The following is a 72089-nucleotide window of genomic DNA, read 5'->3' as shown; positions in this document are numbered from 1 at the left end:
AAAAATAAATTATAAATGAAAAAATTTATTGAAGGAAATATGGGCAGTCCACAATTTTACAACAAAAGGTAGCTGCAAACTTATTTCGTTGCTCCAATAATTTATAACAAGAAATATAATTTCTATTAATAAGTCTTCAGATATAGGTCTTCTCAATAGAAAATGAGCTCAGAGGAACCATTCATTTCTCCAAATAATTCTGCCAGGGTTTCAAATAAATTACCAAGATCCTCCTCTGGGACATATGCAAGGGCTACTAACACCTGTTATGTAATCAGGAGTCATCATTAGACGCGGGCTTCTTTTAATCCTAAATCATTTATTTTTCTATTCACGCACCACTTTTAGATTGAAATAGCATTCATCGCAGCCTGTTCAAAATTTACCAATATCTTCGTCGGAAGTTGCGGCAGGTGATAATTGTTTTAGCTCCTAAGATTTGAATTACATCTATTAGAATATATATGTTTACATTTATCATCCTTCCATATGACTCATTCTCTAATTAAATCAACACATCCTATCAAACACGGCTATTGAAACTTGGAATTTTATCTTTCGTCACTCACACTCTAGGTAACCTTAATATTAAAGCATCACTTTTCTAACAACTTTAGGAGAAAAAAAAATTCTCTTATATCTTCGGGGAGAAAATTTTTATATCAGGTAGAGAACATCTCTTGATATATTATGTGGATTCCAATTGCATATCCATTCAGGAGTCTACGCCTAGATTAAATATATTATATTTTTTTACATTTTATAGATTTTTAATCATAATAATTTTCCTTTATTTTCTTAATTTTTGTAATATAATTTTTTATATATTGCTGATCAACTAGAAATTTTTAAACTTAATTATACTTGTTTTTTTAGGAAGCTATTGATTATTTAATTAAGCTCTTTTTAGAGCCTTCGATACTTATATCTATATATATTTAATTTTATTTAGTAATCTTATATATTTTTTATAAATAGTTAGTTAAATTTTAACCCCTTTTAATTAATTAAACTTTATATATATATATATATATATATTTTTTAAATAAAGGATAAATAAATGAATTCGATGTTAAAAATAAAGGGCCGGGTGAAATATCGTGTGTTAGTGTCGTGTGATAGAGGTTAACTAGGCCAATATTTTTTAATTGGGTAAGATAAAGATTCTCAAAAAATTTTTATTTAATAAATCTTATTTTTAAATAAGGTTAATTTATTAATAAATATCAAAGCCTAATATAGAGATCTGAGTTGGTTATAACTGTTTGTAAAAAGAGGCGGACTTAGCCCCACTCAAACTTTAACGTTCTTTTTAATTTTATCATGACTAATTAATAAAATATTAGTGGCTTTTAAACAATAAAAAAAATATAATCAAAATATACGATATAACCAAAATGGACACAACATACACTTTTGTATTACCTGATTAGTATTTCTGATAATTCGTGTAATTTTATTTTAGTATATAAATTAAAAATAACTCAAAAGGTTTATTGCACAATTTTTTTTTTTTTTCCTTTTTAAATAAATTTTATTTCATAAATATTACACTAATTAATAGATATTTAACTTTCATATAATGTATCTGAAATTTATGGAATAGGTAATATTTTACACATAATGGAAGTTTACATTATCAGTTTCATGTCAACTAATTATTATTGCTATTTTTGCAACTTTGAATAAATCTGATTTTGCAGAAATATATTTCGGAATGTATTCTAAAATGGTGTAAATTTCACAATTTTCTAAGATGTACACATATTGGCCTGTAGCATATTCTATCGCGGATAAATGTCGGCTACTTCTCAATCTACAGATGCCAGAGAAAATTTTTTAACATTAAGAAGTTTTAGTTTATATTAGTTTTTCTTTCAAATTTGAGCCGCTATACTTTGAAGAAAAACCCCGAGGCATGATAGTTTTAGCTAAAAACTCGGTTCAGTCGATTTTTTGCCGGTTAAAAATTGGCGTAAAAGGCTAAAAATATAGTAATTACTTAGTAATAAATTAAATTATATATTTTTGTATGATACAACTTATATTATGTTTATAAAGTGGTGTTTTCAATTACATTTACGTTTAATATTACTTTTTGACAAATGTTTCACTTAAGGCGAAAAGAAGATATATTTAGATTATAATAATATATTAAAGGTTGTTAATTGTATAACGTGATTGGAAACAATTGATTTACTAGATATATAAAGAATGATTATTTTTGATATATACACAGATAAAAAAAACCATTCATTTTATTTTCATTCTTGATAAATACGTCAAATAAAGATAAATTACTACTAATTCCAATCAATCTCTGACTTAACAGGCGAATTGAACTTTTCCCCTTGTTCAATATATATAATTTGTAATGTTGCATTTTCTGTCATAATATAATTATTAATATAAAATTTTTTTAAAAAAAACGAGGTATTCCAATATCAACATAAATTTATTAATATAATATACTTTCAATTTTAGCTCTTTACAATATACATGCATTAAATATATGTGTTAAAACTAATAAATATTTATTTTTCTTTAAAAAAAAAGATTAATAAAAATTTATATTATAGACGATGGATAATTATGCTACATCTACATGGAACCGCGAATTGATAAGAAATTAGAAAGGCAAATTTCTAAGCCAATATTTTGGCGAATACAGAAATTTTCTTTAGGATCGCATGTGAGATGCTTAATTTTTCTTTCCATCCTTCAAGAAGGAAAGTGTTTTGTGGCCGAGGTTTCTGAGGGTTGAATGACAACAGAACGAGTTTAATATTGCTTAGCTCTGAATATCTGTTTTATTTATTTTTATTATTTCCGCCACTGAAAGAGAATTTTCATGTTAGATTTATTCAAATTATTAGATTATGAATACCAATAATGAATTTATAATATTCTTGCATTTCGCATGAATATTCATAATCCTGACTATCTCTCTCCCATAAACCGTAGAAAATTAATTATTATAAACTAAATAACAGCAAATTGGCATTCCTTTGAAAGAACATACTACAAGCGAGCCGACTAATAATGGATATTTATAATTTTAGAATTGTACATAAAAAAAAAGTTATTGGCCCTTATCGGTAACCATTAACAATTAAACTTTTAAATATATCATAAACATATTCGGCATATTTTTTTTAAATGGAAACCTACGATTTCTCATTAATTATTAATTACCATTATGAATAATATATTATGTTATTTTTTTTAAAAAAAATTAATATTTGGGATACGATATAAAGTAAATTGGATAGAAATGAGTATAAAAGAATTTATAATATTGGGGACGGTAATATGTGAATCCTTTATTTTGTTTAGGTTATATCAAAATCAAAATTTCTCTCCCAATTTATTTAGATTGCCGCAATTATTTTTGGAGGTGTTTGAGAAGGGGTGTATTGTGTTATGTAAGGTGATTATTTAATATTTATTGTTTTCGCAATTTAATTTTAAGATATATATTAAGGTTTTAATTTTTTAAATTAAATATAGAGAGTTGGAAGGTAGAATAAAGAGACTAATTTGTTGAAATACCCTAAAACAATGATTGGCGAATCGACTTATCTCAAGCTTTTGGTATAATAAAAAATTGCAAATTGTATAAGAAGATCTTTTAAAAGTTTGCGGATAGCGGAATTAGACCAATCTTTATCGGGGCTATTTTTTCCCGAAAAATAAAATCTAAAATCTTTATGCCCCAGAATAAACGAATATCATCTTGGTGCTTCAAAATCTTAGGCCTACACCGCCTCATTGTCTATTGAGTGCCAATTTCAAATTTACTCAATTACAGGAAATTAACCTATGAAGTAAATGGAATTATATTCTATAATCTAAATTTCAATGCATTGAGCATGTATATCTTAGTTTAGATCTGCAATTTTTAATTTTCGAAATCTCGGGCCTAGAAGAGAAGCCAACATTTAAAATGATTTTCTGAACTTTCAGATCGCAAACAGATTGTAACGAAACTTTTATAAACATATTTTCCTTAAGTCAAATAACTTATGAGATAATCATTATCATTTAATGCGAAGTTTTTGTGTAAGCTCAAGATAGAAATTCAACTGTTTCTTTAAATTTTGAAAAAATAAAATTAATAGTTTTTCTACTAAATTCTGAATGATAATTTAAGGATCAATTATTTTCAAAACATTATTAATTCCATTTTTATTAACAGCAGATATTCTTTAGACCATAATTAATAAACTAAGCCATCGGATTCGTTTCATGATTTGGCCGCAAGAAGTCTGCCTTCGCGGGGGATTCTTATGGTATCTGGTTTAGATAAATTAGTAAATTCATTGGAGATGAAAGATGGTGGAGTAATGGTAGAAATGCAGGGTGGCGCCTATTTAGGAAATAGGTTAGTGATTGTAGCCAAAGCTGGGATAGGAGAGAAAAGGTGTATAAGATATTATTTATGGGATAAAGAGCACCATATACCATTACTGTAGACTGCAGCGCAAAAATGTGCCTTTATTCCTAATGATAGAGAATGGTTGTTTGAAATATGTACGGTTTAGAGGAGGTTAGGAAGGATTTGGTAAGTAAATATATATGGAATTAAATTTATTATTAAGAAGTATTAGGGCAATTGCGTTGGGAGAAGAGTCTGGTTTGGAATGTAACATGTTCTGTGGGCTAAGAAAATACAAACCAGCGCACAAATTATAATAATTATTTTTGATTTTTAATGTATTAATAATACTATGTAATATTTAATATGTTATTTTGTTAAAACGATATTTAGGCTTATTTTTTTTGCTTTATTTTTTTAGCTGTTTTTCCCTTCTTTCTATTTATGGAAAAATTGAAGAAGAAAAAAACATTTTTTGTTTTCTTAAAATATTTTTACATTTTTTACATTTCTACTTTTAAATAATCTCTTAGTCCTTTATATAATTTTTATTAAGTAATTATGGTAATTTAGGTTCTTAATTCAGAGACCTTCATGGGCCGGGCCAGTCCGCAGACCTATATCCGGCCAGTGGGTCGGGTATGGGTCTAATATTATATTTTCTAGCGGGTCTGGGCCGGGCTTGGGTTTTAAATTTTTTTAACGGGCTAGGGTTGGGCTTGGGTTTAAAATTATTAAATTTAAATTTAGATTATTTAAAACAATTTAATTAAATATTGCCTTTTTTTCTTTTAATAATAATCATTTTCAGTATTGTAAACAAAATGATTATTTAGATATATTTAAATATTGTTTATTTTCATTAAATAAAAAAAAAATTAATTTTTGTATATGGGCGTGGGCCGGGCTTGGGAAATCTTTGTGAAACTTATTATAGGCTTGGGCCTAGTTTGGAAATTTATTTTAAATGGCCGGGCCGGGCTTGGGCCAAAATAAATTTTTTAATGCTAGCCTGGGCCGAGCTTGGTCAAAAAATTAAGGGCCCATGAAGGTCTCTGTCTTAATTACAGTAATTTATTATGCTTGTAATTATAGTAATTTATTTAATTCTTCTATGATTTTATCATATTTTGAAACTTCTTATTCTAGCATTCATATATACATCTTTCAAAAATCATTCTTCAAATTTTTAAATATATTATTATCCTACGATGTTGCATTAAAACAAAATAAGGTTAATTTATATATATATTCATTAAAAAAAATAGTATAAATAAAGTTATTATAAAATATATTTCGATGTTGCTAAAAAAAAGTATTGTAAATATCACTTAGGTCTTCATAAAAAACTATTAAGCATATTTATAGTTTTAATTTATAAATAAAAACTTAGAATTAGAAGTGATAAATTTTAGCTCAATACATTTTTTTTTCGTAAAAAAATATATATATAGACATATCTTTATTTTAACATATAAGAATAAATTACTTGTTTTAAGCAAAATATTAATTTTTTTTTAAAAAAAATATTTTTTCATTTTAAATACAAATATTAAAAAAAAAAAGAAAGAAAATTACTTTTATATTTAAATTAAAAAAAAAAATCTAAATGTAAAAAATTCGGATCAAAAAATTGTTAATAATATAAATATAAAATATTATAAAGTAACAAGAAAATTTGTTTGAAAAAAACTAACTTTACTTTTTGTTAATATTAAATAAATTTATTCCAAATTTTTTTTTTATTATTATACATTTATATTATTAATTTTTTTTATATCAAAATATATATTAAGTATTATAAATAATAAATATTTCATATATTAAAAATATATTTTCTTATTAAAAAAAACATGAATCTTTTTTAAAATATTTATATATATATATATGCAAATATATGTAAAATATAAATATGATAAAAAATGAAATAACCATGGTTTTGTGACTTGTCCATTTTATATATATTATATTTTTTTTGAAAATTAAAATAAAAAAAAATCTGGGGACGAATGAAAGAAAATTATGAATTAATAAAATATACAAAAAAATGAAAAGTGACATTTAAAAAAAAAAAAATAGCTATCTTGGTCTTAAGATAATGTGTAAAAAAAACCAATAAAGCATTTAATAGAAAAAAATACATTTAAAATGTTAAAAGGTTTCTTGGAAAATTAAATCATTTCTTAGGAGTAGTGTTGTTAAACGGTTCAAAGTGACGCCATTTTTAAAAACGGCTAACTCAATATTATATCCATGAAAATTATTATGTAAGCCTAAAAAAATTTTCTCGTAGATGGCACATAGGATTGAACATCTATCGGCGAAATCTCCAAGCTTAGGCAATATTTTCCTGACTAATACTGAGTTAGCCGTTTTTAAAAATAGGCTCAAATCGAGCCGTTTAACAACAATACTTCCGAGGAACAGACTTTTGAATGCGAATATTTTTTAGAATATTTAAAGAAAATTGTCCCCCACCGAAAGCAAATTCTTGGCAACGAGGATAATTACGGTTATTATTATGATTCACTAATTAAATGTTCTTAATAATTTTTTTCTATAATAATTGACGGTGTTGTTAAACGGCTCGATTTGAGCCGATAAAAACGGCTAACTCAATATTTTATTCAGAATAATATTACTCAAGCCTAATTTTTCTCATATGTGGCACAAAGATCTAGACATTAATTATCGGAATCTCGAGGATTAGTGGCAATATTTTTCTGGCTAAAATATTAAGTTAGCCATTTTTAAAAATCGGGTGGAAACGAGCCGTTGAACAACACAACTACTAATTGAAATACGATGAATATATTATTTTATACATAGTTTTCTTGATTGTGTTAATTTAAATAGGAGGATATTAGGTTATACGTAATGAGAAAAATGTGAATAAAAGTATAAAATGACAATCAATTTATTATTTAACTTAACTTTCTCATGTATTAATTAATATTATACACGATAATATTCTATAAGGGATAATTAATTTCAAATTTGTCGCCTCCAATTTCAGCCGAAGAGGGTTGTGAGCCCATCCCACCCCAGAGTCTATTTTTAATCATATAAAAGAAAAAGGCATATCTTAAAAAAAAACACCCAACTCAAGAGGTATAACTAATATTTTGTGAAAATTACTGGTTTTTTTTTAATTAACGTCGAAATACTAATAAAGAGTTATTGAGTTATATTTATATGAAAGTTTTATATTTTTTTGTTAAAAAACCAATTTTTTGATATGCACTTTGGTAGCAATTAAAATGTATGTTACACTATTTAAAATTGTGTGCAGGATAAAGGGGGGGGGGGGGGGTTCCTGAATACTTGAGATGGTTTAGAGGACTCAAGGGTGTTACCATCTTTATCAAGAAGCGTTTTTTCTTCTTTCTTTCCTTCCTTTAAATCACTCAATTGAAATTAGATATATATCTTATTATATTTATGTTTATTTTTAAACAAAATAAAATTAATTTCTGTATAAAATTCTTTAAAATAAAAAACATTCATTTTTTGGTTTGACCACTTATCGATACACAAGGAAAATTAATAAAATGGAAAATAAACAATTTATTCAAAATTATGCAAATTAACACATTATTATCGTCATTATTGTTATTCAAACATAATATGCAAATTATCTGATAAGATAATGTTAAATTATATTAATTTTATTTTTCTTTCTCTACTTTTCTTTCTTTCTTTTTTTTGGCATTTTTCCATTTTATTTTATTTTTTACTTTTGTATTTTTATTTCATTCCTCGAAAAAAAAAGAAGAAATTTATTAAAAAAATATATAAAATAAAAGTTTTTTTATATATATATATTTTTAAAAAAAATATGTAATTTATCTGAAAAATATTATTATCTGTAAATTTGATCTTTGCTTATATATTATGTAAACTAAATTGTTATGAATATTGACTATGTATAATGGTTTATAATAATAAAAATATTGTAAAATGTAATATTATCAATTATTTTAGAAAACAATTTTTTTTTTTAAATTTTTTAATATATTTTTACTTAATAATATATATAATCGAGTGTAGAAATAAATAAATATTTAAAAAAAAAACTTAATTAAGCATAAAGATCATTCAATTTATTAATGAAACAAATTATGATTAAGTTGAGTTGTGGCCTTTGGGACAAATAATTTTAAATTTTATAATTCATATCAAGACAACCTCAAATTTATTATTTACAATTATTTAGCCGGAGTTAATCTGAAAAACATGATTGTAAATAATTTCTGAGTTGTGAAAAATAAATTGAATTTTAATATACATCTTGTTGTTAGATAAATAAAAATATAATAATTTAAAAAAAACACAGAATTTTAACGTTAAAGTAGCTATTACATTCGATCTATAAGATAACAACTATATAGCAAAAAATAGTATCAATATAATTAATTAAATGGTAAATATCGTAACTTAAAAATATTTCGTATTTTGAATGACCATCTGTGTTTAAATGCAAAAATATGGATCAAAATAAATAAAGAATGAAAAAGGGTCAAGATATTATAAATTTGTTTTATGCAGCCCAGCTTGATCAGATTCAGTTAAGGTCAGAGTTTTCTGCATTGTTATTTTGAAATTTTAAATTAACAAAGTAAAAATTATTTTAAAAATGTAAAATGTGATTATTGTAGAAAAAAACATTTTATTGATATTTATGAATTTTAACTTTGATTTTAAACGAAAAAATTTTTTCTTATAGAAAATTTAAATTAACAAAATAAACTACATTCTAATTTATATCCTATTTTTTTAATAAGGAAAACTTTAAGAAACTTCCAACTCTACTAATATTTTTTTTTAAAAAAAGATTCTAAGATTTCACATGTCGACCAATTATAATTTTTGGAGTAACAAATATTCTTTAGAAAATAGTATCTGTATTGATATAATAACAATTTATATTTATAAGTGTTGTTAAACGGCACTTTTTTGAGCCGATTTTTAAAAACGGCTAACTCGATACTTCGATAAATATTAGGCAAGCCTAAAGATTTTGCTCATAGAAGGAACAAAAGTCTATACATATATTATCGAAATCTCGAGGCCTAGACAATATTTTTCTGGCCAAAATATTGAGTTAGCCGTTTTTTTAAAATAGGCTCAAAACGAGCCGTTCACTACTTAGTTAAGGTAAATTTTATTTTTTTTTGTTTTTTATTATTTTGAAGCTTATTTAATCGTTATTTTTTTTCATTTATGTTGATTCGTACAACGCTTATTACATACAAAATTTTTATTAATATCTCTATTTATCACGTTTTGCCATTTGATTTTTGACCTTCCTTTTTAGCTAATTATATGACCTTCTCATTCAAATATTCATACACTCTGAGTGTGTTCATCAACATCCTTGTCATTATCGGGACTACCTTTAATCCGTTCTAGTTTTTACGAGTAGGATCCTTGCAACTCATAACCCGCTATCATGGTTTAACATTCTCATTTCTATTGTAGCCAAACTTCGTATGTCTTTTTCAAAGTCTGGGTCTCTGATTCATATAGTACAGTAGGTTGTTTCACCCCTAATTTATGTTATATAATATGCTTCTTGTAAGAAGACTTTTCTCTCTCATCCAACCCTCATTAATAATTGATTCAATTTTGCTTTCTATGCATCCATCTAGTTATATTGTGAAATCCGAAATATTAATAAACAATCTATTTATTTTAGCGTTCAGTCTCCTATGTATCTCTTTTTCATTCTTTACTCTTCTCATATTCCGTTTTATCCAGATTTACTCTCAAGTACCTATCTTTCTAGAGTTTTAATAACCTTACTTCACGAACATAGCACAATATCATTTGCAATAATATTTCCCATGGTATTTACACCTTCAAACTCTTTACCAATGCAGTAATACTTTACATTTTAATTGTCTTTTATATAATTTTATATTATCTGTTTTTATATTATTTTTATATTGTATTTTATGGCTGTAAATAAAAAAAATTTAAATTATCTTAAAATGTAAAAGTTAATTTTTATATAAACTTTCTTCTTGTTAAGTAATTAAACATATTATATAAGTGATACTATAAATAAAATATTTAAATTATCGTTTAATGAAAAATATAAGTGATACTATAAATAAAATATTTAAATTATCGTTTAATGAAAAATTTATATATTAAATTTCTACTTGTTAAATAATTAAAAATATACTTATATAAATGATATTATTTTACACTTATGATATAATTTTTACTTTCAAAATTATGATATTTAATTTTATCGTTGTTTGATTTAATAAAGATACTTCTAATATTCCTAATTCTGAGCTAATTCCTACTAACTAATATTGTACATGTGCATTATCATAATAAACAGAAACAGGCTTAAAGACAATCTTTGATGAATCATCTATAGATTTGTTATTCCACACTCCGTTTGTATATACATTGGGTATATCCAAGATATGTATATCTTGAATTAGATTTTTATATGTTTCAGGAACTTTATTAATCCTTAAACTCCACCATATCTATTTTCTAGGAAGGAGGTAATTTTTAACATCAACGAAACCCATTTTCTGTTACCCATTTATATTTTACGAGTAATAGTCTCGTCGCAAATCATGTCTTTATCCTTAATGTTGTAGTAAAGTGGTAAACATCTTTAGAAGGCTAATTGATGATTTTAAAACTTCTGTTTTCCCAACCATGTAGGTAATGTTAGGTCCAGTGAATTTAGTCATAAAATAGTACAAAATATTTCAAAAAAAACAGCTTAAAAAACTTTAAACTAGGAAATATCTGAATTATATATTTTTATTAATTCAATAACTAATCCTAGTTTTTGTATTCAAGACATGGACTTTAAATATATAGGCCGCGTCCTAGGTCATACTAAGAAGTAATTAAGTATCTAAATTAACTGACCTACACAGTCATATGGTTTTGTAAATACAAGGGATGAATCAATGTTTAGATATGAAATATAATTAAATTTCCACAAAAAATATTCTTTAATTTCTTAAAAGTATCAGTACACAGCTATGGTTAATAAGTTCATTTTATTTAATTAAATTTATATATTTTCGTTTTTTTTATATTTAAAGTATTTATTTTTCTATTAATAATTGTATTTATTTTGTATAAAACTAAAATAAATAAATATATATATATAATTAAAGATTAAAGAATAAAAAATAAAATAAGAAAATCAATGATTGTGTTCCCAAAAAGGAACAAAATTTATATTTTTAAAATTATTAATTGTATGTTCCGTCTAATTATGGAATAGGAATTCCTTAGGGTCAAGCATCTGTATTCTTATTTAGAGGCTAAAAAAAATTTCAATCGAACTTGCTAGGTGCGAAAGGACCTTTAGTTTGATTGTTGCATTTGGAGAGGAAATAAAGTTGCCCAAGTTTTTGTATTTATTTATTTATTTGTACTCTGATAAAGTAAGCAGATTGCTCTTGTTATTGGTTGGGAAGGATGAGATCACATGTATTCCCCAAATTAAAGATTTTACTCGTGGGTACAAAAAATAGTTTTTAGACTTGTCAGGTCTGAAAATTATAGCGTCGTTGATAGATTTCAAGGGTTATAAAATGCTAAGGAATACAAGCTTCTTTTTTAAAAATAGAAGGCTTAGTATTTTGTTAATCGAAAAATGAGGTTGCTGACCACCTTGGTTCATAATCCAATTTAGTCCATGTCTTCCTTGCGTTTATAAATTTTCAGGATCGAGATCGCAGTCTAGTTCCATAACCTAGGGCCACTTTTAGGTTATTCATTAGTATGAGATTCATCAAATTTTCTCTTGGCACGACTTCCCAACCTTTCCCGGGCACCGATCTCATCTTCGCTTTGAAATAGTTTAATGTCCTCAAAAATAAAAAGGAATAAGATAAATTGTAGAAAAAATATTTTTAATTGTCATAATCATAGGAAAAACGTTTCGGGAGAAATGTTATAATACCACAGTGATAGGGCAAACTGCAATATTTATTTGGAAAGATCTAGAAAGTAGGAAAAGAGGAAAGGGGCAAGGTACAAAGCAGTGCTGCTAAAGTAGCTATTAAAAGTAGTAGCCGCTACTTGTAGAGCTCTATATTTTTTTTAGCGATAGGTAGCTATGCTAGTTTTATATATAAGTACCTAATAATAGAGTTTGGGAATGCATCTGTGGCTTAATAGATAAGAAAACATATCTAGGAATTTAATCAAGAAAAATTTGTAATAAAAAAAATTTAGGGAAATGTTCATGAAATATGTCATTGAAGACCTTTTTAAAGTTTAACTTGATTATAGCCATATTACAGGAAGGTGTTAGGTATAATTAAGAATGGCATGGGAGATTATTTCACATCCCACTTAACTTCGAATCCTAACAAATATGTACTTAGAAAATTAAACGCTTTTGTTTAGATCCGAGTCATTCTTGAATATAAAACTTAGTATGATTGGCCGAATATCTTCACTGGGATCTTGTAGAACAATATGGTTGGCGTCATAAAAAATTTGGCGAATAGATGAGGGTGGTCTTTGTTTAAAAATTATTTCGAGAAGGTTTTAGGAACAGTTCAGAAAATAATTCTTTGGGGTCAATGTTAAATTTTACAAGAAATGGTAAATGAGAAAAATGAAATCGTGTAAGTCCAGCAGCGGAAAATTTGTTAAAAGAAGTGATAGCCTGAATAATTTTATAATCATTGGAAATCATAATTGTGTGAGCCGGGTGTAAGGAAGGTAAGGATGTATACTAGGTAGGAGAGTGAAGGTTACGAAGAAGCAACAGTAGCTGAATTTTTCAATAGATACTAATTTAATGGCATTTAAAATTCTTTTGATATTTTTGGGGCAACGCAGGGTAAATTGTTATAATCATAATTATCATTGTGGTTCTTATAATAATCAGTCATGGGGCAGGATTTAAAATTTCCCATGAGTTTAATGTGATTTTTTATATATTTTCAATATGGTGGTATGACCTAATATTAGCTATAATTTAACTTATTTTATAAAATATAATGAATTTTTTTTTAAATGTAAATAGAATAGCAGCGGAAAATTTGTTAAAAGAAGTGATAGCCTGAATAATTTTATAATCATTGGAAATCATAAATGTGTGAGCCGGGTGTAAAGAAAGTAAGGATGTATACGAGGTAGGAGAGTGAAGGTTACGAAGAAGCAACAGTAGCTGAATTTTTCAATAGATACTAATTTAATGGCATTTAAAATTCTTTTGATATTTTTGGGGCAACGCAGGGTAAATTGTTATAATCATAATTATCATTGTGGTTCTTATAATAATCAGTCATGGGGCAGGATTTAAAATTTCCCATGAGTTTAATGTGTTTTTTTATATATTTTCAATATGGTGGTATGACCTAATATTAGGTATAATTTAACTTATTTTATAAAATATAATGAATTTTTTTTAAATGTAAATAGAATATGATTTATGTTAAAAAAAATGAATTGTGTCAAAAAATGGATATGAAATCACCTAATTCTCGGGCGACGATATTCATATTTGCACACCTTACCACATATAATAAAATAACATTAACTGGATACGAATGACCCGACCCCATTTACGATGATATCGCGGATGCAAATCTGTAAAATATTTTGGTTTTATGAAAATAATTTTTTGTTTTTAAAAAATTGGTTATCGCAAAATAATTAAATAAATAATATTTTCATTTTTGTAAATTTATTTATTAGGGCAGCCCGATACAAATTTATTCAATGTCTGTATTCCGTTACTTTTTTAAATAGGCGGAAATAGTTATGCTAATTACTCTGAAAAAAAAAATATTTAGAGGAGTAGAATCGCATTTTAAAATAGACCAAAAGTCGGGGCAAAAAAAATGACCAAATTATTTCTGAAAAAAATGTCAGTAACATTATTTAAGTTACTTTTAAGCGCGAATTGAAGGCACGAATTTAAACGACGCAAAGGAAGGATAGTGGGGATAGTTCATAATGTCGGATTTATTAACAGTACCGTCGTTGAGGGAAGAAAAATAAATTCACGTTTTTTAAAATATCATGAAAAAAAAAGTGAAAATCTTAAGAAGATCAAATAATGCCACAATAATTTCTCCTCGGCATCTTTAGATTCCAATTTAGTTTGTGTTTAAGAAAATATGAATAATGGTGCCTAGTTAACCTAACTAAGCCCTTAAAATTAAATAAATTGATCCCTCAGGGAAGGTATGCAGTACCAGTTGCAAAAACTAAATTTATCTATCATTTGCCGCATTAGTAGGTATAAAAATCATTTATCGACTCTTTAAAACGATTAAATGGATCGACTTCAATTTGTATATTATATTTAAAGGTTCCCTAATATACTCAATTATGTGAATTTAAACGGGGATAATATTCTTAATAAGTTTCACAACATCCATACTAATCAGTTAGATATTAAACAAGTAAACATAGGAAATGATACGGAGGTATTATGAAAAAGTTGGATTTAACTTTTTTTACCAACGTTATTACCCTGCATTCTCACAGTTAGCGTAGCGTGAATTTGCGGCGAAGTATATAGCGTATTTTGTATACTTGGTCACAAATTCGTGCTAAATTATGAAATGCGGAGTAACCCCTCGAGGCAAATTCTCAGCCGGGAATACAATAATACAGCTTATTTTTTTTTATATTTGGCCTCGAATTTCGCACTAACTACGATTGAGCCGTTAATAAGGCTTCATTTAATCACTTCAGAGTTAAGACTGAAATGCCCAAAATGAAAAAATCTTTAGACGATCAATAAAATACTTAGTCTATATTTAATTCACTATGTTACCCTCTGACCCTACCGGGTTGACGATCAAACCCTGGCTGACTCTCTTTTGAATTTTGGCAGGGTTACATTTTTTTAATTCTAAACATTCTGCTTAAATATTAGAATAACTATATATATATATATATATATATATACTGATATATTGCATAAAGTTATTCATCTAGAATCAAGATTTAAATCAAATAATTATCACCTAAACCTCGAGACTTTGCCAAAAGAGGGAACCTTATTTGTTTGGCTAATTAGATTCATTTGTTATTTTATAAAAATAGGCGATATCTAGGTTATTTAACAACATTACGAATAAAGAGTTACTACTTATTATCTTTTAAATTCAATTCATATATTATATTTATTTATAGGGCTAAATAAAACAATTTTAGTATCTTGCCAAAGTTTAACGTTATAATATACATTCCAAACTTGCACTGCATTTGTGCCTTCATATTTTTCGAATATGGCTTCTAAGGAACTAGATTTCGTGATATCCAGTTTGAAGTTCAAATTATGCACAAAAATTACTATAATGTTTCAAATACTGGCTGATGTCATCTTCAATATTTTTATTTAGCTTATAACCTGGGTTATGATTCATTTCTCTGGGTGCCTGATTAGAAGATTATCAATTAATATATGGTTTTTGTTGTATGTGAACACACACTAAAATAATTTTGCTATTTAAAAAATTGTTCAAATATGAAATAAACCAAATTTGGATAAGGTGGAAGGGGGTAAATTAGACTTACCTAAAAAAATATATATTCAATCAATTTATGGAAACAATTTAATATTAACCAGATAGAAAAGTTCCATGTTTATTCATTTAAATTATTTCAAAAAAAAATTTTTTTTTTTTTATTTTACTCGGAGAGTTCAATATACCCTTATTGTAAAATTATTAAACAAAAAAAATGATAGTATTTAGAAGTGACTTCCCTAACCTGCATAGGAAAAGGAGACACAAATCGCTCATATCAAAAAAATAGAATTTATATATTATTCTTTATCAATACTGTATTTAGTATATTTTTTACTAATAATATTATTTTTTCAAAATAAAATTAATAAATAAATAATTAATTCATTTTTTATTTTTTTTTGGCTAAAATTATTATTATGGGGTTTTTAAATTCTGATAATAAGTTTATAAAAAAATCTCATCATATCATAAATGGGTACTGTAAAAAATGTGGGTGAATATTTATTTTTATTTTTTTTTTGAAATAAACCACCTTTCCAAACAAATAAAAAAAATTATGTTTTTATTATATAATTTGAAATTTAAATTATTGAAAAAATTATTATGGGACATAATCTAGGAAAATGATTAATAGAAATTTGCTAAAACTATATTTTAAAAAAAAAGAAGGAAGAAATAACGCATTAGCTAAATATCCTCTAATTCGGCTAAATTTTCAAGCGCTTGTCGGAGAAAATCCGTTAACATTAAGGTGTTTTAATTTGTATATTAGTTTATTCCAAGCATGAGCTGATATCTTTTTAAGAAAACCCCTATAACCAAAGTGATAGTTTTCGGGTAAAAACTTGGTCTAGAAGATTTTTAGCCGGTTAAAAATGGCTTAAAAGGCTTAAAAAATATAGAAATTACCCAAACTATCGCAGAGAGTCATATATACTTGTTGTATATGATATAATCTTAGAAAGTTGTCAAATTTCTCCAAAAAACAGAATTTTTTGAATCATAACAATTAATACCTTTTTTTTAAAAAAAAATAAATAAATAACATATTTGAATTAGGCAAGTTTCGACATAATTTCGAAAACAATTTCTCAGAATTCGTGTTTAAAAAATTTTTATTTCGAATGCGATACCTAAATAAAAAATATGGCAAAATTAATTATAGTATTAATTTTAAATCTATCAAAAAATAAAAATTTGAGTTTTCGAAACATGTAAATTCCCCCCCCCCCTTCCCAACAAAAAAAAATTACAAAATTTACAAAATTAAATATTAATATAAATCCATAATATTTAAAGTAGGGTTGAGATGAGATAACCAGTTAAGCCATACCATTTATTCTTCTCTAATTTTATTTAATTTGCATAAATTTAAATATTTAAAAAAAATATATATATTATGTATAAAAAAATGCTTTTTTACAAAAAAAAATCGCATTTATAAGTATAAATGTGATATAAATTAAATGAATGGTAAATGTAAAATATATTAAATATTATTATAATATTATATATTTTTTTTTAATTTCATTTTATAATTTTTTTTATTAAAAAAAAATTAATATTTAATATTATTATTTGAAATTAAAAATAATAAGAAATAACATTTTTTTAAAAAAAATGATATTAGAAGGCTTTAATTTTAATGAGATAAGGAGAAATGGTAATGGGTTGACAATGATAGGAAAGAAAATATTGTAATATACTAAAATGATATTTTGAGGAATAAAAATATATATATTATATTTTTTAAAAATATGGCACATCTACACCGGAAGCAATGAGGATTTCGATATCATTCTTTGCGCAATCTTCGTTTGTTTTAACCGATTTCCTCATTTTATGCTCACAGAGTTAAAGGAGGGCTAACCCATTAGGTGTTCGGGTACACCCAATAAATTTTAGCTTGAAAAGACATATTTAATAATTTACTTTATAAAATTATAAATATTAAAGATTTCTTACTTCATTTGAATTTTAATAAATTCGAAATATAAAGTAAGGGGAGAGAGGGGACGCGTTGTTAAAGCGCGAATAACTCTTTAACTCTCGCTTGAGTAAAAATATAATAAATAATTTTTCCCCTAACTTATTATTTTCAAATGTTAATTGCTGTGCTATTTTATTTTTTTTACTAAAATCCCCTTTTATTTAAATTATTAATTAAATCAGCTTAGAGTATTTATTTTTTTTCTTCTTTTTGCCAAAAAAATATGTTTATCCTTTAATAATTAAAATTTTGGATTCATATTCTTTAAAAGGCTTAAGTTATAAAAATAAGAGTTATTGAACGATTACAGCTTAATTAAAAATCTAGTAATTTGTAATACTAAATATTATCTTAGAGTAAAGCGGCTATGGAGGGTAAAACGGTTAAAATATTTCATTTGACAAAAGCTGTATGAAAAAATCAATTTTGAGATATTTAAAACGTCTACTACATATAAATAAAATTATTGAACGATTATAGCTTAATTAGAAAATCTAGTAATCTGTATTATATTATCTTAGACTAAAGCGACTATTGGAATAAAATGGTTAAAATATTTCATTTGATAGAAGCTGTAAGAAAAATCAATTTTGAGATATTTAAAACGTCTATAAATAAAAGTTATTGAAAAATTATAGCTTAATTAGAAAATCTAGTAATTTGTATTTTATCTTAGAGTAAAGCGACTATGGGGGTAAAACTTTTAAAATATTTTATTTGATAAAAGCTATACGAAAAATCAATTTTGAGATATTTAAAACGTCTACTACACATAAAAATAAATTCTTGAGCAAGGGTCCTTTCATAAAAGCGTTGTTCATTATGCGCTATAAAATTTTTTATAGATAGTCGAAATAATGAAGAATTAAAATATACACAATGTTCCCAAATGGTAACGTTTTAGATGTAACTTCCTTACGTTCCTTTATTGTAATATCATTTTAATGTAATTATTTGGCTTGTACTTATTTAGAAGCGACTATTCTTAACTAAATAAAATTCTATTATTCTATTTAACCGTGCGTGATTGGTGGTTTACTTCATTCTGAGCGACCCGTGTCTGGACTTGGGTACGATCACAAAAATGTCCGCCGACAATCCCGGACCATCGAACTCCGCCGATTCCTCCCCGAACTCGACTGTCCATAATAAATAAATGACAAGATCGCCTCCCTCAAATAAAACGGGGAAAAATTTTTTTTAACCATTTTACCCCATTAGCCGGCTAAAATGTCTCATTTCGCATAATAAATCATAAAGCTTCCTAAAATTATGTTTGTAGAGAGCTGCATTTTTTAAAAAAAATATATTTTGCACGTAAGAGCTCCATTTTATAACTTGTTCTGTTTTGCTTTAGTTTTAAAATAATTGTGGTGGTTAAAATGACATATATTATGTGGATTGATTGTTTTTTCAAGAATCTGAAAGATAAATTCCCCCTCCCCCAAAGAGCATCTAATTTTTTTATGATTTAAACCTCAGAACCAGAATTTTTATTTAAGTTACCTAAAACTAAAACGAATACTTTATGGACTGGCCCAAAATATTACCTTCATTTAAAATGACCTTGTACAAAAGATATGTTTTAATTTAATTTTATATTATAGAATAGTGCTTGGGCTACATTCATATTAAATTTATTTGATAAAAAAAACAATCTTTAAATCTTTTACCTTACGAGCAAAAAAGATGGCCACTTATCCCTGGTTCCCGCTGCCTGGATTAGGGATTTCTTTTTAAAAAATGATTGGCGTATATATGTCACCTAAAATAATTTTTGAGTATAAGGCTATTTACCGACCCGTGTACAATCATTATCATGAGTCGAAATAAATTATTAAAATTTAAATGAAAATCTTTATTTTAATAGGAAATTCATTAAATATTATAATATGGACAAAATTCTTTAAATACCTTCAAAAATATAAACTAAAAACTAAATGTACCATGCTAATATCCTTATGTAAATATATTTTTAAAAAAAATACAAAATTTTGTCAAAAAATGTTGAGAAAATTTTTTTTTAACGACTAATTCCATTTTCTAGTTAATAAATTTCCTTTAAATTTTGATTTTAATTTTCTTAGTGGAGTATTGACCGGTTATTGGTTAATTAAAATAAATACGTTCGAAAGCCGATTAATGCTGTCGATTTATCGAGAAACAGAGTCATATGTCTTGATGAATGTGTATGTATACAATGGGCAAACATTATTTATTTATTTATATATTATGTATAAAGAATCTTAGAAAGAAAAATATTTGTTTTTTGACATCTTATTCATCTTAGTATTTTATATTTTATACAAATCTAAAAACCCTTATTAACAAACATCCTTATTAGAGAAACTTCCATGTTTCATATAACAATTCCAAGAACCTTTGCACTTTTAAATAATTATGAAACATTAAAGTCAATCATCGATGTTTTGTATTCAGAGAGAGGGGAAATAGAGATATATGAATTTTTTTTCAATAAATCACTAATCAAGAATCTTATTTATATTTGAAATAATTTTCCTTGTTTTAATCTCGTATGAAAAATCGAAGGATAATATACAAATTAAATATTTAACGCGTTTTATTATAATCCTGAGATATACATGGTTTACATATTCTCGACTCTTATTGATTTTAAAAAAAATGCAAAATTAACTACAAAATTATTAATAATTATTCTTTTATATTATATAAATGATTTTAAGAGGGGTGATGTAATATACACTTCAAATTATGCGAGGAGTGATACACCCCCATTCCTATATCATTTTGATGCACCTTCCTCCTTGTTTACCTTGGTTTTTTGGATTGGAGACAAAACGCATGAATACAAAAATAAAATTAGTATACCACCTGAGTAAGTTATTACAATAACCAAGGTAAACAAGGAGGAAGGTGCATCAAAATTTACTAAAACAGCTGTCTCTACTCTTAGAAAAACTAAGAGTACCCTTAACCCTAAAGGGTGGGAAATATATTCTAATATTAGGGTTTATACACACATGATATCAATTTTTTTTAACTATAAGACATGATTTATCTTGTAAGGTTTCATTTCATCAGTATATAATATAACTATCGTCTATTAATTTTAAATAAATTCAAAATTAACTACAAGAAAATTATTAATAATTATTCTTTCATATTATACAAATGATTTTGAGGTATTAATTATACAAACATGATAATAATTTTTTTTAACTATAAGACATTATTTATCTTGTAAGGTTTCATTTCATCAGTATATAATATAACTATCGTCTATTAATTTTAAATAAAAATTAACTACAAGAAAATTATTAATAATCATTCCTTCACATTATAAAAGATTTGGGGTTATTAATTATACAAACATGATATCAATTTTTTTCCACCTATAAGACATGATTTATCTTGTAAGTTTTCATTTCATCAGTATATAATATAGCGGTCTGCAAAGCCCGTCCAAGACCGGGTAAGGTCCGTAAATTTTAATTGAATTGGATTATCGATGAATTTTGATATTTGATAGAAGTGATTAATCCATTAACTGATGTGTTTTTGATTTAATCACTCCCCAATATTTATAAATAGTTGCTTATTTTTGGTGTTCTCAACCACACATATTTCGGGTCAGGACTTGTACAAAACCGAACCGGGTCTACAATCTTAGTAAAAAAAAATTGGCGAACCAGGCTAAGCCAGGATAAATATAAATTCCAGGCGAGCCTGATTTTACCATAAATACTCTTGATGAATTGTATGCAGGGTAGTCTGGGGCATTCTTGCAAGTATTTTGATCCATGGCGTTAAAATCATAATTATGACAAACATTGAGATTTCCGATAATGACATTATTTTTACAATTCTTACTCATTCCAATAGCCCTGGGTAAGGAAATAGTGCAATTTTGCAATTATATGCTTAACATTATAAAACGTAAAAAGCTTGCAATTTATATTTAACATTTATTAATATGCAAAAAATATATATAGTATATCAAAAAATTAATAATTTGACTCCTTTAGTCAAATGTAAAATATAATTGTCGGGCACATTTTGAGTGCGCCGACTCCGGACACTTATGCACATTTGACCAATATCCACCATTTTGCTTCCTTTTAAAATGTTTAGATTTGTAAAATTTGACGCCGAATTACCTTATAACAAACTGACCCCTTTAAATTTTACTCCCCAACGGAATCACGACTGAGGATGCAGCTCCATGAATGGGAGTCTCTACTTTTCTATTTAAGCATAATGGTGCTTCCTACAATATTTATAATCTAGAGAATTATTAATATAGTTTTAACTGAAAATGTTGATTGAGAAACATTTTTTTTTAAATCGTCTAGACTTCCATACCATTTTATATCTTGGGGAAAGTCATATACCTAGGATAATGGACTTCGATAATTTTTTTTAAAAAAAACATACCCAATTCCAAATTTTAAGAAATTTCTGATTTCCTATTATCTTCCTTTCACTTTTTTTATATTTTATTACTTTTTATTTCATTTCTTTCGATACTGATTCTTTTTTATTTTATTTTATTTCTTTTTTATTTCTTTTTTATTTCATTTTATTTATATCATTCTATTTAAACTGATTTTTTTTAAAAAAAATTTCTTTGACCGATAATGAAATAAATTTATAAAATTTAAATTATCAAAATATTTTTTTTGAGGATGATTGGCTCCTCATTATTTTAAATTTAAAAATTGGACACATAATGATCCAGAATATCGCAATGGATAATGAAATATTTGATTAATCAAATATGAAATAATCCTAAAAAAAATAATAAAAAGAAGATTTTAATTTCTTTATCAATTAAAATAAATCTTCGTTTTCACATAAAAAGCTTAATTGAAAAATATGTTTATTTTTTGTTTGGTTTGATTTGATTTTATGAGGATCAAAGTTTTATAAGTTTCATCCTTTATAAATCAAGTATCAATTAGCAAAAGAAAAATAAAAATAAAAAAGGAAGAAATAAAATAAAGATAATAATCAAATTTTATATCCAAAAAAGGATTGAAAAAGGCGAAAAACAAGGGGGATAGGGTTATTTTTAAGCTATATTTTTTAGAGTTTACAAATTTGTGCTGTGCGTTAAGTGGTAATTATCCGCTAATAATAATGTATCCTATCTCTATTTTTGATAAAATTGAATTTATATTACATTTAGCCGGATATTTTTTTTTATGATTTAACAGAAGGAGTTTGTTTTAGAAAAGTTTTGGCACAAATTCTCTGGTAGCTCAAATCAAATAGAAGTTTCTATCTGAGTAGAATTGATCAATGGTTCTTGACCAAATTATATGAAATTTATATGATAGGGCATTTATCATATTTGTTTTTAAAAAAAAGGGGCTCAATGAATGATTTGACTATTTTCAAAGATTAATTTATTTAAGTTGTTTAATGAATTTGGAATATGGGAATTTGATGAAAACGTATTGCGTTAGTGTTGTTAAACAGCTCGTTTTGATACGATTTTTAAAAACGGCTAACTCAATATTTTATCCAGAAAATTATTGCCTAAGCCTCAAGATTTTGATAATATATGTCTAGACCATTGTTCCTTCTATGGCAAAATCTATTGAGTTAGCCATTGGTAAAAAAAACGGGTCATTTAACAAATGGCGTAGAATAAGTATATTTGTAAGGTATTAGTAATTACACAAATTGACTAGCATAAATACGTAAACCAATTCTATGATTGTGTTGTCGTTAGCATATACAATTGTTTAAAAAAAAAAACTTAAAACCAAGAAATGTTAATTTAATCCAGATTAACCGATATAACATGAATTGTAAGACAATTCACTAGTAGGTAATTTCACTTTTTTAAACTGCTATAAAAAAAAATTTATATTATATATATTTGCTTCTATTAATTTTTACATTCTAATTTATAGGTTTCGCGCTTAGAGCAAAACGCGTAAATAGGCGCGATATTCGCGTTAGTATCTTTTATCTTTATAATCTAGCCTCAAGCCTTGATATATTTTAAGATTTTGTGTAATTAGACAAGTGGGTATAACTTATTTTTGATTGAAAAATGGAGGTGTGCTTATGGCCAGATTCGAAAATCTTTTATTAAAGCTTAAATTATTAATTAAACCAATAATTTTAAAAACTTTTTTGATGCTTGGTTGATCATCATAAAAATAATTATAAAAATTATCATCAACACCAATTAACCATATTTTTCATGTCCATTGTGTAAAATATAACTTGTCTTGAATTAGAAATAAATAAATTTAGATAGCCATATATGTATATTTAATAATAATACAAAGATTAAATTTTAAAAAATTTATTTGATAAAAATAAACGTTTTACTCATATACTTTAATAAAAATATACCTAAATAAAATACAGATACCACCGATTCAGCATTCTTTTATCTAGATACATGCATCTAAAGGTACTTTTATAAGAATCACACCATGATGTATTGATAACAATTGATTAAATTTAAAATTGGAAAAATATATTTCCAGACCCGACCCCTACCCGAAAAAAATATTTTCATACATCACCGAAAGCAAAAAATAATCAATTCCCTTACTCAATTCCCGGGATGAGGTGGTGGTTTGAGTGCGGCAAATCTTTGATAAAACAGATTCTCGTCCCTAATTTTTTGAAAGAGGTTTAATTTTTCTATCGAAATAGATTTGAGTAGAGAAGAGTGATGGGCATAAATGAAAGACTAAGAAGGATCTATGCATTTGTTATTTAGTTTATTTTTCGAGATTCGGCGACTGCCAAATACCCAAAATTTATTCGTTTTAATTAATAAAATATCGTTCAATGAAAAATGTAATTTTGAGAAGAAAAAAAATTTGCAGTTTTCATATAGTTATATAAGAAGAAATAAATTAAAAGGGTTTATATATTTTAGCATTATCTGTTTGGACGGATTGAATAATGGCTAAAATTTAAAGTGTATAAGTTAAAAATGATATTTAAAAGTAATTCAACATAAATTTAAGCAGCTGTACTACTTTCTTAAATGGAAGGAGGTGGAAAATAACAGTAGGGGACTTTATCATCCTTCTGGTATCTATGTGACATTGAAATAATATTGAGGAATAATGTCTGATTTTCCAGATTATGACAATTTTTTTGCCCTTATATTTTAGATTTGAATATCAACTTATTCATAATGTAGATGAACTAGAGTTAGTTTATTTAAAACTTAATTTTTGCAGCAAAAACGTTTTAATTATAAATTAATTTTTTTTTACAAATGATAAGAGTTATAGATATATTTTCAGAAAGTAAATGATTTTTTTTTAGCAACAATATAAAATGAATTAATTTTCTTCAAAAAATATGTAAATATAAATATGTTTCCCAGATTTTCATTTTTCAAAATAGATATTTAAAAATAACATTTTATTTGACCACAAAAAAAATAAAAATAAAAGATTATAAAAAAACATTATTATTATCACATAATAATATGAATATATATTTTTTTTTAAATATTTTATTTTATATTATAATATTTATTTTGTGTGACAAAATGTATATTTTATATTATTTTATATATATTACATAATATATATTAAAAAAATATATATTCATTTTATGGAAATTGTGGAAAGAATTTGCATTAATTTGCATATATGAATAAATAAATAATATAATATAAAAAAGAATAATGATTTGTTTAAATAATTGAATAAATGAAACCAAAAATATAATGATAAAAATATCTAAAATAAAATAAAATTTGAGATTGTTTGGAATGAGTATACATGAAATATATCTGTATATATATTTTTTTCCCCATTTTTTGAGATAAAAAATCAAATTAATTTTTTATATTTTTAAAATTAAAACATGATTTGTTTTAAAAAATTTATAATTGTTTTATAATTAAAATACTAAATGTTAATAACTTATGTTTAAAAAAATAAAATATATCAAATGAGATATTTATATAAATATATTTTTTTGGAACAAATTTAAACACATAGTTTCAACCAATATAGTATTATTATATTTCTTACATAATAATAAAAAAATATCAAGGTAATAATTTTATAATTTATTTGTTACTTACTTAATTAGTTAATACATATATTAGTCTTCTGAATGACAAGCATTTCAAGAAGATATACATATATATCAGTTATTATTTTTTAATATTTTGATTTACTAATAGGGCCCTTTACAGGACCGTTTCATTAAAAAAACACAGATTAAAGCAGTAGAAGTAGGGGAGTTAAAAAAAATAACTTTATCTTCTAACAGAAAATATTTTCGGGCTCTAAATGTTTTTACTTCCCCTTGGCCTTAACACATTAATTCGATTTAAATTCATACGTCGCGGTTTACTTTAAACTGATCCAAAAATAATAATAGAAATCAACTCTAGCCTAGATCTGGCATTATAAGGAACCCAAGGGGATCCAATAGAAATGGTAAACTTTTTGATCAGTTTTTAAATTCTCACATTATTATCTAAAGTTAATCACTATGAATATTTTATTATATTTAAATATACTCATATATTGTGAAAAGTTCTGTATACAAGATTCTAGGAATAATGTGTCTAACTTTATTTCTAAAATTATTCCTTTTAAATATTAAGGTTTTAAATGATTAAATCTAAAAACAATTAATTCATTGTTTTTTTTTAACTTAAGTATCAGTTCTTATTTCTTGCATAAGTTAATTTTCTTTTAATGATCGTTTGACATTTTTAAAATTATTTTAATATAAATTTAATTAATATTTTATACGGACATTTTAATTTAAAAATAATCTTTTAAAAAAATAAAAATTTTTAAAGTTAATTTTTTGACAAATTAATTTTATTATAATTTAAATTTAAATTAATTAATCCCTTTTTTAAATAAATTATATTTGCATATTTAATAATTTTTTAATTCGATTTAATTATTTTTATATAAAAAATTCAAAACTTTCACAAGTTTTAAATAAATTAATTTTTGAAAATTTATAAAATTTTCTTAGAAATATGTTTTGGACATGTTTTTATTTTTGTATTTAAAATAACTTATTTATTTCATTTTTATAAGGTTCGAAAGTTTGTGAATTTGAATTTTTTGATATTTTGGACACACAGCCTAAAATATATAATATTACGTAAATTTGATAAAAAAAAAAGAAGAAAAGACTTGTGTTTAGTGTTGTTATAAAAAGATTAAGATTATAACCAAAATAACTTTATGTAATCCTAAAGATTTTGCACATAGCTAGCAGAAATGCTTGGACATCTATTTGCAAGATCTCACTGCTTACATAACATTTATTTTAGCTGAAATTTTAATCGGGCCATTTTGAAAAATCTAATTTTAACAACACTACTTGCGTTAAATGTCTCAATTCGATGGAGTTTATTATGAAAAATGAAATTTAGTCCCCCCACCCCCAAAAAAAAATTACCTTTAAAATAAGCCGGGTTAATTAAATTTTTTCTAAATTAAAATCATATAATCATATTTTTATAAATTTTCACAATCTATGATACCTTTAATTAGTATACAATATTAAAGGGGGAAAAAAATGAGTATAAAGTACTCATGAAATATCTAAATAAAAAATTGGTACAAACGCACTTCCCCCACCCTTTCTACACTCATTATTATATTAAATATTTTTGTGGACACTTTTGCCCCCAAAAATGAGGAAACAAAAATTACTGCAGGTCTTAGGGTTGAATCTTAAATATAGATATTCGTAAAACACTTTACAGGATTTTAGATGCGGCATAATATGTGATATATAAAATAATATAGCCGGTTGAGTGTTATCTATACTCCCTAAAATTACACTAGAGGCCGGGATGGTATACCTCATGTTTCTATCCGACCTTTATGTTTGTTGTATTTGTAAAGGCTTGCACTATTGATGGAACCTTGATTTAATCCTTTATTGTTAAAGGGTGTACATCAGTTTTATTAGATCCTCACCACATATGAAGGAAATTTTGCTAACGATTAACTTGTTAACCCTTCTTAACTCTTAAGGCTTTTTAAAAACGCTATAAAATTGCCTTAAATATCTTTTATATTCGAATACAATTAAGAGTTTGGTCATCGGTTGTGGGAAATTGGTTAGGTTGGGTTGGTTGATATATTAGGATGCCTTTGAAATTATATATTCAATTAACTCGATAAAGATAAAATTTGTTTCAAAACAAAAAATAAATTAATTTATAAAATTATTTTTAAATACATTTTTTTTAAAAGATTGTTTTAAGTAATAATAATTTCATAATTTTATTCTATCTATTGATTTAATCTAATTTTTTTATTTTTCAAAAAATAAAATATAGTAATATTTTTTAATCAATCTATTTCCAAACTAGCTTACTTAATAAAAAAAAATCATGTAAAAAATGACATAATTTGAATATTTTTAACGATATTTAAAATTTAATAAATCATAATCCTATTTTTAAATTCAATATCAAAAAAAATAAGCCAATTTTTAAAAAATTTGACACTCAAATTTCATTAAAATTTTAAAACTTATGAAAGTTTATAAAGATTTAGGATTTATATTTAAAAGAAATAGTTTTAAATTATGAATAAAATATTAAATATTATATAATATTTGCTAGTTATTATTACTTTAACAATTCATCTGCGAAACTGAGTCACCACTCATTCATAGTTAGCGTGAATTCGCGGCGAATTTTACAAAAAATAGGCTCTATTTTTTGTGCATTTTTATATACTTCTTTACGAATTCTCGCTAACTGAGAATGCACCCCGCATTTCATCTTACATTATTATAAACTTTACATGTTTGAATGTTGAAACCAGAACCAATTTTTGGAACGCTCGGAATAGAGACTAATTTAGGGAATCGAAAATAAGAACTGCTCCTTTAAAATTTATAATAATTAGAAACCAGAAGTAAAACCTCCTTTTAAACATTTCCGTAACCGTCGGAAACCGGTTTTAAAAAATGTGAAAGTAGGTAATTTATACATATTAATTTAAAATCTTGCCTTGATTTCATTTTAAAGTGTTTACTTATTGTTTAAACACATTTCTGTGATTAATTCAACAGTGATTAAAATTGTAAACAGAAACCCTCAGAATTTCTCCAAAATTTTAAGCACTAAAATTGCAGCATGATCCCCCCCCCCTTTTTTTTAGTAGTATTCTGAAAATGAATCAGAGCTCTTTTTAATTTCCAGGTCTCTGATTACAATTAATTTGTTTCATATATCAAGAATTTCTATTTTTTTCCAAATTTATATTTCCATAAAGAACACTTCCGGTTGGCAAAAAAAAGTAACGATGACCAAAATTAAGGCCAAAAATTATAAATGTTTTTATTGTGACAAAGGATTTTATCATTACTGGCAGTTAAGAGATCACAATCTTATCAAACCTTGTGGGCCTTATACATGTCATTATTGTCGAAAAAATTTCTTGAGTTGCCATTCCCTGCAATCCCATCTCCTGTCATTCCATCTGTGCTTGTTTAGTGATGCGCAGGTGCCAATTAAAAGAGAAACAATGGGTTTTGATAAGATGCTAGACCCTGAAAAAAATCATTCAGATTATTCGACCGAATTAGATACTGGGAAAGATATCGCTTCAAATAATATGCTTATAACAGATAGGTTCAATGATAATTTGTCAGAAAACAGCCTTGAATTAATGACAAAAAGCCCGAAAAATTTACCCGATATTTCTACGATGGATCAAAAAAATTTTACTTACAGATGCAAAGTTTGTGCGGATAAGTTTCAAGATGAGGTGTCCTTAGATGTTCACACGAAATCCCACCCGCTAAAATTATACGCTTGCAATATATGCCTTAAAAACTTTTCCTCTATTTGGCAACTGAAGTAAAAAAAAAATAAAACATATTAAATTTGACCTTTTTCATATTTGTTTTTATAACAAAAAAAATTAGATCGCATAACAACGATGCCCATGTTTTCAGGACGGCCTATACGTGTGCATTATGTGGATGCAAATATAAAACATCTCTTTTCTTAAAACAACACATAAAATCGGATCATCCTAGGTATCGTTCATTAATCACAGTGAGATCTTCCAATATACATCCCACTATTGCTTCCCCAAGTATAAGAGAAAAAGAATCTAAGGACAATTTATCAGAGTCTAGCAACCTTGAACATCATTTTTACGGTTCTCCAAAATCAGTAGCAAGCATTTCCTTTGAACTGTTAAAAGGAGCGCGCGTAGTAAAACAATGCGTCACTTCATCGAATCTTCAATCAGAGCCTTGCTTGTCTAACTCCTCAATATATCCTTCGTTTCGTTCAAGATTAAATCTAGCACCTTCAAGACTATCTTTGCATAAATGTAAAAGCATCTTTAAGAATTCCGACAGGAGGACCATAGACTTTTTGAATCACATTCCACAAGTCAATAATTATTTTCCGTCATTTGAAGATAGCCATCTTGTCAAGAAAAAATGGTCGTCACCGCAAGATTTATATGGTTGTAACAATTTTATGATGAATATAGCTCGCAGGAGTAATGGGTATATTAATGGATGTCTCCACGGAGATGAATTACATTGCGATTCCGAAATTATTAGTGATGACCAGGGAGGCGCAACCGACGTTTTAAACAACTTGTTTATGAATAATTACTATATAGATTTTTTGCCAGAAGCTTCCCTATTAAAACATAATATTATGGCTCGTCATGAGAGGATCAGAATGACCAATGAACCATGTCATGGTAGGTCATTTAAACTTAGCAAAGATGCCGCATTGAGAAACAAGAGTAACTTGAAATCTCTGACTTCTGACGATTACACTAATAGCGAAATAATTTCAAGAGCCTGGGCCAGAGTTAAAAATGAAATATCTACCGAGTCTTTGTGTTACGGTATAAGTTTTGGAAATAATCACCAAAGACTGGGTCTAAATAGTCAAAAGGATGCTAAACTTATGGCTGGTCATATTCCTTTTACAAGTGAGAGTCTAATGGAAATTAAATGGGCACATCCAACTTCTATATGTAATTCAGCGGTATTTAACATAAACGGCGTTCAGGACGTGATTGATGCTAACATTGTTAACCGATCCAAAAACATTTTTGAACCACTTAGCCCGAAGAATTATGATGACAGCGCCATAAAGGTAAACTTAATGAATGAGGACAGGTTTTTTAAAAATCAGATCCATTATCAGAATGAAATCTTAAAAAATATATCCACTCCAATCAGCGTTAGAGGCACACTCAATAATCGCGCAAATGGGAAAAGTAAAATTTTTGAATGTTTTTACCTATTATTTTTAGTTTTAAGACCTTTTAAAAAGGGTTTCAATTAATTTACATATGTCATTTTATTATTTATTTAAAATGTTGCATCGAATTGATATTTGATTGAATCAGGTCGGCTTACATAAAATGGGTTAAAAATAAACAATTCAATTTTAGCTAGAGGTTTGGTGTCATCAAAAAAAAAAGAATGAGTAAGGAGGGGGGGGGGGGGGGGTAAGGGAGTGGTAGGAGCTACTTGCTTCCATATATTTTTTTACAGGATTGGTAAGCCACGAAAATGTTTGTGAGAGTGAGGGGAAGGGGTAATCTGCGAGTTATTTTAGGCAAAATTAGTGTTGTTTAAATGATTAGATTCCATTTTAAAAGATTTTAGATAAAATTATATGACTCAAACCTCGAGATTTTACTTAATAGATGTCCAAATCTTTATGATATCCATGAGCCAAATCTCCAGGCTTGTGTAATCATTTTATTTGAAAATTTTGGGTCAGCCATTTTTAAAAATCGAACCGTTTAAATAGCTCTAGATAAAATCTAGAATATATAATCTATATTTTTTTTATTTCGCAGACACGTGATATTTTTTTTTCTACAATCGTAATGGCCGGTGTCCTATTATTTTTTTTAAAAAATATTGGGCCAGCCATTTTTAAAAATCGAACAAGCTCTAGACATCTAGAATATATAATCCATATTTTTTCTTTTTCGCAGACACGTGATATATTTTTTCCACAATCGTAATGGTTGGTGTCCTCGAAATTAAAAATAAATAAATAATAATAATAGGAATTATACCAATTCCTAATTCGTTCACATTCGCATTTTTATGTGATTTCTAATTTGTAAACTCAAATTTTTGTTAGTCATCTCAAAGCCAAAAGCTACCTTCCTCAATTCAGATACCAAATATAATACCTCTTTCCCGCCCAGTATATGCCCGGAATGCGGAGCTAAGCTGAAGAACAAATCTAGTCTCAAATTCCATTTGCAAAGGCAGCATCCAAAAGGAGAGCTTTTCAACTGCCCCATGTGCCCTAAATCATTTGGCAAACAATGGATGCTGAGGAATCACCTGATGACGCATAAGGATAAATATCCGTGTTCCTATTGCGGTTAGACATTTTAATTTATTTCATAACCTAAACTTTTAATGAGTTTGATATCTTTGATAATGCAAGCTAGTGGTGATATAAAAGTCGGCGTATAATTTAAGTGCTCTACGTTTTTTCATTTTTAAGTTAATAAAAATTAACCAGGCACAACATTGCTATAGTTAGAATTTTTCTAGGAGGGGGGAGGGGGTGGGTGCCTTTTCTCCATAAATTTTATTGGGCGGCTTAGGTCACCAGCTTTTTGAAAGCCCTCGGTCGAATAACATTTTTTAAAAAATATTAAAATTTCTTTTTACTTATTTTTTATGGAAATAGAAGAATGGGTGGGGGGGGGGAGGGGGGGGGGGGAATTAACGATTTGGGCCCAAAATCAAGAATTTTAATAAAAATTTTGGGTCCATGTTAAAACAATCAAAATTTGATTGACACCTATGGATTTGGGTAAGATTTTGTCTAGAAAACGCGTTGTTCACATATAACATCCTAGCTCTTATATTAGTGCCAAAAATTTAATTTCAATTTAACCGATTTTATTTTAATAAGAGATTAAATCAAGCTTTTAGCCCTAAAAAATATCCCTCAACTTTAAATAAATTTCATTCCAATCTATATATAATTATGTTTTCCAATAGATATAACATGTAATTAATCGTTTATATACTATTAAAAATGTATTTATAATAATATTAAAGAATACACAGGACCTTAATAAAAAAAAAACATTTTAAATAATATTAAAACAACTAATTACATATCAAAAACCGTTGCTGGATCACTTGGTTAACTCTTGGTTTAAAAACGCTAGAAAGAAAGAAAGAAAGAAAGAAAGAAAGAAAGAAAGAAAGAAAGAAAGAAAGAAAGGAAGGAAGGAAGGAAGGAAGGAAGGAAGGAAGGAAGGAAGGAAGGAAGGAAGGAAGGAAGGAAGGAAGGAAGGAAGGAAGGAAGGAAGGAAGGAAGGAAGGAAGGAAGGAAGGAAGGAAGGAAGGAAGGAAGGAAGGAAGGAAGGAAGGAAGGAAGGAAGGAAGGAAGGAAGGAAGGAAGGAAGGAAGGAAGGAAGGAAGGAAGGAAGGAAGGAAGGAAGGAAGGAAGGAAGGAAGGAAGGAAGGAAGGAAGGAAGGAAGGAAGGAAGGAAGGAAGGAAGGAAGGAAGGAAGGAAGGAAAGAAAGAAAGAAAGAAAGAAAGAAAGAAAGAAAGAAAGAAAGAAAGAAAGAAAGAAAGAAAGAAAGAAAGAAAGAAAGAAAGAAAGAAAGAAAGAAAGAAAGAAAGAAAGAAAGAAAGAAAGAAAGAAAGAAAGAAAGAAAGAAAGAAAGAAAGAAAGAAAGAAAGAAAGAAAAAAAGAAAGTAAATTTAAGGCCCTGCCCGTAATATTTTGCCCAAATTTTGTCCGGTCCGACCCGAAATACTTTTAGAAAATTTTGTCGGCCAGAAATTATTTTTTTTATAAAAAAAAATATCTAATTTATAATATTCATTTATATTTAAAAAAGGCAAAAACTTGAAAAATAAATTCGATCTTCAACAACACATCGCTTTATTCCACGAGAAAAAATTATGATTATATTATGTTTATTATAAATATATAATATATATTGTCCAATATATTAAATACAGTGTAATATTAGCTTGTCTTCCAAAAAAAAAACTTATTTTATAAAAAAAATAATATATATATAACTGTAATCATTATAATATATTTTAATAAACTAAATTAAATATGACAATAAATAATAGAGTATAAAATAATTTTTGATGCATATATCATGTTTGTTTGGAGTGAACTAAATTATTGTGATATGAAGTTTGTGCACAAATAAAAAAAAAGTTGAATTGAAACTAAAGTTTAATGGTTTGACTAATCGTATAACATATAATATTATAATAAGAATACATGTTAATCCATCTACCTTCAACCATCAAAAGTCATAAATTAGATTCTATAAATTTTTAAGTTTAGGAAAAACATACTCAATCCCTTGTGGATAAAAATTTGGAAATTGTAATATATTTAAACATTATTTAACTTCTATATATTGCAATTTAAATATTTAAAATTTTTGAGTTGGAATATTCTTTGAGTGAAAAAAACAACAAAAGGTTTACTCTAAAGAAAAATTGCGCGGCAAATCCTAATCGCTGTCACTTTGACTGTCACTCTCGCTGAGTTTCAAATCGTCATCTATATTTAAATTTATGTTTGTTTAATGAAAAATTTAGCGTGTTTTCTATACTAAAAGATCAAATCAGAGTTAAAACGGGAACCCTCGGAACAGCGCCAAATTTAAGAACCGGAAACAGAACCCACTTTTAAAAAATTTTTAAAAATAGAAACCGGAAAAAATTAGATTTTTTTAACCTAAATCGACAGCGTGTCTCTTCCCAACTCCACTAGGAACGTGATGAGACTTGGGCGTTGTTTGGCTATTTTTACTAGTCGCGATGGTAGGATTAACGACGGTCTTTTCTTTACTTTTATCGCGTTTACCCAAAAAATTTCCGACATTATCTTTGGCGTTAGAATAAACGTTGACGTTGTTGGATTCTTTCGTGTGATTACTTTGATCGTCTTTATTTTGAATATTTCGACAATTTTTTTCGGTATCGTGTGTGGGAGTCGATTTATCTGAATTTTTCTTGGGTCTCAGATCATTTTTTTGATCCGAAGAAGATTCCGATGAAGAAGAGGAATGATAGGAACGCGAATTAGTGCTTTTGGAGGTTTTAGAGGTTTTCGAGCTTTTGCCGGAAGAATTAGAAGAGGAACGGGAAGTGCGGGAATTACGAGAAGAGGCGGAAGAGCTGCGAGAGCTGGCGGAAGAGGGCGCAACCAATTTTGGAGACGTTGCAGGAGTGGGCTTGTTAGTATCTTAGGGGTGGGAAAATTGAATAGATGTATAAGACATTATTATATATATATAGCTACATGGTTGAATTATATATAAGTAAAAAAAAATGACGATAGCTGACTTCAGGAAAAAAGAAAGTATAAAGGTTATATAAAATTTTAAGATTATCCGAAAAATATTTTATAAGCATCTAATCCCAATTTTAATGTACCTTGGTGAACTAAAGTATGGTCTCTTTTATCTAGACTAGACTTGAGCAATTCAGAGGCCGACGCTTCGTTGTTCTTCATCTTCTTGCCGCTTTCACCTTCCTTTCTTCGTGGATGCGATAGGGGAGCTGTAACACATTTGGCGTCTCTCTTATTAGCATTAGCAGTTTCTGAGTCATTTTCGTCTGAATCGGTGGTGGCGGATAGTCTGTAATTCCTTTTATAATTGTTTACAACCTCTTGCGAGTTATTTGTTATTGCCGCGTTATTTTTACTGATTTGCGAGTTAACGGAATTATTGTTACTAAGGGAAACGCAGATTGGCTCATTCAGAACGTCTATTTTAACGTTAGATGACTTGTTGGTAACGAGGCTGTCGACCGTTAAATTGGTTGGTGAGGACTTCGGTTTTAGGGCAGGCGGGCCTGCATTTAGTAATACGGCAGGCGGTGAGATGATGTTAGCGGTTGGGGGAACCACGGGCTCGACGTTAATATTTTTAAGTTTTGAACTATTAAGTTGGGCTGTTGCGTTGCCGTTAGAGTTGAGGGGAGGCGCTGATTTCGGGCCCAGTGTATTCGTTGGTCTTCATTCGTAATTATCATTATTAAAGTTTAATAATTTTATTATTGTGAAAGGGTGAGAGAGAGAGAGTAAACCAAACCCCTTTTAAATGCTTAAAAATAGTTTATCTAATATATGCAACTCCTTCCTTCTTACAAACTTTTAGTCAATAAATAGGGTCGCCGTTAGGGGTTAGGGTTAAATTTTCAAAAATAATAAATTCGAATACATTATATAAAACTCAAAAAAAAGAGTGTTTAAATATAATATAATTACTAAATATACCTATTTAATAAAAAAAAAAAAATTTGAAATAGTATTTAGATACAAATACTTTTATTTGCGAGTCAATTTTTATAGTACCACTAATCAATTCCCTTTAAGTAGGTAATATATTTATTATTAACCATATTCGTGGTGAAATTCTAATAATTATGTAAATAACGACATATCGAAAAAAAAATTTGAAAAATAGTATTTCGATACAAATACTTTTATTTGCGAGTCAATTTTTATAGTACCACTAATCAATTCTCTTTAAGTATGTAATATATTTATTATTAACCATATTCGTGGTGAAATTCTAATAATTATGTAAATAACGACATATCGAAAAAAAAATTTGAAAAATAGTATTTAGATACAAATACTTTTATTTGCGAGTCAATTTTTATAGTACCACTAATCAATTCTCTTTAAGTAGGTAATATATTTATTATTAACCATATTCGTGGTGAAATTCTAATAATTATGTAAATAACGACATATCGAAAAAAAAAATTGAAAAATAGTATTTCGATACAAATACTTTTATTTGCGAGTCAATTTTTATAGTACCACTAATCAATTCTCTTTAAGTATGTAATATATTTATTATTAACCATATTCGTGGTGAAATTCTAATAAATATGTAAATAACGACATATCGAAAAAAAAAATTTTTTCCTCAAGATGATGGATTAATGATAGTAAATTTTTTATTTTCTAGTTGAAAATCAAAAAAAAAATATGGTTCAAATTTAACTAACTCGGGAGAAATGAAAGGCGATCATTAAAGATAAAAAATAAAAACATATAGTTTAAATTATTCCAAATTTTTTACTATTCTTACTTTTACGCCGCAGTCATAGTTAGCGAGAAAATATACCGTATTTTTGTGCATTTTCATTTTTATATACTTGGCCGCAAATTCGTGATAACTGTGAATAATACGGATTTACGCGTTTTATCAAGCAATGTTTGCTATTGATAAAAAAAATCGGGGGGGCGTATAAATTTGTTCCCGCAATTAATCTGACTAAATATTATTTATCGGATTTCTGATTAATATTCATTAATTAATAATCTTATAAATGTTTTAAAAATAAAATATGTAGAATCAAAATAATAAACTTGTTTGAAAAAAGAAAAAGGTTATGCAGGGTAACAAATGTTTGGGAATAATTTTTGAAAGTATTTTGTAATTTTTATTGTATCTAAGATATTTTCGTGTAGTGTAGAGGGGGGGGTTGAAGCCTCCTGAAAAACTTTGGACAATCTCCTTGAAAAAAGAATAATAGTCTTGAGTGTTGATGGAAAGGTAACGCTTTGAGATTGGCCTACAAAAAAACGAATCAAATTATTCAACTATTCGCATTCGAATAGTCGGGTTATTCGTATGAATCGAATAATTCATTATTCGTATTCGAGAATTGAATTTTTTTAAAGATTGTAAATAAAAAATAGTAATAGATATGGGTGTGACAGTGATATGTTTTAATGACACTTTTTAAGTATTCTACTAAAACTAAACTAATTTGTAATTCATGCATATATCAAAATTTACAAAAAATAACAATCGAAACAAAATTCAACTGTTGTAAATTGTGTATTTTTACATATTATATATACATATATATATATATGTATAACTTTATATAATATCTAATGTCAATAAAGTAATGTTTATATGTAGATTAGTAGATTATATATTTAATTATATATAATATCTTACGACAATATTATATATTATATGCATGTAAGACATCAAGAGATTGACAATCACTATGAATATTATGACGGTGATCATCTGAAAACCAACTCCTTTGTTGTTTACAAGTTAAATTTATTTTGTTATACATATATAATTGAGTTGATAAACAAAATATATATGGAAATTGGAGTTACAAACAAAATCTCGCCAAGAAACATGCCTGATTTTTAGGAAAAGTGCTAATAAAAAAATGTTTATCTACGACTTTTATACGCGTTATTTCTTCCTAATTACAATAAAAGTTGTTCAAATTCTTTTAATGACGGGCCCAGCTGATTTTCATTCAACGACGCCTTCAAATGCATCATTATGTATGCATCGTCAGTCTAGATATTTTTATATGTCATTGATATATCTCGAAAAATTTGAAGTCCCAAATTTTAACATTTTCTGAGATATAAATAACTGTTTATAATTGTTGGATATTTTTTTCCCATCTAACTAAGACAAATATTATTTTTCTATTATTCATATTCGATTTGAATAATTATGCAATCGTATGAGTAGAAGAATAATTCGTTTTAGGCCTACTTTGAGGTAAATGTGGGGTTGAACCCAAGGATCCTTCTGGAGTTCATTACTGTAGTAATGAGGTTACCAGATATAATCATGGTAGCACAGAAAAAAACATAATTTGAATAGGTGCTGCCATGCAAAACCCTTATTAGAAGAGTTAGCTACGATTTTTGCATTTATCAAAAAATCGCCCGAACTAGAATCCCTGTAAGAACAGGTCTGGCAGTCTCAGGCATAAATTAAAAATTATTTTGTTTCTTTAAAAAAAATGGCGAAGGCTTCTATTTTAAATTTGGCCTGGTATGAAGTTGATAAAAAAAAATTCCACATTTTCAAATCAAGAACAGCTGGAATTCAAATTTTAAAAAAATCTTTTTCAAACATGGCTTGTCCCGCATAATGCAGGCACCATATAATATGACCCACGAGGGTATCTTCCCCATTATATCTATTAATACTCAAGGTCTGTCCCTTTATTTTTATACTCCTTTCACGTTAAATACGTCTGCCCAGTATCTATAAATCAAAATTAATAACACAATTACAGTAAATAGTACCTATTATATTATATTGTATATTCCTACTGACCCGAGATTATTTTTGGGAAAATTTTTTGTATTAGCCCTGATTTCTAAAATTTTATTATCTTGATTAATTTAGGCTCTATCTATATACAAATCGTTCCAAGAGGAATTTGTAAATATGAGCAATATAAATGAATACACCCCAATTATAGGATTTTCAACATTTTCTCTCCCACTGATTAATTGATTAATTTCCTTAAAAAAATATTAAAATCGGTCTGGCACAGATTTTTAATGCGCAGCCAGAGCCAGATCATGATTTTAAAAGTCATATCATTTTTTGACCTGTTCCCAGTCAAGCCTGCAGATCTTTGATTTTTTTACCATTTTCATTTTTTTTTAAATAATACTTTTCTGGCAAAGCCTAGCAATTCAAATATAAGATCTACCCCTCTAAATAATTAATTATTTTTATTATCTTATTTTAAAAATACAATGATTTTTTTAGGCAAAGTTTATTTTATATTCCATCGAATTTCATTTTTAAAAAGTAATATAATAAATATATTCTTCATATATATAAACAATTGTTAAAATTATTTCCAAAACTTTGGATTGTAATTTGAGTTAAAAATTTATAAAAGAGAATGAATAATATAGAAGATTAGATTGTTGAATATAGATTAAATTTATTTCTACATCATTTGTCATTAATAACTACTATAACTATAAATGATTTAAAATATAAAATAATGAAAAATATGGTAAAAAAATAATAATAATACTGTTTTATAAAAGGTAGAAATTTATATTATAAATTAAGACAAGCTCATATTTCTCATAATCTTTTAGGATTATTCCCCATTAATTACAAAATTTAATCAGCTGACTCTTTTTTTAAATGAATCTGGACAAAATATGGAAAAAATTAAAGAATACAATTTTAGGAGTTAAGTGGGATTTAGACCTAATTCTTACCAGACAATAAATATACAAAAATAGATTTGTTCGGGCTGAGCTGTGAAAAACAGAAGGCATGCAAAAAGATAGCCAATATTCCTCCAATAATCTATGAGAGAATGGGAAGATACCTCAAAGTAGCACACTATTAGGAAAATCAAGAGTGTCTGTACTGAATATTTAAAAAATGGTGGACCAAACCCCATACAGAACCTGGCCATGGCAAAGCCAAATAATGACTTTTTTTTAAAAAGATATAGCTAATAATTTAAATTTAATAACTTGTTTAAGTAATATATTTAAAAATATAATACCTTATTTTCTTAAGTTGGATTGCTGTTGATAATTTTTCAATTGTGATTTCACCAGTTTCATGGTCAATAATTAACAAGCATTCCTTAGGTATCGATTTTTGAGAACCACAATAAGTTGTATGGGTCTTAATTGCACCCTGTAAAAAAATCAAAATAATAATTATTTATAAATTTAAATATATAATACATTCATCATAAATAATTTTTAAAATGAAAAATAAAATTTATCTTTTTAATGCTCTTAAAATTAAGGTGGAATAATATGTTAAATTTTTACATCAATATTTGGCAACACAGCAGTGACTCTATTTCCATTTTCAATTTTCATTTGTCCTATACCAGTATCTTCAATTGAAGCAGGCTTAAAGTCATCTTTAAAATAAAATTATGAAAAAAACATATCATTACTTACAGCGAATAGTATGAAATGAAGAATCTGAACTATTGTTAAAACTTTTCCCTACTTTAAGATCCTTAAAATCATCTAATACTTGCATATCAGCTATCTAGAAAAAATAAATAAAATCAGCAGTTTGAATTAATGAATGAATATTTATAGTAGCCGGTTAGAAAATATATTAAGGAATTTTGATAATTATTTCCAATAATTATCTTCTTTTTATTAAAAATTTAATGTTTTAGCAAACGATATTATTATTTTTTTGGAATTAATATTATCTTTAAATATAAACTAATAAATTTATTTATGATAAAACTATAATATTTTTCATAGTAAAAATAGAACATTTTCAAATTAACAAAAACGGTTAATTAAAATTTAAAAAAATACAAAGTATTTACCTATTTATGATATGTAATATAAATATAGTTAGTAAACGATAATGAATTAGAAATAAATCATAACAAAAAGGCAATATTGAACATAAATAATAAAATAAATAATACAAAATAAATAAAAGCGAAATGGTATTAAAAAAATTTTTTAATTTTGACGGGGGTCTCTAAATTTTTTAGGGCGGTCGAGCCCCTGCTTTTCCCATGACGCTAGAGCTCAGGCTTTAAAAAAGAAGGTCCATAGCCGGGAATTTTTAGTTAAAGTGGCAAGCTGTTTAATTTTGTGGCCGATTTTTTTGAAAAAAATAAATAGATACTATTAAAAATTTGTATATACAAAATAATTTTGAATATCAGAAATAATATTATTTATAAATTTCAACATATATAGCCAGGTTTTATGTTATTTTTATGATAAATCATTAGCATCAAAGTTTGTTTTCGTTCATCTTTCATGGATTATGTGATGCTCGATAAGACCCATTTTTACAGTAGAGATTGAGACTTTGCGAGACACTGTTAATGTCTCAATAATAGGTGCCGCTGAATTTATATAATTCTTGATAAACTTTGGGTTATCATATTTTTATAAGAAGAATTGTAAAAAATTTCACATCTAAATAAATTCATAGAAAGCATAAAAGAATCTCAAGAAATAAAATTAAATATCTACAAATAAATATGAATATTAATACATGTATAATAAAATATAAATATCTCATAAATATTTCATTTCATTATATGATGAAGAACCTATTTATCTTTTGGATTAAACAAATTATATAATTATATACTCAGTCATATATTTTGTTATTTATGCAATTGGGTTTCTGCCATTTTATTCCTCCATTTTCACAATAGGATATATATATATATGGATAAATGTATACATAAAAATATTAGGAAGTTTATCGTACATGATTATTAAACTCATCATACATTATAAAACATATAATAAAATATCCATATATTTAATCATTAGTAACTGACAAATATAACACATAATATATAAATAAAATATTACAATAAATTACTTCTTTACTACAGTTATATAATAGGAATATTAAAAAATTTAAATGTTATGTAGTAATATGTTTAAATTTTATAACACGCACTCATATCATCTACATGAGAAGATTTTCACTGGATGCAAACCCTCTTCAAAAATCTTTGCCTATTCCCCTTAAAAAATCATACCGCCTTCGGCGGCGGTGTCTTCCTATTATTATTTTTACCTTTTTAATTTATTTATACTCTTTTCAGAGATTTTATAAAGGATAACTTAAATTAACTATCTATACTACCAACTATCAATATTTTGTGAATATAAAGAATTTATTTTTTAGATAATAAATTCAATTAAAACCTCCTTTATTTACAATGAATTAATTATTATGGCATTATAAGCTTGCTGAAATATCTAAACTTTTTAAATTACATTTAAAAGGATAGCAGAAAGTTTTATTTGGAAAACAATGTGAATGATTGTTTTCAATATATAGATTAGTCGATGAATTGTATTATAATAATTCCATGATAAAAGTATTAATTTTTACAGCAATAGATTTTGTCTTATTTCATCTCAAAATTTAATAGATAACCCCCCAAAAATGTTTCTTACCCCTATTAACGCAGCCTACCCCCTACCCCCCTCAAAAAAGGGATGCGAAATGTTCCTACCCTTCCCGCTCATGTAGACGCTGCGCAATCATTAAAATATAAAAGTTATTTCTAAATTTTAATTTTTTATAAGTTTTTTTCAATCGAAATCAAAAATAGATTTTAAATTTTTTTTTACATTAAACCATAATGTTATGCATCAGTGGTATGTTTATAATTAATGTGCGTCACAGCTAAGTAAGGATTTATAAATTACTTTGCATGATTAAAGTATCCTTCACAATCTGGAACTGATATCTATAGATATAAATGGGAAAAAATTATATCTTTTTTTATATAATTTAAAAAATAATAAATAATTTTTTTATATTAGTCTTAATATTAAAATAATATATATTTATTTAAATTATATGCTCATATATATGAGATAAAATTTGCACTTAAATATTTTTATTTTTTAGATAAAATATCGTTAAATAGTATATCACAATGTATATTAAAAGTATCTATAAACGGATACAGATACCTTTGAAATAATACAGAGATATAGATGCAGATACTTAATATTAGTGAATTTTCAATAATATAATTACAACAATAATTACTGCTTTAAAAAAAGAAAAAATATTTTATTTAGAAAAGTTGTGGAAAAAAATATAATGCAAAAAAATTTTTTTTTTATTTATTAAAAATAAGCATCCTAATGCTTATTACATAATACATTCGCATCATTGTCTCTTTATTTATTAAAAAATATAAGCAATCATTGGCGTAGCTAGGAATTTTCCTTAGAGGGGGTCCATACATATAAAAGCCTGGGGCTTGCCCCCCAGACCCCTTTTAACTGGCCTTCGGCCCTTTTACCCAATGCATCAATAATATGTTATTATAATTTAGTAGATTATTCTCAATGACTTTATAATAATACCACCCAGAATAATTTCAATAGTAATATAATATCCTTTCACAAACATCAAAACCAAAAAATATATATATTAATGGTATTTATTTGATACAAAGTCACTTTTAAGTCTTTTGAACGTATAATCTAAAAAAAAATTTTGCTCTGGGAGGGGTCCAAACCCGAAAACTACCCCTGTAGCTACGCCATTGTAAGCAATATTAAATTTGCTTCCCTTATATATATTTTATAACGTAGTAAATTTAAATTTTTTAACGTAAGAAAAGTGATAGTTATTTTTTTTAAGGTAGTAAAAATAATAATTCTTCTTAGCATATTAAAAATAATATTAATAATTTTGACGTTATAAAAATTATAATATTTCAACGAAGTCAGATTAGTTTTTTAACATATTATAGAGATTATATTAAATTTTATTAATTTTGTAGGAAATATTTTAAGGGAAGCTATGCTTCCCTTGCTTTTATGGAAACTTCGTCAAGGATTTTACTATTGTGAGGGTGGAGGGTTCAATCAAGATAGTGCAATCGGGAATTTTAAGGATAAGGACGGACTCGACTTTAGTTGTAATAACGCATTAACCATAGTCATGACTCTATCTTAAAAATATATTTTTTTTTATAGATATGGTATGTTGATATTTATAATCAAAAATTTATTTTATTTTAATAATTTTTTATATTGAATTTAAAAATATATGTATAAATTATGCATATTAAAATAATTCCTAAAATTAAATATATCTTCTAAAATATTAAAGAGATATTCAGTTTATACACGATATATTTGTAAAATACTTTAGCATATCTTAGAAAAAACGATTTTTCTAGCCTACATAAGTTTTATTTAGACCATATTATTTGGTTTAACAGAAAAGCTACAGATTCAATGTGTTATAATATATATAATAATTTAAATAATAATAAACCTTATCTTACAAATAATTATAAATATGAATTAAATTCAATAATTATTAATATTCTTCATTTTAATCTTAACTTGTTTTGATATATTTTTGAATTGGTTGCGCCAATTTTAATATTTAAGACATTAATTATTTTTACCTTATTTCTTTATATAAATTTTCTTTAGTGATTAATCTACACTTTGTTTTATTTTCTTGACAAAGTTTTATTTTCTAATTCGAAATTTTAATTTCTAGGACACAAATATAATAATGCCAGTTTTTAGCAATTTTTACCCCTTTTATACGGTTACTAATAATACAATATAAATCAAGATAATATTGATATATATTGCTATAAAATAATATAGCAAAACTTACCATAAGTCTTATAATCAATAACCAAATTCTCGCACAATTGTTACAGAACAAAATTATTGCGCGTAAACTAAAATATAATAAAATTTAAAGAACCAACTCATGACAATAATAATAAATAATCCTAAAATTAGACAAAATTTAAATAATTAAAACAAAAGATTTTTAAAATCAATAAACACATCTTAGAAAAATAATACTCTTAAGCGTTTTTTCTATTTTGCTGTATATGACGATGACACAATCAGCCTGTTAAGATTATCAATAGTTATAAGGTTTACCAAAATACCATTATAAAAAAGTTTAAGTTCTTTTTTAAAATTCCTGGGAGGATAAATTTTATACCGGCGATGGCACTACATGCCCCCATGTTCTTCCAAACTACAATCCTAAAGATTGCCTAAATATATTACAGAAAATATTTTATAAGTGTCGTTATGAAGTCATGATGATATCATATAAAGATGATTAGAAGTTAAGATGACGATCGCAAAGTTATGATATAGATCACATTTTAATTATTTAGTAATCGATAATTTCTTAAAAAAATGAATTCCATTCCAATATATATCTTAATCTGAATTGTTTAGTTAATAAAAAATCAAAATCAGGAGCATCATTAGTCTTTATAGCCTCAAGGAGTTCAAAAATTATTTTCAAAATGACCCTTTATTTAAAAATTTTGAGGGGCCTGTTTAGATTTTTTAGGGACTAGAGGCCCTTCACGTCCCCACGTAGACCCTTATGCGTATAATCATTTGCTTTCCTAGACCACTCCTTTTGCGGATAGTATATTTTGAGATCATCATTTATATTTACTTTGTGTTTACATAGATGCAGACCCTCCTCAAAAAACCTATGCTTCCCCCTAAAAAGTTTTTGCCGTCTTCGGCGTCGATATGTTCACATTATTAATTTTACCTTTTTATTTATAATGGTACTCCCTGTTGTATTTGTTAGTATAAATTAAAAGATTATAGATTTATTTATGTATTCAAATTTTTTTTTGTTTATATAAATCTTGAAGTTAATTGCAATAAGGCAATATTTTTATTATATAAATTTTGAAGTTAATTGAAATAGACAATATTTTTATTTTAAAAATATTTTTTTTTATTTATATATATTTTGAAGTTAATTGTAATCAGACGATATTTTGATTTTAAAAATAATTTTTATAAATTTTCAGTAATTATTTAAAGTTTATAAAAATTGAAATTTAAATTCTTATATGATGTGAATTTCATATAAATAAACAATTTGAATTCAAGATCACTTGTTAATTTTTACTTTTAAAATTTTTTATATTAGCTTAATTTAATAATAAAGTTATATCCATTATATACACGATTTAATATCTAACTATACACACAAATTAGAAAACTCCCTTCTTAAATTAAAAAAAAATTAACTTGTTATTTTAGCTTTACTCTCTACTATCAAAATATTGTGAATAAAAAGTTATTTTTAAATCACGTATTCAATTAAAAATTTACTCATTTACAATGAATGCATTATTATAGAATATTGTTTGGCATGATGAGTGTGTTGAGAATGTTTAACCCTTTTAAATTACATAAAAGGATAGTAGAAAGTTTTATTTTGAAAATATTATCTACGATTTGATTGCAATCATTATATAGATTTGGTCAATGATTAACAATATTATTGCATTATAATAGATCTATAGTAAAAGTATTAATTTTTACAGCAATATATTATGCCGTATTTTACCTAAAATTATTAGATAACCCCAACCCCCCAATAAATTTAACCTACCTCCCTTAAAGGCATATACCCTCTACCCAGTGGCGTAGCTACGGGGGGGGGGGTTTCGGGTTTGGACCCCCCCCCCCAGAGCAATTATTTTTTTTTTTTTTAGAATATTCGTTTAAAAGACTCAAAAGTGACTTTATATCAAATAAATACCATGAATATTTATATTTTTCTGGTTTTGATGTTTGTGGAAGGATATTATTACTTTTAATTTTAAATATATATATATAAATTATTCTGTATATTATTTTAAAGTCATTGATAATAATCTATTAATTTTAATAATATATTATTGATGCATTTTTAAAAAAATATTTATTATAAATTATCCAAGATATGGTTCGAAAATAATAATATGAAATAAAAAAGTGCATAATCTACCCACCCCCCTCAGAGCAATTTTTTAGATTATTCGTTCAAAAGATTCAAAAGTGACTTTATATCAAATAAATACCATGAATATTTATATTTTTCTGGTTTTGATGTTTGTGGAAGGATATTATTACTTTTATATATATAAAAATTATTCTGTATATTATTTTAAAGTCATTGATAATAATCTAATAAATTATAATAATATATTATTTATGCATATTTAAAAAAATATTTATTATAAATTATCCAAGATATGGTTCGAAAATAATAATATGAAATAAAAAAGTGCATAATCTACCCCCCCCCCCCCCCCTCAGAGCAATTTTTTTAGATTATTCGTTCAAAAGACTCAAAAGTGACTTTATATCAAATAAATACCATGAATATTTATATTTTTCTGGTTTTGATGTTTGTGGAAGGATATTATTACTTTTATATATATAAAAATTATTCTGTATATTATTTTAAAGTCATTGATAATAATCTAATAAATTATAATAATATATTATTTATGCATATTTAAAAAAATATTTATTATAATTTATCGAAGATATGGTTCGAAAATAATAATATGAAATAAAATAGTGCATAATCTACTTTCTCATGCTTTTGAGGTTAAAAAATATTTAATCCAGTGTACTAATTAATATCTTATGCATTATAGGCTCTATTGAAAATAATAAGGATGATGTAAATACACCAGGTCAAAATAACATTTAATATAAAAAATATTAAAAATTAATAGCTAACTATTTTTATTTTAGAATTTAAAATTAAACACCTAGTCATAGTTTTAACTAAATTAAAATTGCCAGTACAAACCACTTTGGGTAATTTATTATTTTAAATAATTTTGGCTAACCAAAATATTTTGACATTTATAAGATATACCCAAACGTAGGAGGGAAGAAAATGATCTTGATACACTCATTTATATACCCAAAGACCATATAAAATCACTACCTAGTACAAGTAATATAATCTATTAAGATTTAAATATTTTTTATTATAGATTTAGATATATCAAGTATTACATTTAATAAAAATGATGATAGTCAACAAAATGAACACACCAAATCACTAATTAATATAGAAAATCAAAATTTTAATGATGAACTTGATATCATAAGCAACAATTTACCACCCACATCAGGTATTTTATAATGACCTTATTTAAATGAATCACTAATTAATATAGAAAATCAAAATTTTAATGATGAACTTGATACCATAAGCAACAATTTACCACCAACATCAGGTATTTTATAATGACCTTATTTAAATGAATCACCAATTAATATAGAAAATCAGAATTTTAATGATGAACTTGATACCATAAGCAACAATTTACCACTCACCTCAGGTATTTTATGAACTTATATGACCTTATTTAAATGTATTCATTTAAATTTTAGAAATACCTAGATACTCTATAAAAAATTATGATAAAAATAAGCTAAATACACTTGATCACTTCAAATCTCTACCTATTAAAAGTAATGTTAACTATTACCTTTAAATATTTATATCATAATTTTAGGTATATCAAGTATCACATTGAAGAAGAATGATAGTAGTCAACAAAATATTATAGGCTGTATCAATTTAGAATTTAAATGTTAATATGTTGTTTTATTTTAATTTATTTTTATAGGAATATCTCAATTAATATTCACACCAAGGGGTAAAAAAAATAGTGATAACAAACAAAAAAATACACTAAGTCACAACAAATCACTATCTAATAAATGTAATGTAATCAATTACTTATTAATATTTACATTAAAATTTTAGATATATAAAAAATCTAGGGAGAATTTAAATGGAAATGAAGTTCCACTCATGTCAGGTATTAGTCTTATTTAAATTATATTTTTAAAATCTTAGCAATTCCCACATACTCCAGAAAACTAAAGGATAATAGACAACCAATTATACTAGATCATTTAGAACCATCACCTACTACAAGTGATATAGTCTATTACTTTATACTTATAATAATCAAAAGTTGGTTCCAAAGCTAACATGTCATCTATGATTATTAGCCTAGGTTTCTCAATATTAATTTTAAACATCTATCATATATTGGTAAAAAAATATTGCCAACACAATTTTGATTTTTTCACTTTGAAGGATATCGACTTAAATTTACAGTTTAAAAAAAACATTTATTTTTTAATCTATAGTTTTAATGTGTTTACTAATTATAAAATATATCATTTATAATTAAGGCAATATAATATTTATAATTAAAGCAATTTATATGTGTAATACTAATATTTATAATTAAGGCAATATAATATTTATAATTAAAGCAATATAATATTTATAATTAAAGCAATATAATATTTATAATTAAAGCAATATAATATTTATAATTAAATCAATATAATATTTATATTTTAAATAATCGCTTTTTATTTGTAAATAACTTCTAAAAGTATAATAAAATGAAACGTATATCAATAAAATTGTGTCAATGTGTTATTTTAATTAAAATTAGTGGCTCAATTTTAGCCGATATGGCTAACTCAATATATTAGCCAGAAAATTTTGCTCATGGAGATACAAGTTTTATATTATTCGAGAAATCTCTAGGCTTGAACAATATTTTTTGGCAAAAATATTGAGTTAGCTGTTTATAAAAATCAGCTCAAGTCGAGCCGTTTAACAACACTAATTAAAATAATTAATAATTCTAGGACTTTTATATTATAAGAAAAACCAATATGATTTTTAAGATAAACCCGGCCGAAGGCCGGGCAAAAGGGCCGAAGGCCTGTAAAAGGGGGTCTGGGGGGCGAAGCCCCCAGGCTTTTATATATGGACCCCCTCTAAGGAAAATTCCTAGCTACGCCACTGCCTCTACCCCTTTAAAAAAATGGATGTAAACTATTCTTACCCCCCCCCCCCCCTCCGATCCAACCCATTCATGTAGACGCTGTATTTATATACTAATATTATTATTATATATTATCGTTGAAATCATCTAATCGAGTTAAAATAATCTTATCAATACCATATGAAAAGATAAAAGAAAAATCAGATGATCTGTATAATTAATTCTTGTCTTTTTTTCTCTAAAATATTTAATCAAAACGTTCATAAATATCAATTACTAATTGACAGATACAATATTATACACTTTTCCTATTCTAGATCTTTTAAAATTAATATGTACTTTAAAATATCATTATTAAATAATGATATATATTTTTAATATAACTTCCTTGAATGCCAATGCAGTAATTTAATGTTATTGATCCATTTCGATATCTATTTAAAAATTAAAAAATTATTTTGTACATTTTAATCGTTGACTTTAATAGACCAATCATTGACAATTTATGATCACAATAGCATATAAATCATATGGTATATTTAAAATTTAGAGCGAAATGTCTAAATTAATAATAAAACTATTATTTAGTAAAGTACTTTATATTATTATTATCTTTTTTTATTTTTTAATTACAAGATAGCATGTCCCATATCTAATTTACCTAGCAATATTAATATTTGTCTTAGAATAAAGTTATTTTTACAAACAATATGGTCTAATTACTATAATTCAACCTTTCCTATAACATTAAATGAAACGTTTACTTTCGAGAAAGTATAATAAAGTCTTGATTAATCAATTAAAAATATTTTTAGGCAATTAATATAACCTTTGAAGAATTTATTTATAAATTAAATGGTATAATTTTTTATATAATGTATTAAAAATTAATATTATTTTAGATGAAATAATTACAATAGAATTGTTGCAATTTTCGGAATTCTCCAAAACAGCTTTGATTATAGCTGAATATAAAAATTTTCTCTACAACTTTTTATTCCCATTTCCTATTGCTTGTAAGGTATCAGCAGCTATAGAAAAATCAAGAAAACATCAAAATGATCCTAAATTTATGTTAAGAAATTTATTAGAACAATATTTTACTTTAAAAAAATTTTATCCAAACATCATATACATGGAAAACAGGAATGGATTTCTGGTATAATTCTTACGATTTAGAAATAAAATAAAATTTATATCAGAAAGTTCATCCAAAATTAGAACATGAGATATTTATTCAATTTGTGAATGAGAATGATCATAATAACTATAATTCAGATCAAACTGTCAAAGTTATAAATATACAAAAATCAAAGGTATACTTATTTTTTTAAAATTAAAATTATATTTATAATAATTAAGAAAAAATTAAACCAAATAACCCCCAAATCATCGATCCTCAAAATTCACTCATTGAAGAGACCACCTATGTTAAATTATTTGAAATCACCCAAAACCCCATTTAAATCAAAGTATAAATTGATATGAGATTATCTTTATATTAGTTTTTTTGTTGCTGCTAAAAATGAAAATATATTATTGATAGGCATAATCATCATTTTTCAACTAAAGATTTGGAGCATTACCCCCTATCATTCTTTTTTTATTCACCTTTTACAAACTTTTTTCTGGCCTTCAGTCAGATTTTGGGTGAGAAAATTCATGATAATTTTTATTGAAGTAATTTTTCCATTGGAATTTTAGTAATATACAAAAATTTATGGGAATCAATTATATTGCTTTAACAACCAACAATTCTATAATTTTATACTATATTTAATTATATTTAAGTAACAACATATAAATTATAACTCTTTCAACACCATTATTTGGACCTAATCTATTATTTATAGATTGTGTATTTGAACGTGATTTATTAAGTATAAGTTATGCCAAATTCATACTAGCATTTCTACATTTTTATTTCCTAACTTTTCTCTTGGCTTAGAATGTGTTTCCAAAAATTGAACACATACATTCTGATGAAACACAATGAGGTAAAAATTTTTGGGCAATCCATAGCTTTCCACCATATTATTGGAGCAAGATATCTTACTCCATCTTAAAATTTCAGAGTTCCAATAAAAACCATCTTTGGCTTGATATTCACTTATTTTTTCAATAATCAAACCAGCCACTATAACTTAAAAAAATTAGAAAAAGATTTTATTATTGAAATCCCATGACCAATCTCAATATCATCATGGTTATCCCCCATAAATTTGGTATTCAGTAGATTTACAGAAAAATGGATCTCCTTGCAACAGAATTCTTTTCTCTTTGAATAAATGTTCCTTTTCTGTATATTATCAACAGATTTTTTAAATATTAAGCATTGCTTCAGTTACTTCAAAATGTGTTTCTTATAGTAAAATTTCTGCATATATTAGTCTAATAATTTCTATCTTCTTTATTTGTCCCCAAAGGTTTTAAGGTTTTATCAAAAATATTATGGATTGCCATTGCATGTAAAATTTATACTCATTATCATTATAGTTGCACCACCCCATCGTTTTGGACTTGGCCATTTTGGTGTTGCATAACCTTGCCTCTCTTTTAGTTTTGCAGAAAATAAAATTATTCTGAATTTATTTTTTTTTAAAACGTTTTAGCCTTTCTCTATATTTTTTATTCAATGAATCTATAGCCATTATATCTTTAATTTAATAAATTTAGTCATTGTGCCGCATACACAATGTTGCAAATGGGCATGGATTTACTTATTTATAATGATTTTTTAAAAAAAAACATTTAAAGTATTAGAATTTTGGGAATATACTCTTTCCCATTCAATAAATTCCCATGGAATATCCACTGGAATGCCCGGGTTTAACCACCCCTACTCAGATTACATTTATATTTTTAGATGTTAATTTTTTATTATATTTTATGGATAATCTAAACTTTTTCTCAAAAAAATATATAATTTTAATAATTATTTATAGAATATTATACAATAATAAACCCTATAAACTCACTGCCAATTCAAAACTCAAAAACAAAATATAAATGTTGGAATAAAGAGAAAATTGAAATAGTAAACAAAATTGTTCTCCCAGTGGAAAGAAATGAAAATAAAAGGATATTTGCTTAATATATTAATATGGTGAATATCCTCGATAAACAAATTAAGGCAAGAAACCTTTCCAGAATTTATAGGGGGACCATTGAAGTGATACCAAATCCTAAAAAAGGAATGTACAAAAAAAAGATAAATCCAAAATCATAAAATAGGTGATAAATCTTTTAATGGATGACAACATGTCTACTATCAAAGATAAAGGAAATTTGCCTCCTCCATGTTTCCCCAAAAATATATTTAAATAAATAAGATAGCCCGATCGACGAAATACACCGGGAGCAGTTCTTATTCGCCAGACTCACTGCCTTAAAATGCCACCTTTCTTTCGATTTCGGATGTATTTTTTTATTTTGCATCCCTTTTTTTAGGATTTGGTATTGCTTCAATGGTCCCTCTTATAAATTATAAATTCTGGAAAGGTCCTCTTGTCTTAATTTGTTTACAGAGGCTATTGACCATAACAATATGTTTAGCAAATATCCTTTTATTTCCATTTCAGTGATGGGATAACAATTTTGTTTAACTATTTTTTAATTTTCTCTTTATTCCTACAATTAAATTTTCTTTTTTTGGGTTTTGAATTGGCGGTGAGTTTGTAGGGTTTTTTATTGTAGAATTGGCACTCATGGCAGATCGCAAAAATGCTGGAATGGAAAAAGAATGATTAGATTAAAACGAATTATTTAATATTGATGATTGAATACGTGGTGGGGAATATTTTGATTAATAAATAAAGGGGAATTTTTCTAAAACTATCATTGGTATTATTATTGGATAATAAAATATATTATTAATATTAAAAACATCTTTAAATTTAAAAAAAAAATTATTATTTAGTAATTAAAAAGTTTTACGAAAATTTTTTTATTTTAATTAATATCTTCTATTACATGAATGAGGTATAATTCTAATTTTTTTTAAGACTTTTTAAACTTGTTTATTATACCACTTAATGGTCCTTGTTATTAACGTATTACCAAATAAAACACCTGTAACCCTGTATAAGAGTCAGAGATTTGACCAAGCCTGGCCCAGGCCCCCAGTAAAAAAATTTTTTTGGCCTAATCCCGGCCGTATTTAATTTTAAAAAAATATATTTTGCCAAGAGGGGATTACTTTTCATTTTTATTTCTAATCGATTCAACATGAATACTACAAAAGGATTAATAATTATTCATCGAGTTTTAAAAAATTTTTTTGAATAACAAAATATTAATTTTTCTAACAAAGATTTCAAAACGTAGCCAGCAGATTCAAGTGTCCCCAAAAATGCAAGTGCGAAAAATGCTTAAAACCAAACGCGATAGATCAGAACGTTGTTCGTTATAATGATAAAAAGCAACCAATCTATAAAAATAAGAATTCGGGTAAAATATAAAATATCATAAAAATTTTTAATAAGCCACACATTGCATAATTTATGTTCTTGTTCTGGTAAACTTTTAAGGTTATATAATAACCTAGTTCAAATCAGCATGGTTTTTTTTTCTGGAAACCTTTCGTTTTTCGATTTTGACTTGGATTGCTAACATTTTTTTACAAAATTTAAAATGGATTTAAATTCAAAATTTGCATTAATAAAAAAAATGTTTTAAAAATGGCATATACAATGAAAGATTTACCGTCCAGTTGGCTGCTCCCATATATTTGAAATACAATTTTTCAGGATCCTATGGTTAAGCTTTTCATCCACATCCCATTTTCCTTTCTATCCTCCATTTAGGCTTCATTCTTCAATCCTCCGATAAGGAAATTATGTTACACAATCATCTACCCGAAATCCCCTCCTCCCATCATCATCTCTTTGCATCCCTTTTTATATGCAAGTTGTCAGCAAAACCTTTGATTTATTGTTTACTACTTAGTAGACCCCATTCAGAAATGAATCCGATTCACATAATAATTTGACCAATTATTTGAATAAAACAAACAATTTTATATTCGTTACTATATTGGATTTGATTAGTATCATTAAATCGAATATTGAATTCGGTTTTAAATAGGTAGCTATCAATTTTTTTATAATAAATGCTTCTTAGACTTTTATCTGAACCTTTAAACAAAAGTCCTTTCCACACTCCAACCCGTAGTTTAGGGAAATGCAGTATTGCCTAATTGAGCCGGTGAAAGGAGCATGCCTTCATATAGTTTACAGAGGTTGGGAGTTATCTAAATTTTGTGGCATAAAGCTAGGCCTCGGTTCAATGATTCTATTATTTTCGGCCAATGGTCCAGTTTATACTGTATCATTGAACCGACCAATTAAAAATGAATATATAGGGCTAGGTGAGGTCTTTAAAAACTTGAAGTATGGTACGCTCTAATCTGGACCCGTAATCTTCACCACCTATTGGCCTCAACTTTGGAAGTTATTCCTTTTTTTCGAAATGCTTTTCTATGATATACTCAACAATCAAACGTTGTTTGAACCTTTCTCGTTCATTCCCGCTAACCTCAATTCAGATGTTATTAAATCATTCTCATATTTTTTTAAAAAGCATGTTGAATATAATAATCATCCCCTTTTTCTAAAGCCTTGCCCTTCTCTGTAGCTTTTGGTTCCAACAGGATGTGGCACATTATAATTTCTTCAATAATATGCTCGATTTATTCATTTTATTATTTTTTTAGCACCTGAAAAATTTGTTTCTGGCACAAAACTCTAATAACCATTCATCTACAATTTCATTCCTATTTTATCTCCACAGGAAACACACTTTCTGCTTTATGCACACAGACACCACCCTCAATCTTCCTGTTAATCTCCTTAATATTCCCCTTACTAACAATCTCTCCTGCTCACACCACAGCTTTTTTTATCCTCACCTGATGTTAGTTTAGCCAAGTCTAGGACTGTCATATTTCCCCATTTTTTTATGATGGCAAATGAGGGAATTCGCGGCGTTTGTTTGCTTGTATATCATTTAGAATTATTTTTCTCCCTCAGATACTCTTTCACTATTTGTAGTCTTCTAGTACCTAATGGAACAATAATCATATTTATTCCTGGCCGAGAGAATCTTTTAAATCTTCAATAGTCTTCTAGAAATATTTTCAACTTCCCGCATTATTGTAGAAGATAGAATTATCTAGTATAATCATGTTAAAGTAAATTGACTGGACCATACTACAGGAAACTGGCATCCTTAGAGACATTTCAACTTTACAGCTGTGTCGATGCAGAAGACATGATTATCAAGGAAAAATTATTTTTAAGTGACAGGTTAATAGCTACTTTTTAAATTATAGCAAACACCAGGGGAAATGAGATATATATTTTTATTTCCTTCAAACGAATTTTAAAAAAAATTGTGAAATTTAGCATTAGACTCATGGAACAAAACCCTGGCCATCATCAGGCCTTGGCCCAAATGTTAAATTCAATTATTTAAACCAACTATAAATAAATTTTTAATATAACCACCAGCTGTTCATAACACCGTTCAACTATGAGTTTTAGAAGAAGAAAAAATAACTATTTACAAACAACAAAGATTTTATATTTAAATATTATATTAAAAGAAAAATATGCAAACTCAAAGATATTAATAAATGTTTAATAATAGTTCCAACTCCTTCAACAAAAAAAGTAACGAAAAAGGTGAGTTGGGCCAATTTGGTCGATGATTCAAATGACTTAAAAATTGCTGGCCCTGACGATGTCTTCAAGAGCGAACAAAAGGATGAAGTTGAAGAGATGGAAGGTTTGCGATATAAAGTTTTAAATCATTTTGCACTATACAAAAAAAATGCATAAATTATTCTGCTTATGGAGGGGGGGGGAAGAAGTTAGTATTTTTCACTCCCAATCTAAAATATATAAGTGTCTTAAGTATAAATGTATTTTACATGCTATGCATTGTCACGATAGAACCGCACGACGAAAGATTTTGTGACATCTGCCCATTATTCAGGAGATACACGTTAAAACCGTACTGGGCTCATCACGTAAATCATCGTAGTAACGAAAGACGATACCTTTCGCAAGACCCGAGTCTTTTTAAGGAGGTAATAATTAATAATTTGTTTTTATTTTATTTTCTTATCATTACCTTTTCATTTCATTTATTTGTTTTCCCTCTATTTCTTTTTATTCCTGTCCAGAGCTTATAGTTTATTAAATTATAATAATCATTTTTCTGACAATTCTTAATTCCGCCGGAACCTTATTAAACAAAATTGTAACAGCTGATCAATCATAGCCATTTTGCATATTACAGTTATGACATTAAAATAACTGGTCAATCGTAAGATTTTTTTAAATGTAAATTATATTGTTTTAAAAATGGATGCGCGATTTTATAGAAAGGTTTATTTATCGTTTAATATTTTTTTATAAATCGGGTGGTCCGGGCCCAGCGTTTTTTTGGAACCGAAATCTGAAAAAACAAAAAAAATGTTAAATAATTTTCCTTGAACAATAAATTCGATGGTTAACAGGAAACGTTAAACGAACACGCCTTCCCAGACCGAGGGCTTCTTCCAGATGTTCACAACGAAGGATACACCTCGACTCTTTCCAAAAATATTTCCTTGTTATCCAAGTATATATATATATTTATAAATATATAAATAAGTTTGACAGAAAATGCTAAATTTTTTTGTGTTGCTGGAATTTAGTGTTGTTAAAACGACGCGATTTGAGCCGATTTTTTTATAACGGTAAACTCAGTATAAAAATAAGAAAAAGATCGCCTAAGCATCGAGATTTCGTTAAAAGCTGTCTAAACCTTCGGGCCATCTACGAGCAACATCTTTAGGTTTGTTACGAAATTTTTTTCTGGATAAAATATTGAGTTAGCCGCTTGCTCAAATCGAGCCTTTTAAACAACACTATCTGGAATATTTATTACTTAATATATATAACTTAAAGTAAACCGGTTTTTTTATCATTAAGAAAATAAGTTTCTTTTGTATATCGATATTTTTTTTAATTATATGATTTGTGCTGGAATTTATAAAAAATTTTTGTCCAAAATATTATCAAAGTCTGTCACCGACAACTATGAAAAGGGCAGAATTGCATAGATTGATGAAAGAAATCGAAGATTCGTAATATATACTTTCGCGGAATATATATTTTTTTCTTTTCTATAATTTATGTGTTACCGGAAAACGAAAATTAAGTTATGTATTGTACTATACGAATATAATGTTAGGAATTTGAATGTATCTAACTATATGATTGTTCAATTCAAATGTATTTTTTATCCTCATATCTTACGACGGAGCCCGGAGAAGTCGGGCCAGGCCTGGATTAAAAATATAAGAATTTCGAATAAATAACATTATAAATTGATGTTTATGTATGTTAGCGTGCGTCAATGTGTTTTTTCAACTTTAAATCATTTTTTGAGCGCTTTTTAAAAATATCTGATTTCATCAGAAATGTAATTTGCATTTTTGCTAGCTTTAGCGCTTATAATTTATTTTTTCCTAATAAGTTTACTTGATTATTCCTTGAAGTCAGCTTTGAGATTTATTCTCACAATCTTTTTATAACTAAGTTTTTTTCTTTTCTATCTGTTTCTTTTTCTTTGAAATATTCTTTCCATAGTTTTTTTTTTCTCGCACGGATAAAAATGTAAAAACCAAAAATAATATAAAACTTTAAAAAATAAATAATTTTAAGAAAAACATCGTTGGGTTCCTAAAAAGGGAACAATAGTTAAAATGTAAAAATATTGATATGCATGTTCTGTCTAAAGGAATAGGAATTTTTTATTGCGATTTAATATTATGAGCTAAATTTAATTTAAAAAATTTTTTTAGTTATAGGAACGAACTGTCCGATGTTGCTATTGGTGAGAATACGAAATTGCCGAGGCTTTTGTATTTATATATTATTTTAATCTCTGCTTTAGTAAGCAGGTTGCTATTATTATTAGCGGGGAAGGATGAGACACAGTACAATCCCAAATTTATTGATTTGCCCATGGCCCAAGTGGATAGTGGTCCAAATTAGCTTAAAAATTTTTACCCTAAGTTGTTTAATCTTAATTTTTTAAAAATATAATATGATTATTGTTATATATTTTTTTCCCCCTAATTTTATTTCACTTTTTTTCCCCTTGATATTTTATTAACTTTTTTTTCCCTTGAAACATTTTCTCCATAATTTTTTTTTCTTCTTATTTTCCTCTTGATCGATTTTTCTTAAATGATATTTTCAGTAATGTTGTTAAACGGCTCATTTTAAGCCGATTTTTTAAAACGGCTAACTCAATATTTTAGACAGAAAAATATTGCTATAAGCTTCGAGATTTCGAGAATATATGCCTAGACCTTTGTTCCTTCTATGAGCAAAATCTTTAGGCCTGCGTAATGTTTTTCTGAAATATTGAGTTAGCCGTTTTTAAAAATCGGCTCAAAACGAGCCGTTTAACAACACTACTTTTCAGGCATTTTCTATTTGTGTTTTTAATATTGAAAAGCACCCTTTCTTTCACTTTCTCTTTCTTTTTTTCTTTCTTCCTTCCTTCCTTCCTTCCTTCCTTCCTTCCTTCCTTCCTTCCTTCCTTCCTTCCTTCCTTCCTTCCTTCCTTCCTTCCTTCCTTCCTTCCTTCCTTCCTTCCTTCCTTCCTTCCTTCCTTCCTTCCTTCCTTCCTTCCTTCCTTCCTTCCTTCCTTTCTTTAAATATATAATTTATATTACGAATTAAATAAAAGTATTTATATAATAAATAATATATTTTATAAAAAATTAATATACCATGTTTTTTTTATTAAAAAAATGGCTAAAAAATAACTCATTTTTATAAGAATCGAGGAAATGTTTTCTCATCTTCTTAAAATTGTAGTAATTAATAGGCACGGGACAAATATTTATGTTCTTTGGTCCAAATCATGTTAAGTCAACTAAGTAATGCCACCATATATTCGTGTAATTAAGTGACAAAGTTCTCTTAGGCATAATTCCAGTCCAAAATGTGTCCTCATTGGGAAAAGGGAGTATGGCAACACTCGAGAGATTTTTGGGGAAATTATCTCCGCTAATCTAGAACTCTAAATATATCCCCAACCAAAAGAAAACTTAAGGTCTAGTTCGTTCTCAAAATCGTCATCCATTTCATAAAATAAAATGTGTCTGGTTAGTTTTTAATGAAATAAGCTTGGACATAATTTTGAAGTTGATTCGAATATTATTATAATATAGAAAAACGTAAAATAAAATATCTAAAAATAAGTACAGATACCGCTAAAATAGTATCTAGATATAGATTCTTTTTATAAAAGTGTAACAGGATACATATGCCACATTTTTGGGTGAAAATAACTAGTAAAATGATATATAATATATTTTTTCACTAATTTAGAAAATAAAGCCCAATCCATTTATTAATAAAATTAGCAAAAGAAATGAGGGAAAATTCAATTTTAGAAGGAATTTTAAATATATCATTTTTATGGGCATAATATTCAATATTCGTATTCCATCATGAAAATCACAATATTTTCAAACTTTATAAATTTCTTATATTAACATTGCAATCCAAATAAATAAAAGATGAAAAGCAAATAAAATTTGAGAATTAAATTGAACATCCATTTTTTTTGAAAAAAAGATTTCCCCTTTCGTATCCTTAAGAAATCAATGAGGATTACAATCTCTTTCCCTATTCCACCACTCGGATATTTTGTAAGATTTGTTAGGGATATCCCCGAGATGCAAATGTTTACAGATTTGGCATAGATATTCATCATCTATTCTCGGTACTATAGCGTATTCCTTTCTCCAAGCGTGATACTCGCTATAAAGCGTGTCGTTTAAATCTAATTTTAATAGGTATTTAGCCAGTTCTATCGTATTGTTGAGATAAAAATAAGGGTGATTTTTTGGTATCTCTTGATTGTTAACTCTAGTCGATGAATCATCTTGAGATCGATTGCCTTATATAATTTGAAAAAAATACATTACATTATAGGTGTGCCGTAAGTAGTGTTGTTAAACGACTCTATTTGAGTCGATTTTTAAAAACGGCTAACTCATTATTTTATCCTGAATAATATTGCACAAACCTGAATAGTTTTCTCATAGATGACACAAAGGTCTAGACATTTGTTAGCAAAATTTCGAGGCTTAGAGGCAATATTTTTCTGGGTAAAATATTGAGCTAGCCGTTTAACAACACAAGTCGTAAGTTATGCGGTTATTCGGAATACGAGAGGGTTAGAGATCTCGAAACTTAATGATTTTTGAGGAATTTGCAAGAAAAACTACGAAAAGAAAACCGCTACATTTAACATTAATAATTGTTTTTAAATAGCTTTAATTATATGTCTTATTTTTTTTGAAAAAAATAGATATTTTATTTTTTTAAATTAATTTTCAGAGTTGTCAAAAGATACTTTTTAAATGGATCTAGATACAGATACATCGTCTAAAATAATATCTAGATTAGAGACCTTCATGGGCCGGGCTTGGGCCTAATTATAAATTTTTTAGCGGGCTTGGGTTCGTTGGAAATTTTTGCAATAGGGCTTGGGCCTAAATTTTTAAATCCAAATTTAGCTTATTTTAAGGATATTTAATAGGATAAATATAACAAATCATTCTGATTTTATTAGTGTTATTTATCAAATTTCCTATACACCTTGGGAGAGTATATATTTTTTAAATCGGAAATTGGTATAATTTTACTTAACTTAACACAACGGCCTGAACACGAAACAGCGAAAATCAGGGAATATTCCCAAAAATGTTCCCAAAGATGGCCAAACTTCGAGGATTACTAGAGCTACCATTAATTTATTCTTTATAAATATTTTTAGCTATATAATATTTTTAGCTTCATTCTCATTATTGGATATGTCTTCACATGGGAGGATGATACAATTCATAATGAGACGGATGCTGATGAGATTAATTTATATATGGATATTCAGCTAAATGAAGAGGATATCAACTATGATGACTGCATCCTAGATTGGTGGAAGAAGCATGAAAAAATCTTGCCAAAATTGGCAAGATTAGCCAAAAAAATTCATGCAATTCCAGCATCTAATGTTTCCAGTGAACGGAATTTCAGTACTATTGGAAGGGTTATTGAAGAAGAACAAATTTAAATAACGAAATTGTAGATAATATATTATTTTTAAATGATAATTTGAAAATATAAATTAAAATTTTGTTTATATCATTTATTAATATTATATATATATATATTATTAGTAAATAAAATATTATATTTCTATTAGTATTACTTCAGCATAAGTTAAGTATACATAAAATAATTTTATGGGCTTGGGCCGGGCTTGGGAAAATTTTTAAATATTATAGCGGGCTTGGGCCAGGCTTTGGAATTTTTTTAAATATTAAAAACGGGCCCGGCCGGGCCTGGGCTTAAAATTTTTTTTTACGATTGGCCTGGGTCAGGCTTGGTCCTAAAAACTAGGCCCATGAAGGTCTCTAATCTAGATACAGATATTTTAATCAAAAATCTATCTAGATACAGATATTTTAATCAAAAATCTATCTAGATACAGATACCACATTTTTATATCTAGATACAGGATCTAGGAGATATCACATTTTTATATCTAGAAGATACCACATTTTTATATCTAGATACAGGATCTAGAAGATACCACATTTTTATATCTAGATCCTTTAACAACTCTGTTAATTTTTATTTAATTGTATCATAAACCAATTTTAATAAATTAAGTAAATTGTTCTATAAATGAAAAAAATATGGGATATTACCTTATTCTTGAATCGCAATTTAACTTTTTATTGGAAATAAAAAACAAATACCAATTTTCAAAATTCTTATGGATAGAAGAAAGGATTCACTAAAATTTTAAATGTTCCTTTAATAAATATAACATATTTTTTGATATAAGCTTGAATTAATTTGAAACAAATATAAATTCCTCATAAAAAACTTCTTGTTTTACTCCCTGTGGTTAAAATTATTTTTCAATTTTTCTTTTAGTTAGAGCGAGGAAAGTTGAAATAAATATTCTGTCGGAGCCTGAAAATTATTTTTATTTTCTGAATTATGATGATGAGGCCATTTATTTTAGTTTGCCATTGCATACAATTTTAAATAGTAAAAGATAGGATATTAAAAGGGTAATGAAATACAAAAATAGAAACAAACATTTTAACCAACTCACTTTAAAAAAAACACTTAGAATCAGCATTTCCTAAAGACCGCATAGAAATCTAGAATAATTGCTAGTAATTACGATCCTCACATAAATTGCGACATATAAATAATATATGAAATAAATATAAAACTACCGATGACTCCATCCGTTTTCGTAGCCAAGGGCGAGGCCACGTAAATAAAAGAAAATGGGGGCGCTATCCTGACATATTCAGAATATCGAGCTCCAAACACTACGGGAACCGTGCCCGCGGAGAGCGCTCGGAACACTTTTTCTGTTATATAATGGGCGCAATTAGAGTTCTCGAACGCCAAATAAAATTTGTAACTGGAGATTAAGTTTTGCATGCAAACTTCTTTTACGGATTCATCTTTCGACTCGTCACAGATCCAAGAGCCATTGCCGGTGAATCGCTTAGAACATCCGCCAAGCACCTCAAGTCTACGAACTCGTTCGCTCTCTTTTGTACACGATAGAAAAAATATAATATGACTAGGAAAATTATTTTTAAGCATTTTTCTATAATTCTAAATAAATTTATTAAAAAATAAATTATTTTATGGTCTAAATTAAATTATAATTTTTATCTCTTTGTTTAAAAAATGTTTTACACCCGATTTCACCCAAGTTTGAACTGTCCATTAAATTCTAAGATTAATAAAGTAACTCCCCCTATTTCCTCTTATTATTAACCATGCCTGAACTTTGCATCATTTATGCACGCATGTTTAACAAAGTTTTAGAAAATAAAAGATAATTCTCATAGATATAGAGCTTATTATTCTCACAAAAAAATGGGGTTAATCTTTTTCAACTAGATAATATAAATATTCCGATTCTCATTTATGTTCATATACAGATACTCCTTATAAGTTACTTTACTGGGATTATTTGTCATACATTGGAAAGTTTTATACAATTAATGGGTTTAAAAGCTTACAATCCTGACCTATGAAGAAAATCAATTCATACATCTAAAATATATAAAAAAAATCTAATGGGATTCAATGTATTTGCAGTGTAATCAATCAGAGAAATCATCGAAAACGGTTATATCATCGACAAATTATTTTAAGAAAAAATTAAAATAAGAAAACGAAATCTCTAGAAAAAATAATATTTATTATACTTTTTACATATAAGTTGAAGTTACAAAGAAAAAATCATCATTTTTTAAGTAGCCGGTTTGGCTAAGATGTCACAGATCTCTGAACTAGGAAATAGGTAACTATTTTGATCTCAGTTCGATCGCAACCCCTTTAAGTATTAAGGTGGCAATTATTTTTTTATTTATACTTACATGATAAAATTATCAGTATTATTGTAGCTTTTCATTCTTTAATTAAATAAATTTAATACTGTACATTGTTTTATAATAAAATATATTTATGTTTATATCATGATTAAAAAACATAAATAATATGCTAAAATATCGTTTAACTCAAATTTTCGGAAAGAGCCCGAAATGTCATTTCCTCCTATATTTGTTTTTCTTATATATCCTAAAAATAAATTTCATATTGGCTTCAGGAAACTGCGTTCTCGCCCTTTCCTATTACGACCCTCATGTGAATCCATAATTAAATTTTATGCATAAATTTAATTTTCTTGTTTGAATGCCAATATTTGCAATTTATGATGGTTGTGGACCAAATTGGGCGAATCGGTGTATATATTATAAATATTAAAAATAAAGATATACTGTTATTTTGGATTGAAGAGATATGATCCTGGATTTCTTTGATATAAGCTAAAACATAATTTTTTTTTAAATTGAATATATTATAGTGAATTTTTTTTTAGCAATATAAAAAATTTTGTCATTCTTAAATTAAATTTGAAAAATAAATCTTCAACGATTTTTTAAAGTATTTTTTGGCCCAAGATTTCGCCTAAAGTTTCACCTAAAAGGTCACAAAAAGTGCCAAAGCGTGTCCAAAGGAACTAATTTAATAAAAAAAAATACTCAAAATGTATAATAAATAGGAAAATTTAGTTTAGAAAAATTTAATAATAAATGAGCATTAATGTAAGCAAATTAACAAATGCTATTTAGCCTGGGACAAAGGACCAAAAAGCAAATACTCAAGTTAAATGAGCTAAAGTATAATCAGGGACCCGGAGTGAACTCTAATAAATCTCGAAACAAAACCATTATAAATATATGAACCGCAAAGTAACTGAACCAATATAAATTTTTTGAAGGAATTAAAAGAACCATTATATAAGTGAAGTTGAATTGGTTTCAACCAAAAATAAAAAAATGGAGAATTTTCGAATACGATGATATCATTTAAATAATTGTCAGAATTTCTGTAAATGATCAATAATAAAAATTTTATTTAAATAGTGGTATATATACGTTAGCGTCAATAACGTTTTTTTTCCGGCAATGTGCTATTTTTTCAACTTTAAATCATTTTTTTTTGATCGCGTTTTTTTTTTAAATTTAAAAATCTGATTTTACCGGAAATGTGTGCCTTCATGGAATACCTATCTTAAGAATTGTAGACAATTTTGATGTTAACCTTTAAATCATTTGTAATTTATATATAAAAAAAATAAATGGAGAGTCTAATATAAATTATATCAAGTTTAAAAGTTCATTAAAAATAAAATTATCTGAAATTCACAGCATACATTTCCGGTGAAATCAGATTTTTAAATTTCTTAAAAAAAAACGCGCTCAAAAAATGATTTAAAGTTGAAAAAAAATAAACACATTGGCGCCAACAAATATACTATAAAAAATGCAAAAATTATTCGTCATTGGTTTGTATTTAAATAAATACTATTTTCGAATTTTTTAGGTATTTAGTATTTCCTCTCTACAGAAACTTCCTAAATAGCATAATGAATACAACAACCTCCCCCCCCCCCTTTTTTTTAAAAAAAAAATAAAATATAATACACTTACTAAGTCGATAATTATTTGCCATGCAATTGCTTATAACACTGACAGCCAAATCTTTTTTGTCTTTCGAATAGGTTTTGTAACTGTTGGAAACCTTGGATTTCAATTTTATAAATTCGAATTTCAGAAAGCTGTAGTATGGTTTGGTGATATCCGATTCGGGTAAATAGGTGACGGTCCAGTTGAAGACGTAATCGTATTTCTCCAAATTGCAAATTTCCTCCGGATTAATTGAGCAAGTCAGAATAGGTGATTCCTAACCATTTTATATATATTTATATTTATATGTTTGTAAAAGAATATAATTATATAAAAAATTTTGCCCATACCTATGATGATAAATAAAATAACTCGAATAAATCGAACGAATGAGTTTGTGATGATCATCAGTCTTTGACAATTAACATTGACATTAGTAAATTAATTTTTTGTCACAAAGTTTTACCTACAATAATTAGCCTTTGTATTCGCAGGCAATAGTGTTGATAAAAGGTTCGATTTTTAAAAACGGGTAAACCCAATATTTTAGCCAAAAATATCGCGCAAGGCTGGAGATTTTGCTCCTCATAAGATGTTAGAAATGTTTGAACATCTATTAACGAATTCTCGAGACTTCATAACATTTTTTTTTGGCTAAAAATATTGAGTTAGCTGTTTTTAGGAATGGAGCCGATTAACAATCCTACATAAAATACGCGAATATTTTGCCTAAGATAACGTCGCTTTGTATTATTGTAAGCTAAGGGAAAGGTTTTAAATATATACAAATAAATGGAATTTGAATATCGTCGGTCCAGAATTGGAGTGCGCTTCACGTGCCAAATTATGAAATACTATTTTAAAGTACAAGATTTAAATATGTAGTAAAAATTTATATATATATCTATATAAATAAAAAATTGAGAGGTAATTCATTAAATTTTAAATGATGGCATATAAAAATTTTATGCGAGCATATTTATTCGCCGAAATCCAAATGCAATTGGGTCAAATTTGGTGCTGTTAAACAGCCCTATGCCTGACTAAGATTTTAGCCATAAAAATTATCCTCTAGATTTGACGAATTTAGGTTAAAACCTGCCATCTTTGAGCAGAATCTCCAGGTGTACATAATATTATTTTGGCTAATGGTTCTCTTTTAAAATAGATTCAAACCAGGCCGTTTAACAATACTAATCAAATTAAACACTTTAGGAATTATTACAATATTGGTGTATTTTATTTATGTACAATTAATTATTATAAATTCAAAATAAACCTTTCAGTATAACTATACTTATAAATCATCAAAGTTATATAAAATTTTAACGCACAATCTCTATTTAATTCAAACTTATTTCTTAGAAATAATATCTTGGCTGAATGAAAAGTCATTTCAATTATTTAATAGTATTTTTTTATTTTATTTTTACCATGCATTTTATTAGAGTATTTTTTTTTTCTTTTCTTTTCTTTTATTTTAAAATTTAAAAAATAAAAAAGGTTGTAAGTAAAATGATAAAAAAATTAGCTTAAACAAATCGATTTTTGATTTGTATATTTAGAGATTAATCAATTGAATTTCACACCTGACTCAAAAATAGTAAAAGATTGCCAAGTGCACCATTCCAATTCTCCCGACGGATTAAATTAATATATATATATTATCATAAAGTAAAAATATCAAAATTTGTTTTTTGTTTTTGACTACCATCATATAAAATATCCATATTTGATTAGCCAAAACATTACTATTTTTATATTGGAGATTAATCAATTAAATTTCGCACCTGACTCAAAAATAGTAAAGATTGCCAAGTGCCAAGTGGAACACTTCAATTCTGGTACGACGGTTTAAATTAATATCAGTATATATTATCATAAAGTAAAAATATCGAAATTTGTTTTTTGTTTTTGATTACCATCATATAAAATATCCATATTTGATTAGCCAAAACTTACTATTTTTTTATTGGAGATTAATCAATTAAATTTCGCACCTGACTCAAAAATAGTAAAGATTGCCAAGTGGAACACTTCAATTGTGGCCCGACGGATTAAATTAATATATATTCATAAAGTAAAAATATCAAAATTTATTTTTTGTTTTTTTTATTACCATCATATAAAATATCCATATTTAGCCAAAACATTACTATTTTTATATTGGAGATTAATCATTTAAATTTCGCACCTGAAGTTTGCCAAGTGTAATACTCCAATTCTTGTCCGACGGATTAAATTAATATATATATATCTATGTTATCATAAAGTTAAAATATCAAGATTTGTTTTTTTTTATTACCATCATATAAAATTTTCATATTTAGCCAAAACATTACTATTTTTATATTGGAGATTAATCAATTAAATTTCGCACCTGAAGATTGCCAAGTGTAATACTCCAATTCTTGTCCGACAGATTAAATTAATATATATATATCTATGTTATCATAAAGTTAAAATATCAAAAAAAATTTTTTTATTTATTTACCATCATATAAAATATCCATATTTGTTCATACGAACGATTTTTAAATGGCAAATCCTGGAATTCCATATCCCTTAAATGAAATATGAGGGCATCTGAATTTGACAAATAAGTTTTATTGTTCAAAATGGAGCACGATGAATATTTGCAATTTTTAAACGGGGCTCTTCCCATATTTTTAATATCCCACGTATCGTCACTGAAAAAGGGTGTCCATAGTAATACAATTTTAGTTTTATCAAACGTTATATCTGTTATTGTTGGAGATATGTCTGATTCATCGGGAAACCAATATTCTGGTAAATTATGTAACGTTTGATTAAGTATCGATTTGGAGATGTTGTAGTTTTCGTGTAATTTTTTGTAACTTAAAAAAACTTTTTCATTTTGAAAGACATATACCGTAAGAAATATTCCGATTAATATACAAAGGCCCTTTATTTTTTTAATTAAAATCCTTTTGTTAGTGAACAATCTATTTAGTATGGCGTAAAGGTTACTGTATAGTTTTTTGGCCATCTATCTAATAATAATAACTTTTTTTTAAGTTTAAAATTAGTATACAATTGGTAAAATATCCTTAAAAATTAATTTTTTTTTGTTTATTGTATGTTAAATTTTTCAATAAATGAATACCAAATAATTGTCCTACTTTTTCGTGGTATATTATTATATATTCAAAAAGAGCAAACGCGCTACTTAAGTCATCTCATGAAATTAATATGAAGTAACACGATATTTAATAAAATAATTTTATTTGATTAGTAAAATATAATGTAAATTTAAAAATATGTTTTTTAAAAAAAATTTCAAAATAGATGGTAAATTAAGTTTTCCGATTTCGCTCTTTTGCTAAGAAAATATATATTCCAATTTTACATTTTTTTTATATCACATTTATACAGCAGAAATAAATACAAAACTAATTTATTCTACCAAATAATAAAGATTTCAAATTTTCCCTGGTTCCCACAAAATTATTTGAAACTTTTTCACTATAAAAACTAAAGTTTAATAATTACAGAGTAATGACATCGATTTGATTTAGACTATGAGAAATAGATGAAAGCAAGTGTTTGTTAAATGGCTCGATTTCAGCCGCTTTTCAAAAAATTACTAACTCAATATTCTGGCCACAAAAGTAACCCTCAAGATTTCGCTAATAGATGTCCAAAACTTTGTGCCATTTATAGCGCGAATCTTCAGGTTTGAGCGATATTTTTCTGGATAAAATGCTAAATTACCCATTTTTTAACAAATAGGCACAAATCGAACCGTTTCACAGCACTACTGATTAGCACTACTTCTGAAAATAGAATACTGTGAAGAAAAATAAGCTCAATCCTAAAGAAGATTGAATACATATTTATAAATTTATAATACTCTACATACAATTATTTCATAAGTAAGTTTATATATATATATTACAAAATTCTAAAGAATGTTTTTATGAATCAATCTATTTTTCCACATTTTAAAAAAAAATAAAAATATAATTTAAATTTATATATCACATTTAAAATAATTAAAAAGTTAATATTTTTTTTTATGAAGATTTTTAACATATAATATTTTATCATAAATTTAAATTTTTGTATTAGAAATTGTCAATATTTTATAGTCAATAGTCCTAATAATTTTTATGAAACTTAAGATTATCTTGAATAACTCCTAGAATAATTCTAAAAAAATTTAATTTTCACCCCCTCCCCTTTCCCTATAGTAAATTCCTGCGTACGCGCCTGGGAGATAAGATTTAGAATAGAGTAAATGTTTCATATTAATATAACTAGTTACATTTCAAAATTAACTTTTAACAACACTAAAATTTATTAAATATTATATAATTGTAAAGATAGAAAGAAAGATTTAGGGTTTAAATAATTTTTATTTAGTTTATTTACATTTATATCCTTTAAAATATTAGAAGAAAAAAAATGTTAACTTTTACTATCATATTTCTTTAATTTTCAAAAATAAAAATAAACTTTTTTTTGTTTCCTTATATATAAAAAATATATTTGAAAATATGTTCCTTGACATACATTTGTACCTTCATGCATACTTTTTTTGGGCCCATATTTAGTTCTAATTTAATATTTATATATATTTTCTTAAGCATCTTATTTACAATCGATATAATATGAATCATGGCTTTCAATTATATTGCTTCCATCATCTAATAAAAACACTTATTTTAAAAGTAGGGTTTTCATTGACAAGCATTAAAAAATTGTTGCGTATCATTCTCATTGTCCTCTTAACAACATTTTTCTATTCAACCCTAAAATACATCAAAATGGAACCTTACTTAAAATCTCACCTCAATATTTATTCCGATCAATTTAAGATCAACTTTCAAAATTGGCAAAAATTATCCAATAACAACCTTTGTATGAATCGTGGTAAGTCTAATCGTTCTAGATGTCGCCAGAATATTAGCGGTACTGGCCAACAAATTAATTATTATGATAATACTGAATTAGAAGAAATTAGAAAGAGACCATATGAGTTCTTAGATGAAAACTCTAACACCAGTCTATATAAAAGATTCCCATTGTTAGATATTCCCAAGGCTTTCTTTATCCACAACGCCTCTGAATTATGTTCTGGCATGGGTTGGAGTTATGATTTTTCTTCTTATGGAAAATCTTCTCAAACGTATTTTTCTAATACTGATACCAATACCCGGAGCACTAATAGTTTTATCACCTCCTTATTCCAAAATTATATAAAAATAATAAATGATGGAATGAACATGTCTGAAAATAGAGAATATTTTAAAGATAAATATGACATTAATGATCAATATTATAAACCAATTAAACAAATGTCTCTAATCATAGGTATACTCAGCAAACCCGATGATTTTGAGGTAAGGCAAAAATTGAGAAAAATATGGGCATCATCTATATCTGCATATTTGAAATTAAGTTACTCCAATAGGGCCACTTATATCGGGAGTTATTTAACTTTCAATAATTCTCGTAACGAAACAGTTGTTTGTAAGGTTAAGGCTGTGTTTATTTTGGGAATTTTCGAACCAAAGATGGATATATCAGAAGAAATATTAGCAAAAATGTCTAAGACAAAACTGGATAGGTGGAATAACAATTGTAATAAGCAGAGAAAAGAAGTTCAGTTAGCTATAGACATCGAATCAATAGTGCATGGTGATATCATACAAGCTACTTTCGTCGAGAGTTACAAAAATTTATCTTATAAAACAGGCGCTCTTTTCAAATGGGTATCCACTTATTGCGACAATGCACAATTCTTACTTAAACTCGATGTCGACAATTACGCGAATTTAGATGTCTTAATGAGTGTGCTAGAAAATATAACTTCACCTAGTATAGAAATAGCAGCTAATTTTACTGAAGACAAAATCTTGAGTTCAGAGCATCAACCTTCATCAAAGAATACTTTAAATTCAAAATCACGAGTTATTCCTAAAGATAATAACGACCATAACAATTTGGGTAAAGATACCAATAGATTAACACCTCTAGTCGATGATTTGATGGAATTTCAAAGAAGTTTTTATTGCAATGTGTGGGATGCAATGGAAGTGGTACGTGAAGTAGACCATCCAAATTTCATTGATGTGAAGGACTTCAAAGAAGATATGTACCCTCGATATTGTAGTGGAATGGGTTACGTATTGAGTCCAAAGTTGGCAGGAATAATTTACCAAAAATCTCTC

General features: G+C 26.5%; 4 protein-coding genes and 2 long non-coding RNA genes across 6 annotated transcripts; 4 read left to right on the top strand and 2 right to left on the bottom strand.

The window, feature by feature from the left end:
- The first annotated feature begins 29198 nt into the window (after window positions 1-29198).
- On the top strand, window positions 29199-33839 carry LOC135927821 (uncharacterized). Its single transcript, XM_065464019.1, has 4 exons — window positions 29199-29699; window positions 29768-31095; window positions 31980-32228; window positions 33716-33839. The coding sequence occupies exons 1-4, from the start codon at window positions 29365-29367 to the stop codon at window positions 33781-33783; spliced, it is 1980 nt and encodes a 659-aa protein (XP_065320091.1). The 5' UTR covers window positions 29199-29364; the 3' UTR covers window positions 33784-33839.
- A 128-nt stretch (window positions 33840-33967) lies between these two features.
- On the bottom strand, window positions 33968-40720 carry LOC135927822 (ell-associated factor Eaf-like). The gene is made up of 6 exons (XM_065464020.1): window positions 40603-40720; window positions 40468-40562; window positions 40191-40327; window positions 35283-35866; window positions 34582-35091; window positions 33968-34404 (listed from the first exon to the last, which is right to left on the bottom strand). The coding sequence occupies exons 1-6, from the start codon at window positions 40685-40687 to the stop codon at window positions 34355-34357; spliced, it is 1461 nt and encodes a 486-aa protein (XP_065320092.1). The 5' UTR covers window positions 40688-40720; the 3' UTR covers window positions 33968-34354.
- A 6884-nt stretch (window positions 40721-47604) lies between these two features.
- LOC135928936 (uncharacterized) lies at window positions 47605-48213 on the top strand. Its single transcript, XR_010572418.1, has 5 exons — window positions 47605-47663; window positions 47725-47790; window positions 47846-47932; window positions 47973-48113; window positions 48159-48213. It is a non-coding gene; the product is annotated as an uncharacterized LOC135928936 (long non-coding RNA).
- A 399-nt stretch (window positions 48214-48612) lies between these two features.
- On the top strand, window positions 48613-49406 carry LOC135928935 (uncharacterized). Its single transcript, XR_010572417.1, has 3 exons — window positions 48613-48710; window positions 48755-48809; window positions 48848-49406. It is a non-coding gene; the product is annotated as an uncharacterized LOC135928935 (long non-coding RNA).
- A 113-nt stretch (window positions 49407-49519) lies between these two features.
- LOC135928830 (uncharacterized) lies at window positions 49520-57996 on the top strand. Its single transcript, XM_065465294.1, has 10 exons — window positions 49520-49531; window positions 50439-50576; window positions 50824-50961; window positions 51005-51118; window positions 51165-51274; window positions 54115-54251; window positions 56451-56588; window positions 56756-56892; window positions 57325-57428; window positions 57874-57996. Exons 1-10 carry the CDS (start codon window positions 49520-49522, stop codon window positions 57938-57940), a joined length of 1095 nt encoding a protein of 364 aa, XP_065321366.1. The 3' UTR covers window positions 57941-57996.
- Window positions 57997-63357: 5361 nt separating this feature from the next.
- Window positions 63358-68902, bottom strand: LOC135928829 (uncharacterized). The gene is made up of 3 exons (XM_065465293.1): window positions 68387-68902; window positions 65954-66169; window positions 63358-63459 (listed from the first exon to the last, which is right to left on the bottom strand). The coding sequence occupies exons 1-3, from the start codon at window positions 68900-68902 to the stop codon at window positions 63358-63360; spliced, it is 834 nt and encodes a 277-aa protein (XP_065321365.1).
- Between the last annotated feature and the right edge of the window lie 3187 nt (window positions 68903-72089).

This window comes from Gordionus sp. m RMFG-2023, chromosome 4, assembly GCF_954871325.1.
Source record: "Gordionus sp. m RMFG-2023 chromosome 4, tfGorSpeb1-WG-v2, whole genome shotgun sequence".
NCBI lineage: Eukaryota > Metazoa > Nematomorpha > Gordioida > Chordodea > Parachordodidae > Gordionus > Gordionus sp. m RMFG-2023.
Note: the sequence above shows the minus strand (reverse complement) of the source record. Positions and strands in the feature narration are given on the sequence as shown.

Coding starts and splice junctions, on each gene's coding strand:
- LOC135927821 (XM_065464019.1), top strand. CDS start 29,365: ATGGGTTTTGATAAGATGCTAGACCCTGAAAAAAATCATTCAGATTAT. Junction 29,700..29,767: donor TCCTCTATTTGGCAACTGAA/GTAAAAAAAAAA, acceptor AAAAAAAATTAG/ATCGCATAACAACGATGCCC. Junction 32,229..33,715: donor ATATCCGTGTTCCTATTGCG/GTTAGACATTTT, acceptor TATTTAAAAAAG/GCAAAAACTTGAAAAATAAA.
- LOC135927822 (XM_065464020.1), bottom strand. CDS start 40,687: ATGCAAGTATTAGATGATTTTAAGGATCTTAAAGTAGGGAAAAGTTTT. Junction 40,563..40,602: donor TTCATTTCATACTATTCGCT/GTAAGTAATGAT, acceptor TTTATTTTAAAG/ATGACTTTAAGCCTGCTTCA. Junction 34,405..34,581: donor GAGACACGCTGTCGATTTAG/GTTAAAAAAATC, acceptor ATTTAAATATAG/ATGACGATTTGAAACTCAGC.
- LOC135928830 (XM_065465294.1), top strand. Junction 54,252..56,450: donor CTATAAAAATAAGAATTCGG/GTAAAATATAAA, acceptor GTTTAATAATAG/TTCCAACTCCTTCAACAAAA. Junction 56,589..56,755: donor TGAAGTTGAAGAGATGGAAG/GTTTGCGATATA, acceptor TTGTCACGATAG/AACCGCACGACGAAAGATTT.
- LOC135928829 (XM_065465293.1), bottom strand. CDS start 68,902: ATGGCCAAAAAACTATACAGTAACCTTTACGCCATACTAAATAGATTG. Junction 66,170..68,386: donor TATGGATATTTTATATGATG/GTAAATAAATAA, acceptor TAAAATGGTTAG/GAATCACCTATTCTGACTTG. Junction 63,460..65,953: donor AAAAAGATTTGGCTGTCAGT/GTTATAAGCAAT, acceptor CGTGTACAAAAG/AGAGCGAACGAGTTCGTAGA.